Below are 72,089 nucleotides of genomic sequence, written 5' to 3' on the forward strand. Positions count from 1 at the left end.
CGGTCATTGAACTCCTTCTTGAAACGCTGCCAGGTCACCGCAGCGAAAGATCCCAATTCAGATTCCAACAGCACCCTCTTGGTATCCCACCAATCAGAAGCGGTACCTTGCAAGAGATAGCTGGCGTAAAGTACTTGTTGTGCCTCAGTGCACCCACACACCTCAAAAGTTTTCTCCAAATCTTTGATCCATTTTCCAGCCTGAAGTGGATCCTCATTTCCAGTGAAGTGTGGAGTCCTATGCGCCAGGAAGCGCTCATAGGTGCATCCGGCTTGCACCATGCTACTGGACCCTCCTGGATACATCCAAGGCCCTCCCTGATATGGCCAAGGACCTCCTGGTTGTGGCCAATACACTCCTTGTGGCGGACAAGGCCCTCCTGGTGGTGGACAAGGCCCTCCTTGTGGTGGCCAAGGACCCCCTTGTTGTGGTCAAGGTCCTTGTGGTGGCCAAGACCCTGTCTGTTGTGGCCTAACGTTCTACTGCATAAACTCCGTCATCTGCCGTATTGCTTCGGCTATGGAGTCATCCCTGGAGGTATTGTCCTGTGGTTCCTGAGTAGATTTCCTTGGTCTCCCTGGTCTCCCCATTTTCTTGTCACAACACCACCCTTGACCCTCCTTTAAGAAAACAAATAAAATCATCATAAAACCAACAAAAACAAAAACAACACTACACAGCAAGAGATAAAAGAAACCAACATGCCAAAACATAACTAAATAAATAAAAACAAGCAAATAAGCCCAAACAGATAAACAAATAAAACAAATCAAATAACAACTTTACTTAACATAAATTTTAAAACACAAACTTTAAAAGCATTCTGGTACTACCTACGGGACATGTGGTTTTACCCAGAGCCAAACCGCTCTGATACCACCTGTGACGCCCCCAAATCCCCAGGCACGGACACGGGAAAATCGAGACGTCTGGATGGTGACATCACGGGTCACCACCCTAACGACGTATGCCAAGTGTGTGCAAAGACAACAAAGTGCACAAGAATAACGCAGCGAAAGAAAGTCAATAACTAAGTACCAGAATTTTTCTTAATGTAATACAAGCTGTTTAAAACATACATAAATAAAATATTACAAAAACCACAAATACAGATTTAAAACAAATATAAAACACAGTATCAGCAACCCGGCGGAGCCGCATCCTTGGGCTCAGCCTCCTCCTCCTCGTCCTCGAACTCTGCACCAAAAGCTACGGAACCAAAAATGGTTCCGCAGGTAAGTATAACCCAAACACTACCAGATAAAAATACATATAATCCAAACAACATGAATGCAAGAACAACCAAAACACATGCCCCGCAAAACACATTTTTTACCACGCACGCCAAAAACCCAAATGGCCCATAAAAAAACATTACCATAAAACCAAACTTCGCCATTATCTCAGATAATGGCCCAAACCACCATTTTCCCAGAAAATGGATCAAATGCCTCAAAATCACAACTCGCCATTTTCCCAGAAAATGGCCCACAACCGAAAACCATAACAACAATCCGCTCCGTATGCACCATGATCTCCCCTAGGGATCATCCGCACACCCTGGCTCAGTGCCACACCGCAGAGAACGGCTACGCGTGTGACACCTAAACGAGCGATGCCCAGACTCGCGCCTAGCGCGTACCGGGCCAGGCCATCCTCTAGCCCTCGCCAGCGAAGGGCCACGGAGTCGGTGAATAGAGCGATGCCTAGACTCGCGCTCAGCGCGTACCGGGCTAGACCCATCCTCTAGTTCCGCTCCCGTCCTCGCCCAGCGACAACTCAGGGGACGTCACTCAGTATTAACCACTTCCGAGTGACCAGAGGAGTTCCGATTACGCATACACCATGATCTCCCCTAGGGATCATCCGTATACATGGCTCTGTACCACACCGCAGGTAACGACTGCGAATGTGGCACCTACACGAGAGATGCCCAGACTCGCGCCCAGCGCGTACCGGGCCGGGCCATCCTCTAGTCCCCGCCACTAGAAGGACCACGGAGTCGACACAACATCGTTACCATATCGTGCGATCCGGTCGTCGACCTGCGACAACCCAGGGGATGTCACTCAGTATTATCCGCTCCCGAGTGACCAGAGGAGCTCCACCGTGATAATAACCCATCCCGGCTTGGGCTCGTGAGACACACGCACCCAATAGCCAAAAATGCCGATAAACATGATTTACTCATATAAAATAAAATGCACATGTATGCAATATGCAACGCACGCAAATAAAATGCAACGCACGCCTCACGGCACAACCAAATCAACCAAACAAAGCACTCCGTCCTCAATCCATCCGACCCCCGAAACTCCTCGGACTCAGTCCGGAATCAACAACCAACAACAATTAAATAAATGAATGAGCAATATATATTAAAATCTGAAAATAGGGTTTGAAAAATACTTACAGCGCTATATGGCAATTTTAGAAAACACGCGACGTTGCAAACGGCGCCGGAAAAGCAACGTCACAGTGAAAATTCACTGTGGCTGTGGGTTGTGAAAAACTCACTTTTGAACGGGGACAAACTAGGATATGAAATTGATAGGGAATGGTCTAGGGATGGTTGTGAAGCTATTGGAAGTGATGAACGGCCGTGGGTGGCGGCGGAATCGCCGGAAAATGCCCAAAAAACCCAAATCGGAAACTAAGCTCGTAGGAGCTGTTCCGGTGGTCGTTGGAGGCCGGAAATGGGTGGGTTAGGACGGCAAGGAGTCGGTGATGAAGTGGTGAAGAAGTGGTGGCCGGAGGTGGAGCGACGGCGGCGGATCGGAGCAAAATCCGTGCACCCTTCTTGGAGCTTTTCCGGCCAAACGGCCGGCCGGTTGGGGGTGGCCTTCGGAGGGGTGGTGCGCCGGAGGGAGGGGAAGAGAATGGGACTGGTGGGGGGCCGAACGGTGGCCGGACGGCACTGGGTTAGGCTGAAGAGGTGTTCGGCCGTGAGGGAGAGGGAAGAGAGAGAGAGCCGATCGGGGGAGGGGGGGTTCGAACGCGGGAGAGAGAAAAGAAAAAGAAGAAAAAAAGAAAAAGAAGGGAAAAAGGAAAGAAGAAGAAAAAAAGAAAAAGGAAAAAGAAAAAGAAAGACAAAAAAGAAAAGAGATGTAGGGAAAAGAGGAGATCTAATCCTCATTCCGGGAAGCAAAACTAAACCGCCCAAAAAGAGATTAAAAACCACAAAACAACTAAATGAAATAAAACACAACCTCAAATAAATTAAAAACAAATTTTAAAAAATGCAAATAAATTAAAATAAATAACTAATATATTAATTAAAATAAAAAAACCATTTCAGCGAAAATACCCTCAAAAACGGGTCATCACAGTGATGATCTGTGCAGGAGGGAATTCAGGTAAATAATCATAGGTTGGAATATGAGTGGAAGCTATCTCTAAGCCATGAGTAAGGATCTACGCAGGAAAGGATGCAAGTAAAAGATCTGAGGTTTGATTAGGAGTGGGGGCTATCTCAGAGTCAACTGAATTGAATGCTGGTGTGGTTTCAGTATTTGGGATGGAATTGGTGATAAGGTTAGTCTCAACTCTAAGTTGTTCTTAGGGAATGTGATTGCTTGTAAGCATATTCAGAGATGAATGCATAGGAACAGTGAGAGAATTCAGTGAATAAAGTGAAAGCGTAAAAGGACAGTACCTGATGGATAGGATTGTCCTCGAGCAGGTAGTGAGTGGAGCCTTTCTCCTATGTAGGGAATAAGTTTTCATCAAAGACTAATTATCTTGACATGTAAATTTTATCAATATGCAAATCTAGACATTTATAGCCTTTTTAATTGGAACCATAGCCTAAGAAGACACGTTTTGAATTCCAACTTGTGTTTGGTGTATGGTTTGAGAAGAGGATAGCATGCACAATTAGAAGTCTTCAGAAGGGAGAAGTTTGCTTCTTTATTAAAGAACTTGGTGAGAGGTATCTCAAATTGCAGCACAGATGAAGAAAGTCTATTGATTGAGTGAAATGCTTTTACCCAATATTTGAATGGAAGATGAGATTGTGCTAAAAGAGTTAGACCAGTTTCACACACATGCCTATGTTTCCTCTCAGCAATCCCATTTTGTTGGGATGTATGAGGGTAGATAAAATCGATGATAAATCCTATTGTCATTCAAAAATTTGGTAAATAAATTTGAAGTATATTCACCTCTACCATCTGTTTGAAATTGTTTAATTTTGTAAGAGAGTTGGTTCTCAATGATGCGTTTAAACTTTACAAAGCAATCAAATAGATCAGATTTGAACTTTAGAGAAAATAACTGAGAATATCTTGAAAAATTATCAATAAAGATAACATAATACTTGAATCCATTTATTGATAAAACTGGTGAGGTCCATACATCACTGTGAATCAACTCTAAAGGCCTAGAAGACACACGGTTAGACTTATTAAAAGGTAGGTGTTTGCTCTTTCCTAATTGACAAGGCATACATAACTATGAGTGGGATTTATTGGATGACCTAGGTAGCTGATAGTCTTTAAGAACTCGATACAAAATTTGAGAATTAGGATGGCCTAATCTTTTGTGCTAGATATTTGTTGATGCCTTGATCCCAATCAGTGCTACAGATGCCCTTTTATTTATGACAAACTTATTCAAATTCACAGTCAGATTCATAGGATATAAATTGCCTTCAATGGGTCCCTGTAGGAGGATTGCCCCTGTCAAGTTGTCCTTCACCAATAAATAGGAATCAGCTAGTTTGAAGTAGCACTTGTTGTCTTAATAGAATTTTTGGATAGACAATAGATTATTGGAAACATTGGACAATGCAAAATGTCGTTTAGATGTAAATCAGAGTTGGGAAGATGATAGGTAGTGGAACTAGTTTGAGCAATGTTTAAACCACTACCATTTCCTGTGGCCACAATCTCAGTACCTTGATATGGTTGCTGCAATGCAAGGTTTTCCAAGTCTGCAATGATATGATTTATAGCCCCACTATCTGCCAGCCATGTTTCATCCTCATGAAGAAGATTAGACTGAGCTACCATTGCTGCAAGTTCTTTAGGTGGGTGTCTTCCTTGGTATGCATAGTCCATCCTATGGAAGCAGTCCAAGGCTTGGTGGTTGGTCCTACCACAGATCTGACAATGAGGTTTATTAGTAGCAAACTGATTGGAGGATGGTTTACCTTGAGGTGTATTGCTGGTTGAAGGGAATGGTTTCTTTTGTGCAAGATTTATGCCAAAGTTGCGCTTAGGAGAGGACCCATACTTTGGTTTCCTGTTTTATCCAAGTCCTTTGTTGGAGTATAGAGCAAAGGCATTTGACGCAATAATTGGTGTATGTGTTGCCAGTAGTTGTTCATAACTAAGTAGCTCAAATTAAAACTCCTCAAATTTCATAGCAGTATCCTTTGTGGCAAAGGAATAAGAAGTGATAAAATGATTATATTGAGGGTTGAGACCATCCACAATATAAGAGATTAGCTCTTCATCACTTACTGGTTTGCCTACAAGGGAAAGTTGATCAGCTATACCTAGGGTAGTCAATGAAATCACTGCAGGTACGTGATTCCTGTCTGGTGGTTTGAAGTTGTCTTCTTAAATGATTGACTCGGGATCTTGAAGGTGAAGCATACTTAGTAGATAATGTTGTCCACACCTGCCTAGAGGTGTTTAAGCCATACATTGTTAGGACAATTTTATGAGACAATGCAGCTATAAATCAACTTAAGATAAATTGGTCTTTCTTCTCCCAAGTCTCATAAGCAGGATTGAGATTCATTTTGTCTGGTTGACTAGGATCATCAATGAGTTTAGGAGGAACAGGTTCTGAGTCATCAACAATGCCTAGAAGCTCATTTGTCCTCAAGATGGGGGTAAATTGGCACACCCATTCAAGGTAATTTGTGTTATCAAGTTTGGTATAAACAGGATGACACATATTGGGAATGGAAAATGGAGCGGAGATGGGGTTGGATGCACCTGAAAAAGGTGTAAACCGAGAGACTCTGATTACCAAGAAAAAAAGTCTAAATAGCTGAATTGGCAAGGATAACAATCTTGCCTGGTATGCTTGATATTTATAGACAATGTTTACAATATGATGAGTATCGATGGTTACAACAAAAGGATAAGGTAAGATATGTATTCAAAAATACAATTATTCAAATATACTTAAAGTTGTAACGTACAGACTCTATCAATTGTTACCATCCTTTGACACGTGTTCTTATGTTGAGATATTGTTGAGAGTTGGAACTAATATGATATTCTTAACATTATCATCTCTTTCACTTCCTACGAGTGACTTAGATCATTAGTAGCTTCATTTCTCTTCACAACTTTCTTTCTATTTCTAAGTGTGCATAAGTTGATAAGTATGTCGAATTCTCAAGACTCTAAGAGAAGTAGTTACAAAAGAGATGTAAGTGTATCACATGAGTGCACGGCTAGCTAGCTACTAGGCCTGTTCATTCGGGTTCCAACCCGAAAATCCGGATAGACCCAAACCGGAATTTAGATTTCAAATCTGGGCCGGAATCCAGACCGGGTTATCCCAGATCAGAAACGGGCCGAAATCCGGATGAATCAGGAGTTTGACAAAATCAGATTCCGGGTTTCGGATTGAACCCGGGTTTTTTTTTTATTTTATTTAATGTATATCCAATATTTTATTTTTTTATAAAAAACAAAAGAATAAAAATCTGGGCGCCTAGTGGACAAATTTTTCCCTATCGTGCATTGGTGCCCTCGATCAGATGCCGATGGATAGATCGACCCCATGGCCATTCGGCCCACCCGGCCTGCCCACCTACATTGAAACATAACTGAAAAAGAACAGCAAATCCAAAACCAACCCAAGTTTTTTCACCAAATCCGCTGATCTATCTAGAAAAAATCGCAACCTTCTACTCCAATGAGACCATGATGAGATCATGGATTTGAGCAACAAGATTGTGGGTTTTAGCAAAGAACCGCGACCATTCGTGGCCATGGTTGTCTCACAGTCAAAATCTTTAAGCAGAGAGTGGAGGAGAAGGAAAAGCGGATGAGGCGAGAGAGGTCATAGTCGGCAATATGGGTATTTGTCTTCTTATCGAGTTGTATGTTGAACTGGGTGTGCAGATAGAGTAAACTGAGTGGGTGTGCAGATGGAGTAAATCGAGTGGATGTGTAGATGGAGTAAACCGTCTAACTGGGTGTGCAGATGCAATATGCGGCTAGGGTTTCGTCTGTTGAGAGAGAGAGAGAGAGAGAGAGAGAGAGAGAGAGAGAGAGGAGATGATCGAGACGACTAGGGTTTTTTTAGTCCCTTATATACACAAATCCGGTTAACCGGGTTTTGAATATGGAATCCGGGTTTTCATAATCCGGGTTTCGGCCCGAATTTATTCCTGGCCGGAACTCGGAACTGGATTCCGGACCAGGCCGGATTTTATTCGGCCCAAAATCCAGCCCGGATGAACAGTCCTATTGGTTACAAAATAGATCTCTATTAAAACAGAAGCATATTAATATGAAAAAATTTATTTATCATCAATTTTCTTATCATCGTCTAATCATCTTATGATGCAGCATTAGATTATAGGTTTACAAGTAAAATATAATAAATAGTTTCTAATTATCTGATATTATATAATGAAATTATAAAATAATGATAAAAATTAGAATAATGAATAACATTGTTCTATTAATATAAGTTTTTTTTTATGAGTATTAATATATATACGTTAGCTATTAACTTGAATATCACGTACATTAATTCTGAATATTTCTATGATTAAAAGTGATGGCACAATAAATGACGTAGAATTTAACAAAAAAAAAAAAAACAACAATTAAATATACGTTAAATTAGGACCCACCACTAATTATCACTACGTACCCTTAACATGATATTAATTTTATAATTAAATATTCTTACAACTTTTATATTCTAAATTGGAAATGGTCTAAGTCCAGACTATTAGACGCTTGACATGATTTTCAAGATTCACATTTTGTCTGGAAATTAAAAAGTAAATGTATAATTTTCTTTTGCAGGTGCCCGCCCTGCCAGCAACTTGAACGACAGAAGCCGACACACATATATATATCCTCATTTGGCACCTTCAGTACTGCCTCGGACCTATCGTCCGTCTACCTCCTCTTCATTCACCGACGTTTGCACCCTTCCTCCTATATATTCCCTTGCGCAAGTTTCCTTTTTGCTTTCTCCCTCTCTCTGTGAGCCCAGAAGGCATGAGGCTCCTTCGACCATGGCTATCAATCTGTTCCTCCACCAGCTGTACCACCACTGCAGAAGACTCCAAAATTCCATTCCCCAAAAACCGAACACCATCCTCGAATCTCTTAGCTTCGGATACGAGCTCCTCCTCCTCCGAGATTCCTAGTAGCGCCGCTTCATCATCAAACTCTAGCACCTCCACCAGCACCCTCCAAAGTCATCTCTCCCTCCAAACACTTCCCTCTGTCCCTTCCCTCCAGAAAATCTCCCCTGAAAGCCTAAGCACCTCCGTTTCTTACCTTTCCGTCGCCTCCATTAAACCCCGTCCATCCCTCCCTATTACCTGCCTCGCCGTCCATGGTAATCTCCTCTATGCCTGCTCCTCCCACGAAATCAACGTCTACGACAGCACCACCTCCGCGCACCTCGATGCATTCAATGGTCAGGATCCCTCCTCCGGCTCCGTCAAGGCAGTTACTTTCTGCGACGGAAAAGTCTTCACTACTCACCAGGACTGTAAGATCCGAGTCTGGCAGGCGCCGGCCACCAAATCACACAAGCTGTTAGCTACTCTCCCCACCTTTAATGACCGCTTAAGACGTTCCGTACTTCCTAAGAACTACGTCACCGTTCGTCGTCACATGAAACGGCTCTGGATCGAGCACACCGACGCCGTCACGGGCGTCGCCGTTAACAATGGTTTGATCTATTCGGTCTCGTGGGACAAGAGCTTGAAGATATGGCGGGCTTCTGATCTCCGTTGCGTAGAGTCCGTTAAAGCTCACGAAGACGCCGTCAACGCCGTGGCAGTATCCGTCGACGGAAGCGTTTATACGGGATCAGCTGACAGGAGGATCCGGGTTTGGGCCAAACCATTTGGAGAGAAGCGGCACGCATTGATAGCGACGCTGGAGAAGCACAAATCGGCGGTGAATGCGTTGGCTTTAAACGGCGACGGATTGGTGCTGTTTTCTGGTGCGTGCGACCGTTCGATATTGGTGTGGGAGAGAGAGGACAGCGCGAACCACATGGTGGTGACGGGGGCATTGAGAGGGCACGGCAAGGCAATACTGTGCCTAATCAACGTCTCTGATACGTTGTTCAGTGGGTCTGCTGATCGTACGGTCAGGATGTGGCAACGCGGGATTGATGGGAGGTATTGTTGTTTGGCTGTTTTGGAGGGACTTGAGAAGCCAGTGAAGTCTCTGGCTGCGATTTCAGAAGGAAAGTCAAACAGTGTCATATCTGTGTTCGGTGGCAGTCTTGATGGGGAGATTAAAGTGTGGCAGGTCTCGGTTTCAAATGTTAGCAGTCCAATATCATGATGTTAGCAGTCCAATATAATATCATGATGTTAGCAGTCCAATGTCATGAGATTTTAAGAAGAAGTTAGAAATTAAGAGTGATTTGAATTTTGATTTGTATATATTGTGCAATTATAGTTATAAAAATTATATATATCTAGATATATACACACAATTGAAGTGGCTCACTCGATCGGTTTGGATATTGATCAATATCAGGGTTCATTCAGACTGTTTGTCCAACCTAATCTACTGGTTTGAGGATTGCAGCGCATGTTTGGTTGCTGATAGTGTAGGTGGATGGATAGAATTTCTGATGAAAAAGAAAAGAAAAAAAGAAAGAAATAAAGCAATAGAAATCAATTTGTGGTGTTGTTGCGGCTGCAATAATTGTATTGATTTTACCAAAATCATAGGAAAATTTGTATTGGATGAATGTGAAATGATTTTGGTTTGGTTGGGTCTCCTATTTCGTCTTCCGTATTCAATTTTTGAAATTTGATGATGGCGGAAGACCATGAAGTGATGTGGAGTAACAATTAAGTTTCACTCTTTGAATTGTTTCAACGTTTTAACAAAGAAAAAGGGTGCAATCTCTCGCTTGTATAATACGTAGGTAGCAGTAATCTCATCTGAAATTAATTTAACTCGAGTAGGAATCTTGAGCAGTATCGCCTCAGTTCACATTGGATTAAAAGAGAGTTTAATTAAAGCATGCCTAAAACGTCAAAACCAAAATCATTAATGCGAAATTAACAAGACAGACTAATAAGCCAGCTTTCTGATCAAAACAAATGGCTAGCTAGCTGGATATATATCTGATCTTTTCACTGTTTTTCCTCAGTACCGTCTGTCGGGCCGGTGGAGCCTGCACAAGAGTTACCGTACGAGAGATATTTGCAGTCTTGTATCATTTCTGATCAAAACCGTTAAAAGTACCGCACATTTACGCTCCATTTTGATTCATCACAATTTTTTTAATTTTTATATAAAATATAATAAATAATTTAATTTTTTTAAATTATAAAATAATAATAATATTTAATTTAATTTTTAACTTTTATCTCAATGCTTCTTATTTTAACTTACTATCTAAACTGTACATTCCCTCTAATATTAAGGAAATTGTTCTTCCCTTCCTCGTTCAAAGTCATAGATTTGAAACACTTTACTTTAACAAAACGTGTTGAATGAAAGTTTCAGAGGCTTTTGCATGCTTGCATTTTTTAAACCTCCCCAGTGTTTTTGAGAAAAAACAGTAAGCTAGCCACATTTAAAAAAAAAAAAAGTTTAAGGTTGATATTAACAAAAAAATTATTTTTTTAATAATTAATTTAACTTTTAAAAGAATATACAAAATTTGAATATCCTGTATTTAACTCTACTGATCCTAAAAGAAACAAAATGGACTGGAATAATAATGAGATAAGTTTATTACTTTCAAGTACTGTGCATAAGAATAATAATTAGTCTTACCGATTTTTATTCAGGAATATAGCAAGTAGTACTACGTACATCATATATATCTTTGAAAAATAATATATATTTGATCTATTAGCTGTTGACTGGAGATATTCCATTTATGAACTATACCATGCAGCAGTACTACTTTCCTAATCCGGCTGGCCGGTTGTAACCAACGGACGACGTTGCTACGCATCCTCACCGATCACTTAAATTCCTTTTCTTTTTTTTTTTTTTTTGGTACTTTTTTTACCATTATTTTAAAATTATTTAAATATTTTTAAGAATAAAAAAAAAATCACATATTCATTTAAAAAATATTTACTTAATCATGACTAAGTAAAAAATAAAAGAACATTTCGGTAGATGATTTCGATACAAATCATCTGTGAACCTAGTGTTTTCCGTAACTATACATGACCAAGCTGCATGCAGCATGCACGTATAACAAAATCATGTATGATTTTACCTGTAAGCTACTGTTTTTAAACGCAGAAAGTCGCAGTTCTGTACAGGTTACGCTATATCTCATCATATAACAGGGACGTCCTCGATTTCCGTGGTGGTCTATTATATATATATCGATACCGTGTAAATGTTCCCTGGTGGTCTATTATATATCGATACCGTGTAAATGTGTGTGTGTGTGTGTATATATATATAGCTGATCAGCAGTACTTTTGAACATTATTTAGGAAGCTTCTCCTTATGTCGCTTCCTTGATTTAATCACATCAAATAATTTATTATATGTATCGATCGAAGACGGCACATTAATCGTATGTTTTAGAATGCATACATGCTCGCCAAATGCTACATATGCAATCTGTCGGCCTGTTATATGATTTTGGTTTCTTCGTTATCTGGAAATGATAAATATAAAATCTAATTAATTGAGAAAGAAAAACAGATAAATAGGTTTGGCTGTTTTCAAACTTTTCTTTCCCCAGAAAAAGCGAATGGTAGTGATCATCCACCATTTGTTGTTTTGAATTACGATAATAATATATATCATTTTTCCAATATAAAACTCGCGTGCCCATGCAGCGTATGCAAGTTGGGGGGCTTGAAGGAAAGGAAGGCATGCAGACTAGTAGCTGGTAATAGATAGCTGGGGTCGACTTTGATTCCATATCGGAGACGATCATTGCTGTATTTTTTTTTATAAAGAAAATACAATATTTGTGGCTAACACCTGCGCAACAATATGAGGCATGGCTCTCATCTTCTTCAAATCCATGACCTCACACGCTGCAAAATCTTTATTATTTTCCAGAATGTTTCTTAACTCGATCGAGCGAGAAATTTAGTGCTCCAAAGGCTCTCATGAGTCATGAAGTCGTTTCTAGGGTACAGGTAGAATATCATGATTAGAAAATCTAATTTGGAAACATGCTTGCATATTCCTTCTTTAACTGATCAAATGCCTAGCTAGCTAGCTAGCTCTAGTAGTGGAGGAGAAAAGCATTTTAAATATATATATATATATATATATACACACGAAATAGCTAGAAAAGAAAATTAAGAAACAAGAATAAAAGGTGATCGACCATATATATCAGATCATACGTACGTACCTTATTATACAATATTATATTTCTTTGGTTTCCATCATGATTATCAATTCCACGTACAAAAATATTAATTGATCCTACAGTCCTTTATATTTAAAGATCTAGTTGCCATATATCTTAAAACATTATTGCTATTATTATATATACGTCCAAGTTGCTAGCTAGCTGGTCTGAGCTATTCTGTTTTAGCAAAACACTAATTCATTGATATGAAGGAAAATTAAGGAAAACTAATGATAAAATATAACAAATTGCATGCATGACATGAATCACATGATATTGTTTTTAATTTTATGGGCGTTGGGGTTAGTCAATGTTCAAGCTTCGAAATTCGCAACGTTCACGTACGTACTCGATCAAGAAATAGATCTTGAGCTCGCGCGCCAGATCTAATACCCGACAATCGAAGATTAATAAAGCCAAACTATTCAATCAAAAGATTCGATCCAACCAATTAAATAAGTTTTCCTTATATTAAAGTCAAAGTTGTGCAATATCTCAGCTTCCATATACTTACGAAATGTGTAATGAATGGATTCTTGAATGAAGCTGACATCAAGCACTGATCAGGCTAGGGTGCCTAATTGACAAATTAAATTAAGCCGGCCCTGATAGCTATATATATCAATTTTCCATGCAATGATTTCCATTTTAAAAGTATCAAACGATTGCAACATATAATATCGAATCATAAGTTATAACCACCTACGTACAGTATTGCATGGGAAAGAAATTAAAATGGACAGGACTCGGTTGGCCTTGCATGTAGCGAAAGACTGATCGAGACATGTCACCTGATGGCTAGTATTAATACTTTGATTTGTTTTAGCATAATCTCTAGTGATCCAGACGCAAGCAAACACTTATTTCACGCCGAGCATGTGGTAAGGAGCGTATAACATAAGAAGGTTTGTTACATACAATTATTTTTATGTATTTTTTACATATTTTATTAATGTGATTGACTAAAACAGTTATTAAAAGAAGTGATATAGAGAAACACATTAGTGTAATATATACGTAATGAATTATAAAAAATGATTGCACATGTAAAAAATTTTAAAAATAAAAGGTATTTATAACAAAAATAATTATTTGTGACGGGAAGATATTTATTTTTTGAGATAATAATCATTTTTATAAAACATAATTGGTCCCCAAAAACCAAAAAAAAAAAGAACTGTTTTGTTTAGCTGTCAACATCAATAATATATAGTTGGATGTGAATATGAAAATTTTTAAATATAACTCCACACACTATATACCATACTTTTCTTTATTTTTTTCTTTACCAAATATTTGATATATAGATAATGAGTGAAGAATTCAATTAGTTTAAAAAAAAATAATATAAAAAAAGTTTTAAAAAATAAAAAAATAATATGACGTACAGTGTATAGCGTGTGAACTTACGTAGCAAAGCTCGTTAAAAAAGCCAACAAGACAAAAGGATGCTTAAAATTGTGAGAGATATTAGGAAAGCTGCGCAGAGATATTAGGAAAGCAGCTTTCCTAATATCTTTGCGCACACTGATCAACTTGCCTAGCTCATGATGCTCTCCTGTCGAAGTGCTTTGTGTGTGCGTGGAAAAAGGATCCAAAGCCTTGCACCCATTAATTGGGCCATTTTCGTTTAGTTACAGACGACGGAGCTATCATTAATTAAATTACATATTTTAATATGAAAAATATTTTAACTATAAAATAATTACATAAAAATAAATTTATAAACTGATATAGCTTGATATAATATGTCAAATTATAAAGTTACTTTTATTAAAAAATAAATCTAATGGATTCTATAAAATTATATCAATTTATAAATTTACTTTATAAGATATAGTCGTGTATGTAGCAGTTTTCTTTTAATATTTCAACTTGGACTTGTGAACAATCAAAAACGGCCAAAGCGTTTAATTCAGACCTCTCAAATAAAACTCATAAGCATGCAGCTTTCTCTCCCTTTCCAGACTCTTTATCTATATTATCCATACCGATTCCCATCATCGCCAGTTTTGTTCATTTTCTCTTGGTTTTTTTCCAAGTCTTTTTGCTGTCTCGTACACAAAAAATATATGGAGCTGTATTTGTGAAGAAAGATAAGCTTCTTTAATGTATCGAGAAAACAAAAAAGATTGGAAATCATATTAATTGTTGAATGTTATGTTATATAGAAATAAATAAATATATATATATATATATATATATATATATATATAACTAGTTGTCCCCCACCGTACCCTCTCCTATCTTCCCTTTTTATTTCTTTTCCAATATTCTTTTGGCAGGTCTAATCATGTGTCAATTAGTGTAACAAATAGAATTTGGAAGGTAATTGAATATGTTAACTTCATCCTTAATTGAAAAGAAAGCGTGAAAAATGTAGATGTGGTGGATGGAGTGGGTCTTTGAAGTTGTGAAGGCAGAATCGAGACACTATAGCTAGGGTGAGTACTTCAGCGTTAATTCTTATTTGTTCGGTAAGAAATGCTTATTATTCTGAATCTTCAACCTCAAAGCTCAATTAGAATCATGCAAGCATGAAAAGATCATTAATAAGAATCATGCAAGCAAGCATTTTCATACTTCCATGGAAGTTCGAGCTAGCCAGCGAATGCTGTATATATGTATCTTCTTGTTTAAATAAATATGAAGTTCAAATGCGTTTGGTTGACTGAGGGTTAAGTATATGTGGGTCATCATGTACAGCTCCCACCCTAATGATAATTCTTTTTTTTTTTCTTTAATTATGCAAATAATATATTAATAATTAATTAAAGTTACTGGCCGGATACATGAATGGGGGAGGTGGAAACCCAAAGCTGATACATCTTATTATAGCTAGCTAGCACAATTCTTCAAAGAGAAGTACTGTTACAAGCATAAAAAGATATCATAAAAATAAATCTACAAATTAACATAATTTCATATGATACATTAGAATTACTTTATAATAAAAATAATTTTACAATCTAAAGTATCACATTAAACCACGTCAGTTTATGAATTTATTTTTATAAAATATTTTTGTTAAATTTGTTTTGTAGCTAAAACATTTTTCTTCTTCAAAAAACTGAAAAGCGACATTTAGGACCTATAGATCTTGGAAATATCAAGGTGGAGCCACCTTCCATATTGGTAGTTTCGATATAGTCTGATCACTTGCGGGCCATGGTGCTGCGGTTAGAGATTGTAGTAAATTGAGTGAGACTATTATGTTGATCTTCTAAACTAATTGATCGATAAAGACACCCACTTCCTCTTCTTTTTCTTCTTTAGTTTGAGAAAGCGGTAAGATAGAGATCAAATAGCCAACATTGGGTGGACCGACTTGCAATAGTATCGGTGTGTAAGGTCTACACATGGTATTGGGACGGGATTAGATCTGAAAGATTTGAGGCCTCTAAATAGTGGTGGAATCAGCAATTGTATTGAGGGGGCCAAATTTTTTATTATATAACACATTTATGTAAAGAGTAATACTATATACAGTTTTAAGGTACGTAAGTTCTATGCACTTATTTTGAAAAAAAAAAATAAGGTCCATAATAAAAAATAATTTTTTTTCATGTAAGTTCTAGATTTATTTACTTTTTTTCAAAGGGAGTGGGGGGTGGGGTTTGCACATAATCTTAGGACTGCAAACATCATTTTTCTTACGTTAATTAAAAAGAGATTGAAAAATCATAAAAACATAACTACAAACTAGTTTTCATATATATATATATATATATATATCATCGACCTTAAATAATTTATTTTATATTTTCACTTTAGATTCTATATTAAAAAAATCTAATATTATATAACAAAAAACTTTGGAATCTAATTTATTATTTTTCCTAAACTTTGTTTTAATTTTAATTTTGGAAAAACCACATTCTTGAATATCGAATATATAGAAATTAAACAAAATTTTGAGACTATAAAAAAAATAAAATAGAGAGAGATATTTTTAAATAATTGAAATTTTAAAAAGTTTTAAAAAGTATATGGAGATTATAATTTTTTTTTTTTTGAGGAAACTATTTTCAATCTATATTTATAGAATTATATATAATAAAATTTAGAGGCATTTTATGATGATTTTAAAAAGTTTTAGAGGGGGGCCACGGCCCTCCCTTAATTACTACAACGTGGGTCCGCCAATGCCTCTAAATCCTCTAGTAGCACTTGTGTTGATTGAGGATATATTAGAAATAGATGGACAACTTGATCACATGCTAGCATTTGATTGGCGCTTCTTGGTCGAATTGAAGAATCGACAGTAGTCAAGGATCATTCATTCATTTGAATGGACTAGTGACGCTTGCGAATCTTAGGATATTGGAAGGCAATAGATTTCCAAGCTAGATGTGAAAAAAACTACCAAAAACAGTCAAAAGAAAATACGGACATGGGAGTGTGGAAGAAGCTAGGTTGAAAAGGATGAAAAGAAAATGTTTTGATACGCAAGATCAATTTTGCATAGGTGTAAAAAACATCCCGTGCACCTATCAGCATACTGAGACAAAACTGAGAGTTGATTGATAAAGAATACCGATCATCAACGTTTGTTTGAAAAACAAAAAAAAACAAAAAAAAAAACAAAAAGGGTCCTTGAAGTTAAGTCTCAACTACTAAACGATAATGAAATGACAAATAGCCAAAGTAGTAGTTCAACATTTCTAGTCCAACCATTACATTTATATATATTTATATATATAGTCCTCGATCTAGAACGTATAATAATATATGTTACAATTAACTTCCACGCGAGGTTTTTCTTGTGCTAACGTTACAATTACGTACAAGATAATCTTCGTGATGTTCTCGATCGCCTGTATAATTAAAGAAATTACAAAAAGTAGAAAGTTATTAATCGGTGTAATGTCATCTTCATCATGTAATTTCATCTCCTACTTTTGGTTATAATACGATCCTTACGTGTTGTCTATGCACAAATGATAGACTTTTTTTCTTCTTTTTAAATCTTTTTTTGTGAAAAGTATCTTTAACCTATCTAACTTTTGAATATATTGAGAGCACTAGTAGTTAGGGGTCTTCAATCGGGTACTAGACCGGGTATCCGGGTAAATCCGGTTATGCCCCGGGCCAAAACCCGTCTTAGTCCGGGTTTTAGTAACTCGAAAATCCAGGTACCGAGTTGTGTGACGCCCCTAATTCCCCACGCCCGAACACGGGAAAATCGAGACGTCCGGATGGTGACAACCCGGGTCACCATCCCATCGACGGGTGCCAAGTGTGTGCAAAGGCAACAAGTGTGCACAAGAAAAACGCAGCGGATAACGAAAGTCATATAACTAAGTACCAGAATTTTTTTCTTAACATAATACAGGCTGTTTAAAACATACATAAATAAAATATTACAAAAACCACAAATACAGTTTTAAACAAATATAAAACATATCATCAGCAACCCGGCGGAGCCGCATCCTCGGGCTCAGCCTCCTCCTCCTCATCCTCATCACCTGCACCAAGAATGCATCCGCTCCCCATGCAATCTATCGTCTTGCCTGAATCGCCGATATAATTATCGGTTTCTCTTTTAACCTACTCCCCACAAATTCCAGACAATCACCATCTGGAAGCTGAAAGCTAATTATCCGACTTCTGCAATTAATACTCGCAGAATATCGGTATAGCCAATCCATTCCGAGGATAATATCAAAACCCAACAGCTTGAACACCACCAAATCAGCATCCAAGAATCTTCCCTCAAAATTTAACGGGCATCCCAAAGCAACCTTGGAACACCACACCATCTCGCCATCGGGTAGCGCCACTACCATAGCCTTCGGCAACGGTTCCGTGACCAAGTTACACACCCGAGCAAACGTGAAAGACACAAACGATCGTGAAGCACCGGAATCAAACAAAGTACAAGCATAAAACTCATACAAACGGACTCTTCCTGAACCAAACACACAACCCATGAAATCCAAAAAAAAAAAAACCAATGAAGAAACCAAATGCACCAAAAATTAAATCCAACTTAAAAATTAAATTAATCCATACCTGTGATTACTCCAGCATCATGGGTCGCTGGTGCCTCATCATCCACCTCTCCGGGTGTGACAGCATAAACCCGGGCTTGCACTGCTTGTCTCGGGTTGGTTCTTCCACCGTGTCTACCTCCACGGCTTCCTTGAGCTCTAACGGGGCAATCCCGAGCAATATGTCTCACTTGGCCGCACTGATAACACTGGGGTCCGCTACTCGTCCGACACTCGCCCTCATGAGCTCTATTACAAACTCCACAAACAGGCATACGTCCTCCCATGCGAACACTTGAGGATGCTTGAGGCCGAGTTCCGGTCCGCTGAACAAACTTCTGAGGCGAACCCAAGCTGCTTCCTTCACTAGAAAAACTCCGCCTCTTTTGCCCTGAAGGGGAGCCCATACTCAGATTATTTTCCCGCTCTATAAGGGTGGCCACATCCACTAACTCCTGAAAAGTGGTTATCCGATGGCTGACCACCATGCGGCGTATGTCATGACGCAGCCCCTCCTGGAAAACGATCTGCTCGCATCTCCTCGGTGGCGACTAGGTGAGGAGCAAACCGCTCAAGTTCTATGAACCTCCGGGCGTACAGCTCCACTGTCGCGCCCCCTTGGACCAAATTGGAGAATTCTCTTGCCTTTTGCTTCCTTACCGATGCGGGAAAGAAGCGGTCATTGAACTCTTTCTTGAAACGCTGCCAAGTCACCGCAGCGAAAGATCCCAATTCAGATTCCAACAGCACCCTCTTGGTATCCCACCAATCAGAAGCAGTGCCTTGCAAGAGGTAGCTGGCGTAAAGTACTTGTTGTGCCTCAGTGCACCCACACACCTCAAAAGTCTTCTCCAGATCTTTAATCCATTTTCCAGCCTGAATTGGATCCTCATTTCCAGTGAAGTGTGGGGTCCGATGCGCCAAGAAGCGCTCATAGGTGCATCCGGCTTGCACCATGCTGCTGGACCCTCCTGGATACATCCAAGGCCCTCCCTGATATGGCCAGGGACCTCCTGGTTGTGGCCAATACCCTCCTTGTTGCGGACAAGGCTCTCCTGACGGTGGATAAGGCCCTCCTGATGGTGGACAAGGCCCTCCTGATGGTGGCCAAGGACCCCCTTGTGGTGGCCAAGGTCCTTGTGGTGGCCAAGGCCCCGCCTGTTGAGACCTCGCACTCTTTTGCATAAACTCCGTCATCTGCCGAATTGTTTCGGCTATGGAGTCATCTCTGGAGGTATTTTCCTGTGGTTCCTGAATATTTTTCCCTGGTCTCCCCATATTCTTGTCACAACACCACTCTTGACCCTCCTTTAAGAAAACAAATAAAACCATCATAAAACCAACGAAAGCAAAAACAGCACTACACCGCAAGAAACAAAAGAACCCAGCATGCCAAAACATAACTAAATAAAATAAAAACAAGCAAACAAGCTCAAACAAATAAAACAACTATACTTAACATAATTTTCAAAACACAACTTTTAAAAACATTCTGGTACTACCTACGGGACATGTGGTTTTACCCAGAGCCAAACCGCTCTGATACCACCTGTGACGCCCCCAAAATCCCCACGCCCGAACACGGGAAAATCGAGACGTCCGGATGGTGACAACCCGGGTCACCATCCCATCGACGGGTGCCGAGTGTGTGCAAGGCAACAGATGTGTACAGAGAAACACGCAGCGGATAACGAAAGTCATAACTAGGTACCAGAATTTTTCTTAACTTAATACAAGCTGTTTAAAACATACATAGATAAAATATTACAAAACACAAATACAGTTTTAACAAATAAAAAGATAGCATCAGCAACCCGGCGGAGCCGCATCCTCGGGCTCAGCCTCCTCCTCTTCGTCCTCTAACTCTGCACCAAAAGCTACGGAACCACAAATGGTACCGCAGGTAAGTAAACCCAAACACTACCAGATAAAAACACATAAAACTCAAACAAGATGCATGAACCATGCCCAATGCACAAAGCCCATAACACACAAGTTTTCCACACACGCCAAAAACCCATTTGGCCCAAAAGCATATCCTTTCTGAAAAACACGCCAAAAGTCACATTTGGCCGCCAAAAGTCCATTTGGCCCAATATCTCGCCAGAAGTCCATCCGACCCAATATCTCGCCAGAAGTCCATCTGGCCTACGCCAAAAGTCCCATTTGGCCTCATAAACCATTATCCAATTTTAACCGTATGCACCATGACCTCCCCTAGGGGTCATCCGCACACCCTGGCTCCAGTGTCACACCGTAGAGTACCACCACGCATGTGACACCTAACAAGCGATGCCCAGTTCCGCGCCCCGCGCGTGCGTAGCCAAGCATCCTCTAGCCCTCGCCAGCGAAGGGTCACGGAGTCGGTGAGTAGGGCGATGCCCGGTTCCGCGCCCTCCGCGTTCGTAGCCAAGCATCCCCTAGCCTCGCTCCCGTCATCTCTCTCGACAACTCAGGGGACATCACTCAGTTTATTCCGCTCCCGAGTGACCAGAGGAGCTCCACCGAGATAATAACCCATCCCGGCTTGGGCTCGTGATACACACGCACCCGTAAAACCACTCACGCCAATACACAGGCTTTTCACACAATTCCACAAACACACGTGCATGCACCATGTAATGCCATAACAATGCATAATAAAATAATCAAACAACATAAAACAATAAAACAGACAACTCCGTCCTTCATCCATCCGACCCCCGAAACTCCTCGGACTCAGTCCGGAATCAACAACCAACAACAGTAAATAATTGAATGAGCAATATATATTAAAATCTGAAAATAGGGTTTGGAAAATACTTACAGCGCTATACGGCAATTTTAGAAAACAAGCGACGTTGCAAACGGCGGAAAAACAGTAACATCACAGTGAAAATTCACTGTGGCCGTGGGTTCAAAAAACCCACTTTTGAACGGGGACGAACTAGGACACGAGATTGATAGGGAATGGTCTAGGGATGGTTGTGAAGCTATTGGAAGTGGTGGTTGGCCGTGGGTGGCGGCGGAATGGCCGAAAATGGCCGGATTACCCAAAACGGAAACTAAGCTCGTAGGAGCTGTTCCGGTGGTCGTTGGAGGCCGGAAATGGGTGGGTTAGGACGGCAAGGAGTCGGTGATGAAGTGGTGAAGAAATGGTGGCCGGAGGTGGAGCGACGGCGGCGGATCGGAGCAAAATCCGTGCGCCCTTCTTGGAGCTTTTCCGGCCAAACGGCCGGCCGGTTGGGGGTGAGTTTTGGAGGGGTGGTGTACCGGAGGGAGAGGAAGAGAATGGGACCGGTGGGAGGCCAAACGGTGGCCGGACGGCGGCGGTAGGGTAGAGAGAAGGTGACGCCGGCGTGAGAGAGAGGGAGGAGAGAGAGAGAGAGCACGGGGGGGGTTTCGGTCGAGCGGGAAGCAGGGGAAAGGAGAAGAAAAAAAAAAAAAAAAAAAAGAAGAAAAGGAAAAGAAAAGAAAAAAAAAGAAAAGAAAAAGAAAAGAAGAAAAAGAGAAAAAAGGAAAATGATGTGAAAAGAGATTAGGTCCAATCCTCACTCCGGGAAAACGAAACAAACCGCCGAAAAAGATTAAAAATCACAAAACAACTTAAAGAAATAAAACACAACCTCAAATAAATTAAATTAAATTAAAAACAAATTTTAAAACGCAAATAAATTAAAATAAATAACTGATATATTAATTAAAATAAAAACAATTATTTCCGCGAAAATACACTCAAAAGCGGGTCATCACAAGTTGTACCCGGGTTTTTTTTTTTTTAAATTATAAAAATCTATTTTAGAAGCAGATTTTTTTTAAATAAAAACCTATATTTATATGAAAATATTGAAAAGCATAATTCTCTTATATTTATTTAATAAATTGAAAAATGTGTCGAAAATAATACATTTTTATAAAAGACTATTATATAAAAGGTTTTTCTAATTCATTAAAAAGCATAATACTAACATTTCCAAAATATTAAAAATATATAAAAATAAAAAACTAAAATGCATGCAATCCATTATTACATATTAAATTATTTTGTTATTTACACATTACATTACAATACAAAATACAAAACTACAATATTTGAATTACAAAATAATTCCAGCAAGTAGCAACTTCAAGTAGCAAGTTCGAGTGATCTATCTTTTGGCCTTAACTGATTTGAATAGTATTCCTCCCTCATGAGTTGGTCTTATAGCTGAAACAATGGAAAAGAAAAATGATAACTTGAACAATGGAGAAGGAAAAAAAAAAAGGACAATTCTAGCAATGCCATTTGTCTAAAGGATCACCTCATTAGTGAAACCATGACTAGATATATCAAGACTTTCCAAATAAGAAATATGCAAGTGCAAGCACAACTGTCATAAAATACTTTTACTTGAGGTTCAACTTAGAAACGATGAACAGAAAAAAACATTGTAACCGAGACATGTAAAAAGGGGGTTCTGTATTAATGTGAAACTTTTACCAACAAGGCAAACTGCAATGCCTCAGAAACCCAGAGAAAGGGGGGTTGTAACTTGTAAAAGTACATGTTTTAAGAAAGAAGTCAAACCCAATTGAGCAGTATATGAGATGCAATTAGAAAATGGTGTCTCAACAAAATATCTATAGTAGAATATGAGATTCTAAATCCCCAAACATATATTATATGATGCAGAGGAAACTTGAGCAGAATTTCAAACGATTGAGTGTACCTTTGACCATTAGGTTATGCAGAGCATCTTGTAACTGATATCATAAACAACACCCTTTACTTTATCACAACAATAACCAATCAGTTTTGCCAAGCTGAGATGATATCATAAACAACACCCTTTACTTCATCACACTTGTTCAGTACTACTACTCGAGGGCTGGCCTCCTTTCATTCTTCAATCAGCTTGTCCAAGCATCATGGAGACATGTAAAATCAAACAAAAACTCATGTACTCAAGCAACTATACATGATGACATATAAATGGAAATTTTCATTTACTATTATTTTCTATATACGGTAAAGATACAAAGATCACCATTTTTAGATAGCAAAAATTCTATTATTTTAGATAACATTTAATTGAGTAAATAGGGACATAAAAGAGTCATTGGTTTTGATAAAATCTACTTGGCATATCCAAATACACAGTACACTGTTTTGAATTCAAGTTCGCATAAAACATTGACATTTGTGCATATCCAAATATCATCTTAAACCCAACAAAACCAATATCTTCAAATCAGTTATTTCGTGTGTTAATTTCATATAAGGCTACATCTTATATTATGCATATTTTAAGAAAATAGAGCAGCAATGAGTATCAAGCATAAAGCATAAAGCATTAAGCAAAGCATTGACATCAAAACAAACTCAAATCAATAGAGAGAACAAAGGAAATAAAAGATAAAGAACCAAATATCATAACTCACAAGGAATACGGAAACATAATTCATAAGGATCTGTTTATAATATCAAGCATTTGTTTATATCATAAGTCACAAGGAATAATTTTCAATAAAATTTAAATAATAAACCAAATATGATCATATCTAAAGCTTTAGGGAAGAAAAACGCTACCACCGAAAACCATCAAATACTTAAAAAACACACACACACACACAACATCCATGTTTAAAAAAAAACCCAACTATAATATGAGAAGAACATAAACATAGATCCAACTAGAAATTAAAAAAAGAACACATATTTGTGATGAACAAAATCTTACCCAAAAGCTATGTCTTACCTAAAGAAGAGGAAAGCTGAGCTGTGAGAGGCTAGGGTTTCGATGCAACAAAGAGAGAAATAGAGAAAGCTAAATCAATCGGTGGCTCAATCGATGGAGAAAGAGATGAGGTTCATGTAGATCATACCTCATTTACAAAGGGAAGAGACGGAGAAACCTACAACACCATGCTCACCCAAACCCACAAGCATAAAATCTCTTAGACCCAAGAAACTGAGAAGACGATGGAGTGACGGAGAGTGATGATGAAGACGACGACACGAGCAACGGAGTAAAACAGAACCTGGAGATGAGAGTGATTCAGGGCCATCTAAGAAAAAAAGAGAAAACATAAAAAGTGACTGTAGTAGTGGGTGATCAACAAAGTTAAAATTTGGCAAACATTTGATTAGAAAACATAAAAAGTGATTGTAGTGGACTCAACAAAGTTACAGTAATTTTAGCTTTCATCAATTTCACTGGCTAAATCTGTTGAGCCTCAGCTGCTGGCCAAATATTATTTCACCAATTATTTCTTAAACTATTAGTAGTAGGTTCAACAAAGCTTGGCCAAATTTTGACTAGAAAATTCACTTTTATAAATTTAATTAGTTACTTTTCACCAATACCAAATAACAAACTTAACAAATCTATCACTATTTTATTAAAATATTGATTTTGACATTTTCATTTATTTTAATTTTAATTATAATTTGAATATTTATTCATTATTAAAAAATTACACATTAATTTTCTAACGTTCATATTATTCCAATGAATAAAATTTTCTAATGGACTTTTTTTATTTGTTTACAACGGTCATATTTTTTCAAGTATAACATAAATGCAAATTAAAGTGAAAAGCTACGCAAAGGATTAAATATTTTTAAGGAACAGAAACTAGAAATGCAGCAGGTAAGAACCGAAAAGCAAGAGGAAGAGTGAATTGTTTATGCCAAAATAATATTTGGCCAACAACTGGGGCTCAATATATGTGACCAATGAAATTGATCAAAGTTAAAAAGCTCGTTTAGGAAATGAGATGAGATAGAATTTTGTAAATAATAGTAAGATAATTTGTAAATAGTAGTGATATAGTTTGAGTTGAATATTTTTTTTGAATTTTGGAAAAGGATAGAAAAAATGTGGAATAAAAAAAATTATAAAATTAAAATATTGTTATAATATATATAGTTTTATAATATTATTTTTGTTTGAAAAATTGAAAAAATTGAATTATTTTTTATTTTTTATTTAAAAGTTTGAAAAAGTTGTAGTGATTAGTTTAAAAATTTTGTATTTAAATTACATCTGAAAAAGATATGAGATGAGATAAGATAAGATGAGAATTTTGATATGAGATCTATTTTAAAATATAATCTAACACTTCATCTCGTTTCTTATACATATATATATGATCTAATGAGATGTTGGTGCCATATATAGATAATGGTACATATATAATACTTGTAAATCCATGTACTATAATCGCATTCCTTACTATAACTCAAATTTGTATGTAAAAGTGATTTTTTGAGACTAAATTCAATTTGCGCCTTTCAAAAGATTTGCTGTAGTGAAATAAAGTCAATATATAAATATTTTTAAACTACTAGGTCAGGAGCATATGTAAAGTACATTTGTTTAGTTGAATTAAACAAGTTTTTTGTAAAAATAATATGATTTTTTTTTTTTTTTGAAAAATTTGATTAATGAATAATTTAATGTATAGAGATAAATAATAATAATAATAATAATAATAAAATTAAAAATTAAAAAAAAAAAGGAGTAAACATGATCCACAAATATTTTTGAATAATGATAGGTTGGTAAATATAATAATTACATATTTAAATATATTAAAAAAATTACTATAGTAGTTAGATAATTACTTATTATAATAAAATAAATATGACGTGGCATGTCGCGTTTTATGGGTGTGTCAATAAGAATTGTTGCTAACCAATCGAGTCAACGTCGGGACGAATGCCATTGTACCCAAAAATAAGTCACATGGTTATGCCTAAGGCAAGTTCGGGCATCATGTGCTGGTGGACCATTCATGCTAATTAATAAATGTGCATTATTATTAGTTCAAATGTCAAAGTCGACTCTCTTTCTAAATATGCATCGACTCTTTCGCTCTTTCATGCCAACGTTTGGATGGCGATACCAAGGTTTAAGGTTGGATAAGCTTTTCAACTTGGAGTAGTTCCCTAAACATAATACCAGAACCAAGGAGTATGTTTTTCTTAAGAAAAAGGGAATGCGAGAGTGACCAGCATACAACCCTCTCTAGACGTGATTATAAAAGCTCTTAGTGGTGGAACTATAAATTTTTATGAGGGAATGCCAATTTTTCTATTGTGTGACACGTTTATATAAAATAAAAATAAACTAAAAGAATCATAAAATATAACTATGTATAAAATTATATCTCAATAATTTGATACATATAAATATAAATAAAATTTAAAAAAAATACAACTTAATATATGTTTTGAATTTCTGATGATAATGTTACATGGAATAATATTAATCCATTATTATTTTTATAATGAAATATTTGAAATTTATTTTCTTCATAGAAACTATCAAGTGATCTTTTAAAAGGTCGTCTTTAATAAGGTCATCTTTAATTCTAGCTTGTAAGCTAGTTTATCAAATTTCATGCAAAATCTAGATATTTTCATGTCACATTAAGCATATAATGTTATAACTGAGGCCTTAAATATATATATATATATATATATATATATTTTACTCAATGAAGTCTAAAGAATAAAATCTCTCAACTATTTTTCATGTAAATTATCAACTTTAAAAGATTTTTCTTCTATTTTCACTTTGGATTCTATATTAAGAAGTTTAATATTATATATAAAAAAAAACTTGGAGATCCATACTAATAAGTTTATTATTTTTCTTAAACTTAGTTTTAATTTAATTTTAGTGAGACTACATCCTTGAAAATAAATAATATATAGAAATTATACAAAATTTCGAGACTATAGGAAAAAAAATTAGAGAAAGACATTTCTATAAGACATTTTGCTATAAGAAATTTTTTTGGGGGGGGGGGATTTGCTATATTTATAAAATTATAAATAAAATATAAGGTATATTTTGAATTTTTTAAAATTTTTTTTTTTGGGGGGGCCATACATAAGGTAGGTCCACCACTGGAGCCTCTCCCCGCTACGAAATATTCAATTTGATCCATAACTATTATTTCGAGGACGAGCTTGTCACCACAACATGTCCAAAGTATCCAACTGGTCAAAAACTCATCACATGGCCCAAAGGTCAAGCTTAACTATCACAATTAGTTTTAACTTATATCCTTACTCGAACTCTAGATCTCAAAATCATGAAATACCAGCTCGTACCAACTGGACTACTGTCTTGATAGTAGAACCAAGGATTTAACACCGGGAAAAATTATTCTTGTAAGACAACATTTAATTTGTAAGGAAAAATACTCGTAGCACTGAAATAACATTTGGAAGGGACAGATTCTAAAATGGATTAAGAGTGGACTCAAACCACCATATTCGGGCCAATTGTACATTAAAACTGAACAGAAAATGCCACGATCGATTACACAAACAAAAAGTCTTTTTCTTGTTTGGTGAAGAGCCCAAATATTCTTAGTCTTACCAAGTCCGGCCCAAAACATCTGGACTTGGTTTCCACGAGCTAATGTCAGTAATGGCACATTTGTTATATTGAGGACACAAAAGGGTTATGCTGTACTGTAACCCGAGCTTCCTTGCTCTATAAAAACCTCAACCCTAAGCAGGAAAAATCCCCATCGCCGCCCCTTTACGCCACTTTCTTCAAGAGGGGTTTAGGGTTTCCTCTGTATAATCGCAAAGTCTATTTGTTTTTGCTACATCTATTGATTTGCTATTTTGATGTTCGTTTGCTCTGTAAATGAAGGCTTTCAATTGAATCTCTTCAACATCGCTTTCGATAGGCGTTGCGTTCGTCGACGGGTTTATAATTCCCAGAAGAACGCGTCAACGGAAGCGTAAATTGATCCCAATTCCGACCCCTTTTTATCGAATATTTTCTTATATCCTAAACATCTACGCAACATTTTGTTGGTCGTGGTTTGTTTCGTGGTCGGATTGCGACATTCTTATTTTCTTCTAAAAATTTGTTTTGTTCGAATATATTTTTCTTTTGTGGCAGTGTCTTAGGAACGGTGAGAATGGTTTTGCGTTGCGTGTTGCAGTTGCTTCATACTGGTGAACTCTCTCTTGATTGATAGTGGGAGATGTTCAAGTTTCCGGAGCATAAAGTAATTAGGAAATTTTTAATCTCCTTTGCCAGTATTAAACAGCGCAATGTGTGCTTTTCTGCTATTGCATTGTGCTACCTGTCTCCTGGTACATCTCAACATTCTTTCCTTCTTTTGTTTTTGTGATTTTCAGGATCTATCACCTTTCGAGATTCATGCCATCCGTATTTTTCACTTATAAACAGTCCCATGATCCTCGAGTAAATGAAATTTTAGAAATTTTTGTGTAAATGTGTATCTCACTTCAATAGTAAATTTAAATAAAAAATTTATAATATTTATAATTTAAATTCATATATACTATTTATAATAAAAGAGCGGGACTATAGCCTACGAAGTATTTGATCTCTTTGGACCAGAAGTCCCTCTACATATCCTCGTTGAACTGAAATGCCACTCCTGCTTATGGTGATTCGACTAAGGGCTGAACTGGATTCAGAGATATAAAATGTAAAATGTAAAAGGTTTTAAATTAAAGAAAAAAGTTAATGAACTATTGATAGAATATTACTTTTTAATGTTATTATTATTTTAAAATTTAGAAAAATTGAATTAAGATTTAAAAAATTGAATTAGTTATTATATTTTGTGTGTAAATTTGTGAAAATATTAATAATGAAATGAGAAATGTACTTCGAATTTAAACAAGGCTTAAGATGTCTTGCAATAGATTTGAATTAGGATAAAAGGAAAATGCTTCTCTAAGGAAGTGTTTTTAATATGTTTATAATTTTTATTTTTAAATGTTAGAAGTGATTAAAAAATATATAAGAAAATTAAAGTGTAGTTTTGCACCATCGATACATTCCAATGATTCCATTAGCGACCATAGCATTGTTGAGGATAAAATGTCTTTGACACATATTTGAATTGATAAAAGTATCATATATCAAATTGAATTAAGCATTAGCCTTGATTCAAATAAATTAAACCAGATTATAATCAGAAAACTCTAGAACAAGTTTCATTATCATCTTCCTCGCACTTCCCACTCTCCATTTAACTTTCTTTTTGTTTTTTGTTCTTCTATTTTTTGCCTTGGATTTTTTCTTCAAAGAAATTGTAGTTATATTTAGGTCCCTTTATTTATAAAGATGACATATTTTAAATAGTAATAAATAAAATATTGTTATAATATAATTTTTTAATATTAATTTTGTATTGGGATTTGAAAAGTTAAATTGTTTATTATATATTATATGATAATTTGAAAAAGTTATAATGATGAGTTGAGATGAGATGAGATGATATGAGATTTTTGATTTTGTGTAACCAATCCAGACTTTAATGAATTGTGACAAAGATTGATGACTACATTGACGTGATAGGATTTAACTACAGCACTAGAGACCCACCACGTTATAGTTGTCGGGGTCAAAGAACGTGATTTTAGATTGGTATTTTTGCACTCAACTTGATGGTTATGTTTGAGATGGAAATTTCTTGTGAGAATTTATGTCATGGACTTGATCTGATACTGTTGGTGATTTAGTACGCTTTACATCGTCGAGAGCCGAGCTCCCATATAATCCAACCAATTTGATTTAGAGTTAGATACTTACGGAGATTGGGCATAATACCTATGCATGTAATGGGAGCGAAGTGCTCTCCAAATGTGTGCAAGACGTTGTTGCTCGCCTTGGGCTAATTTTCTACCACATGATACGAGCAAATTAATTGGAGGTCAGATACATGCTCGATAGCCGATCGCCCATGTGAGCCAATCTATTACATTGGAGGTTGTATCTTATGCTCGGGAATAGAACTCCTATGGATTCTACCTATTTGATTGAGGGTCAAATACTTATAGAGATCGGTAACATTTACATGCTCGATAGTCGAGCTCCAAAGTGATTTGAGCAATTTGATCGATCAAATGCTCAGGAGTCGGGTTCCTACATGATCCAATCGATTTGATCATGATAATATTACATGTTCCGGAATTGAGCCCCCGTGATGTGATCTATTTAATCGGCGGCTAGATCACATGTTCGGGAGTCGCTCCTAATTCGTAAATAAAGTAAGAATCATGTGGATGCTCAATGTCCAAGCACATCACTCCAATTATATGGGAGCTTAGCTCCCCTTGCCCGAATTATGTTGGAGCTTGACATGCAAGGCAACTCCATGTCAGAATCTATATATTTTGATCTTCCAGTTGTTGCCTTTATATAGAAGTCCATTCAATAACCTTCATTAGTCTTTATTTTGGTTGACTTACCTATCTTGATATTGAATTAGGAGGATAAGACTATAAGTATGTAATATTCATTTTAATAGGGAAGGCATGTAAGAACGATTTTGCTTTATTTTGTTGATTCCTTTATTTTAAATTGATTATTATTATTATTATTATTATTATTATTATTATTATTATTATTATTATTATTATTATTGTTATTATTATTATTATTATAGTATTTAATCGTTATTACTACTGAGGTTGTATAATTTATTTTATTATGCTTTTTATTATTATTAATTATAGTCTATTATTTATTAACCATTTATTTCAAATTATTTTACTATTGGACTTTCTTATTTTATTTTAGTAAGTTATGTTTTTAATTGTCCTCTTAAGTATCTATTCTTTTTAAGTTAGTTAAACTAATCTTTTAAATCATTTTCGTTGAATCAGTTTTGAGACCCCGAGTTGAAAAGACTTTCCTGTTCTTTTCCTTTTTCCTTTTCCTTTCCTTTTTCTCATTTTCTTCTTTACTTTTCTTCTTTTCCTTTTCCTCCCCTACTTGCTAGCCCACATGACCTCTCTTCCTTCCTCCACCATGCATCCATCTCAACCCACCCAGCCACCGTGCGCCGCTAATTGTCACCACCCACCTCACCGTCCTCACCTCATGCCGGCGACCACCACCCCACCAAAATCAACCTCCACCTCTCAGCCACTCTCTCTCTTCGCAGCACCCAAAACCCACGGGTTTCCTCCATGCATCCCCGTGCGCCGCTCTGAAACATCACCACCACTACCAAACACCTCCTCCCTCACTGGTGACCTCCCCCACCCTAGTCTCCATCCTCCACGATCCCTCCCTCTCTCCCAGCAGCGTTGGAATCCCATTCGGGTTCTCCCCCATTGGACCACCTTGCGCCGCTCCTCAACATCACTGCCTAGTCCATGGCTAACTCAAGCTTCCCCTCTCGCCAACCATCTTCCACAACCAAAAACAGCCCCTATCGGCAGCTCATTCCCCTCCATTGGACACCCAACCAGAAATAGGTTTTACTTCCTCTCACAACTAGATCTCCTTCGTGCGCCACCACCCACGGCTTCAAGCCACCACCATCAACTCCACTGATCTCCATATGCCCCTCTATGGCTAACTCAAGCCTCCCATAGCTCCCATTTGAAATTCTTAATTTGAAAGTCATGCCCATTGCTTGGAAAACACCACTTCGCCGTTGCTCTGTCACTTTTGGCGTGACTTTTGATCTTCCAGAGTTACCCTTCATCATTGTAAGTATTTTTTCAAAGAATTTTTTAAATTTAAATACATTTTACACTAATACTTTTTTTGCAGTCTGTTGGTTGGAGGACGGATTGTTTGTGAAATGAATTTATGCTCGGGTATTTTATGTCATGTTTGGTAGAATGTTATTCATTGTGCATTTGCATACGTTTGCATGTGTTATAATGAAAACTGGGTTTTCATGTAAGAAATTCTTTTTTTATGTATGTGTATCACGATCCTAAACCGAGATGAGACATTATCTCGATGGAGCTCCTATGGTCATTCGGGAGCGTAATATACTGAGTGATGTCTCCTAAGTTGTTGCTAGGCCACAACATGATCAGACAAGATGGTAACACTCTCGTGCTGACTCCGTGGCCCCTTTGTTGGCAGGGGTTAGAGGATGCTTGGCCACGAACATGCTAGGTGCGGAACTGAGTATGCATTACTCGTGGTGTGATGAAGTAACTCAGGTTGTGTAGATGGTCCTTAGGGGAGATCAAGGTGCATGTGGTTTAAATTGATAATTGGGCCATTTTCTGGAAAAATGACAAGCTTTGATAAAAGGATATATGTGGACCATTTTCTAGAAAAATAGTGGTTAATTGTTTTAATGGATTTGTTTATAGGCCAAATGGAATTTTTGAAAATAATCATTTTGGGAAAATGATGATTTTGAGCTCATGCATATTTCAGCATGTGCATGCATACTTGTTGGCTGTATTAATGTGTTTTTATTTTGTGGGTTGTTTGGTTAATTACTTACTGAGATTCGTATCTCATGTAGTATTCGACACCCTACAGTGTTCCGTTTTATGGAATCGTAGATTTTGATGCAGATGATGATATATAGTCTGAGGCTTTGGCTCCACTGGAGGAATGACCTGGGGTCGCTTTCTCGCATGTTGGAATTTGGTTCTCGCTTTTGGATCATGTATTTGGTTTTATTATGTTTCCACTGGATAACTATAATATCTTTTGAAATGCTTTTATTAAGTACATTTGTATTTAAAATTTTGGTACTTAGTCAACTTATTTAATTTATCCATTGCGCTTTTTATTGTACACACACTTGGCACTTATCATTGGAATGTGTAACTCGTGTTGTCATCATCCTGACATTACGATTCCTACATTTCCGTACGTGGGAGTCAGGGGCATCATAGTTTTCCCTTGACCCATTGTTACTCATTCAACCACACAGGCCCGTAAAATCATCATTCCCTTTTTCAGTCACTTTACATTTTTCTTGATGGTTTGTTCACAACTTGGGGTGCTATTCTTATTACAGTGACATTGATTCTTCTATTCGGCAAGGTGAGGTACTTATCTGATGTTCTTCTTTTTTTTTTTTTTTGAAAGGTAATCAGATAGATAGTTTAAGTTAATTTGTCTGAGTTTTTTGGTACATGTTGCTTGCATACATGGGTAAAATTTAGGGGTGTAACCAATCCAGTTTTGGACAAAATTTAGGACCAAACCAGTATGCACCGGTTTTACATTTTTCAAAACCGATTATACACCGGTTACCCTCCCAAACCAGTACTCCAGTTTTACCAGTTTTAATGCACTATATTATATATTATATAATATATATATAATATAGTATATTATAATATATAGTGATATAGTATTAATATAACTATTACTACAATAAACAAAATGATATAAGATTTTAAAATTTAATATTATATTAATTAATAATTTATCATATAATGCAAAACTATTTTATATATAATTATATATTATATAAAACTATTATATACAGCATAAAAAATTAAAAATATATATAAACCAGTCTGGTCCAGTTTTAGAAAAAGGAAAATCGAAACCGGACCGATTTTGACCGATTTTAAGAAAAATAAAACAGGTACCTGACCGAACCTAACTCGGGACCGGTCTGATTCTACCGGTTTCATCCGGTCCAGTCCGGCTTACCGGTTTATCGGGTTTTTTTACACCCCTAGTAAAAGTGATCCTAGCTACCTTCTAATATCATTTTCAAATGGGTGTGGTAGGTGAAGAGTGATCAAAAACTTCTGAGTTGTTCTACAGGTACCGAACAATTCACTCGAAAAGTGTCCCAAATAGTCTATTTCTTTTTTTTTCTTTTTTATGCATTTTTTTAATCATTATAAACATTTAAAAAAATCACAACATTATTTAAAAACAATTCCTTAATTACTAAGCTAAAAAAAAAAAGGATTAGGGACTCTCATTCGGGATAAGTAGTGTTTCTGATAACTTTTCCATAAGAAGAGCAACAGAGAGACATGAATTTATGTTTAGGTTGGCTATTTTCAAATTTTCCCTATCCAAATGGGTGTGGTAGGTGAATGTTTCATGCTAATACTAGTGCAATCAACATAGCTTGTCTAAGTTTAACCCTTTTTCACTTGTGCAAGCATATAATGTCGCAATTTGTTTGCTCCCGTTATGGTTTAGCAATCGGCGCAACAATGGCATCATTCATACATCTTCTTGTTTGAATATGTCATCCTATTGCATTTCCAATCAGCAAGGTTGTAAACTTGTATGCAGCCTCAGGACCAAGCCAACGACCAAGAAAGCTATCGCTAAAGTTGGCTGAGTGCTTGCTCCTAACATTGACTTGAAGCAACCTCCATGCTGAGCAAGCAGTTGAGAATGCTCCCGCTAAAGCCGATCTAGTGCTTCTTTACATCACTCACCAGATGCGGCCTTCGAGCCAAGCCAAAGGCCAAGAATGCGCCTGCTAAAATCCGTCGGGTGCTTGATACTCACCTGATGTGGCCTCTAGCCCTAGTGAAGGCCGCTCAATTACTCCTCGCCAACACTCGAGCAAACAAACTTGCTACGATTGCTCATGCGGTAAGTAAGCCTAAGGGAAGCTTCCTCCTCAACAAGCTAGTCAAAGGCAAAGATTAAACACCAAGGCAAAGGAAACAACCTCCAGAGGTAGGACGGGAGTGTCCCCCCCCCCCCCCCCCCCCCCCCCCAAAACAAAAAAAAAAAAAAAGGAGGAAGGTGCACCTTGTCAAAAGGCATCTCCACCAGAGGAACGTCAACAAGTGTGGGTGCAAAAAAATCCCCTTTCAGATAGAGCCTCACCGACAGGAAGCCGTCCCCTCTTGGTAACCTTAGGAACGATGCCTTGGATGAACAATGATTGTTCAGCTTTGGTCTTGATCACCCCAGATGTGATGTCAGGGCTTGTCAAGGTGGGCTCCTCTTCGAAGACCTTCAAGATTCATATATATATATATATAGAGAGAGAGAGAGAGAGAGAGAGAGAGAGAGAGAGAGAGAGAGAGTGAGTGAGTGAGTTCAAATCTCTTAAAGGAAATCCCGATGGGAGCAACGAGGGGAAGCACTCAGGCATTGTCAAAGAGAGAGGCGTTAAGCACCAAGTACATCTCTTCCCCCACTTGGTCAATGATATTGGCTAGACACCCCAAGTATGCAGTTGAAACAGATGATTGAGTATGACATGGGAGGGTAGAGCTTGATGGTAGGAGTGCAGAAACCTCCCTTAGGCGCCATTGGCCCATCCCCCATCTTGACTCACCTGGAAGCCACAGGGACCAGCACTCTTCACCAACGGCCTTTGCCCTTTGGGGTTTAGCATAGTCGATGCCAGCCTCTTCTTCCCCCAAGTAGAGCCCAAGTCTCCCAGGCCATGTGTCACACTATCGATACCATGAATTGATCAATGTTTTTCCTAGTAAGGATCTTCCTAGCCTTCAAGACCTCCCAATTTTCCCTAATTCATACGTAAACCATGTCTACAGGCTCTTATTCCCTCCAGGCAAGGGTCACCAAAAAAGCACTGTCGTTGGGAACAATGCTCCATGAAGCCCTTAAGGGAAACTCTTGGCAACCAACCTCTCTTACAGGGAACTCCCAACTGGTCCCAGAATCAAAGAAGATTTTTTTTATTGTAGATCTTCATATAGGAGAAGTGTGGCTCCAACCAAGCTACCTTAAAGCCCATTTGCGAACGGAAGCTACACTAGTTTCCTTCATGGCATTTGACACCATGAATATTAAAGAATTTGTAAGGAGTAAGGTTCGGATCCTCCTACCTTGCAGTTTTTAGGACTTGTCGTGAGACGATACATCAGGATAGCATGATCTTCCAAGAGTTAAGAAGCAGTTAAGCCGGAAACACCCAATGAAAGTCAAGTCTAGAATACTACTAACCGACGGGTGGGAGACTTAGCCTAATGAAGAACATACCATTATATAGCCCAAATTGTTCGGCGACCCCTTATAGGTTGAAGATCTGATCAGATAGGGCTTGGCAGAATTAGCTCCACTGAGTTAAGGATCCTATAACAGTCCCTTGCTAAGTCCTACTCCACTTGAGTAGTAGTGGAGTGTCGACTGCCTTTGAAGAACATACCAATGTATAGCCCAAACTATTTGGCGGCCCCTTGCAGGTTAAAGATCCAATCAGATGGGCTTGGCAGAATTAACTCCATCGAGTTAAGGGTCCCATAACAGTCCCTCACTAAGTCTAGCTTTGCCTGAGTAGTAGTGGAGGCGTGTCTACTGCCTTTGAAGACCTTTGGCTACAGAATGCCCCCACTAGGAGTATTGGGAAAGAAACCACTGGTTCCTAAGACTTATGAGAAGCCTTAGGAACCATCGTAGCAGAAAACATGAGTCGTCGAAGTATAAGGAGGAAGATTCTAGGAAGGGTCTAGAGGAGCAAGAGGGAAGACTAGCGAGAATGAGAACGGGCACCAGAGAGGAAGAATATAAAAGTTAAGGAATACTGGGAGAAGGAATTATAGAGGGGATGGTAACAAAGAGCGATGGGGGACACGCCATGTGTCACCCATGAAGGACGTGTCGAAGCAAATCCCGCCCCCTACACTGACACAAAACGATGTGCAATGGGTTTGGTGTGGTGCATCAACCGTTGTCAGAGAAGGGGACGTGCTGTGTGTTGACGCCATGAAGGGGAATTCGAAATATCACTGTCCTGGAATACTCTATCTTCCATCCCAGGCACTTGGAATATCACAGTCCTTTGCTGACAATCTATACTCATTATCCCAATAACTAAAAAACTAACAAATCTGCCTCCAAGATGACACCGTCTATTTCCAAAAGACAGGTCTCTCCATTAGGTAATGCAACCAAAATTGTTTTTGACATCAATTCCACCTAAAGATTGCTTATCCTAGTGAACTACAGTGGATACAAATGATTGGGACTCTCCCGAGTCAAATAGGGTACTTTTGTGGTATTGTGATATCCTAACTAGTCCCAGAATAACTGAGCCACTCACTATTAACATTGCGCTCCTAACAGTATTAACTAACTAACTAAAGTTAGGGTCTCATACCTGTGACGATGCTTGCTTCCTGGTTTCTGGGGCGTCCTTGTTGACTTCTCCTGGAGTAAGGTGTCCGCTCTTGCTTGTACTGTTTGCCTTTGGTCTCCCCGTCCTACACCAAGGCTGGTTCTCTGCACTGGCATTTCTTGCTGGAAATCCTCGGCACAATGTCCCAATTACCTATACTTATAGCATGAAAGTAAGATCTGTCAAAACTTTTCCTCATAAACTTTATGACAAAGACCACACACTGGCGTCCTTCTTCCCATGCGTACTCTAGGAGTAGTTAGCGAGTGTACTCTCATCCTCAACACAAACTTATGAGGAGAAATCAAACTATGTCCCTTTCTAGTGAATGTCCTATTCTTTGGGCCAATTGAAGCAACCAAAGAGTTACGTTGCTCACATTCGGTGATAGAGGCCACATGCACCAACTTCTAAAAATCCTTAATCTCTAGACAAGCTATGCTTACCTTGATACGCATTTGTAGTCTGTCCAAGAAATGCTCCGTCCTTATGCTCTTCATAGAAATGAGATGAGGGGAAAACCTCCCTAGTTCCATGAATTTAACAACATAATACTCAACCATCATGCTACCATGAACCAAGTTAGCAAACTCCTTTGACTTTTGTTGTCTCATGATTGTGGGAAAGTATCGATCATCAAATTCTTTCTTGAATCTTTCTCATGAGATCCTTTCCATGGCCCTTGTTCCATGATACAGAGTTGTCTCTTGGCACTCTACCAAAGTGTCACTTCTACTTGGAGTAGGTAGCTCAAACATAACACCTTCTAACTTATGACGCAGCCACACACCTCAAAAGTTCTCTCAATATCCGTAATCCACCTCTTTGCCTTCATTGGTCATTCATTACCAAAGAATCTTGACTAATGGTAGGCCAAAAATCGTTCGTGCACCTCAGCTTCTCATCCCTGGGAGAACTGACTTGTTGAATTTCTATGTGATGTAAATAGAGCTTGTGTTGCTACTGTAGCATGTCCAAAATACAATTTAGCACCCTTGCTAACTCGTTATCTCTCCTTTTACCCGATGCCTCCTCCTCGCGACTACATATTGGTTGTTCGTTTGGCGGAACTCTCAGTTGCACCATATTCAGACATTTCCACACAACTCAACCTTTCACTTCCTAGCTTAACCATTGCCTACTATATACTAATCAAGTCTACAATACTTCAAGATTCAAGCTTATAATGCTAAAGATCAAATCCTGTCTCTAGTACTCTTCCTATGTGACAATATGGATTTATCCAGAGCCATATAAACACCCTCTAATGCTAAGTTGTGGCACCATGTTCCTTGGTAAAGGACCTGGCTAGGATCTGTGGTGCCAAGGGTGCCAACCGGTTGGCAACACCTAGAATTTAGATCGGGATCAGACATGCAATGTTCACAAGGAGTGCACGTATAAGTGAATGGTCGTTTAAACAGCAAAGGTTAAGTGTTATTTGTATCAGAGTTTAATCATGAATAGGTTAATTCAATAAACATCGAAATATCCATGTCACTTAATTTCCCAAAATAATATATAGAACCATTTGTTTGTTCCTTAGATCCAAATATGGTGAATCGAACATGGTTGGTCATCAGATTAAATAATACATCTCCAAAAGAACAATACAGTTACTAGTTACAGCCTCCATATATATTGCTCGGGCGTAGTTGGTCCTTCTTCCTCGGGTACCTCTTATGAGTCTGCCTCTGCATCAAAGTGAACAATTGCGACAGATGAAACCATATGTAGGTTAAATAGCTATAACAAGACTACTAATGAGAAATAATGTACATGATGATGTAATGCACATTTTCAAGTAAAAAGAGTTGTGAACATGTGTATTGTGCATAACGAGGAATCATCCTCAGAGTAAAACACAGGTATATAAACATAGCAAGGAATCACCCTTTAAGGAATTAACTTGTATGAAAAACTCAAATGTACATATTATATATATATATATATATATATATATATATCATCGAGGCAAGGAATCACCCTCATTCTCGATGTAAAACTCATCCTATTGAATCGTATAGAATCTTATCACATAAAATCTTATCCAGAGATATTTTAAGCCATCCAATCTCACATTCAGATATTTCAAATCATACAATCTCACATAGAGATTTTTTAGATCATCCCATCTCACACAGAGATGTTTCAAATCATCCAATCTCACACAAAGATATATATGTTGCACCGGGGAACATATTAGTCAAATCAACCAACTCGAAGATACCACATATGATACACTCAGGGTATTCTCCTTTCCTTCTATCAAGTGATGACAATACAAAAGCGTTCCACCTAAATCATTATGAGGCATTCTCCTTCCCGTATGACATTAGTGGAAGCACGTTGTAGGAATGGCTCGGTGAACATTTAACCATTCATGATAATTGACACATGCTAAGACTCAAACACCCTCACACCCGAAATCACCACATCATAAATCCGAGTCATTCAAACGTCAAGACCTCATAATCATGAAGTAAATATATTCAAACGCAATGTCAAAATATTTGTAAACATAATGAAAGAAAATATTTGTTCATTCATGATCAAAAAGGGGAAAGTTTATAGAATATGCACTGCAAATCCCATGACATACCTTCAACATTTAACTCACATTTCTCAATACTGTCTTAGAAGTTAACCTACCTCATAGTAATAGAAATGCTATGGCGATGCGGCACTACTATTCCTCTTCTCCTCTTGTCATATCCCTGAAGCCATTTGCTTTCTTTGAAGGTTCCAGTTCCAAAGAAGATCCACACTTCGTATCTCAAAAGTGAGATTTTGACTTTTACCTTAAGTCATTTATAAAATGGGATTGTCAGGTGTCCTTTTGATTGTTTATGTGTTCGAATATGAGTTCTTTAGTCTCAGTCATCCATCTATAGGATGATAGAGATAGATTGGAGGGACAAGGCACACACATCCTTGCAGCTTGCCTTGCATCCAATCGGCACTCTTTCCTAAGTATAGGCCTTCCATGTGGCGTTGGACCATTCTTTTGGGTTTGGAAAATATGGCTTATAGAGCTATAGCCTTTTCCCTGCATGTCCACTCCAAGTGTGGGCATCTGCGTATGATAATGTTGCCCTTTGAGTGTTTTCGTGTTATCTAGAAAGCTCATACATCTATATTGGTTTTATCCTTCACCGTTGCTCACCTTAGGCTCATTTTTCTCTTTTCAGTACCAGCCAACCTTCCTTGCTTTTGTACGAATGATGCCTTTTCCAAAAGTATGAGCCTCTTCAGCTCCTCTTTCTTTACCTAGGTACTTGCTCAAGTGAAAGAAAATCGATAAACGGGTAAATCGAACCAAACTAGTGGATTTGGTCCAGTACTAAGTTTGGTTCGGTTCTATACCGGTTCATATATATTTTAACTTTTTATATTGTATAAAATATTTTTTCTATGATTTTTTTATTATATATAACTTATATATAATATATATAATATATATAATTATATTTAAAATAGTTTTGTATTTTATGATAAATTACTAATTAATATAATATTAAATTTTAAAATCCTATATCACTTTAGTCTATTGTATGAATAGTTATACTAATACTATATTACTAATTCACTATATATTATAATATACTATAATATATCACTATATTATATATTATAATATATCACTATAATTTATAATGTAATTATAATATATATTACAATATACTACAATATATTATCACTATATTATGATATTCTATAATATACTATATAATATACCGAAAAAATCAGACCGGTAAACCAAAAGTACCGATTTAGGGGTGTAACTCGGTATTTATTTTTTAAATCTCAAAATCGATATATACCGATTCGGTTCTACAATATGTCCAAAACTAGACTAATTACACACCTAGAAAGTCATTTGTTACACTCTGCTATGATGTTTTTGCCAGGCTTTCTATGTAGTGTCACTCGCCCTTTTGTTGGACTAGTTGCACTCTGCAAATCACTTCTCATTTTTCACCAAATCAACAAAACAATATCATCTTTGCCTTCCACTTGCCAAGAAAAGTCTCTTCTTTGCCTTCCCTTTACTCTAGGTGATCCGTCCTCTTTTGGCGCCATCCTCACATGCTCTCCAATAATATATAGATCTCAAATGTCGAAGTCTTTTGACCACCGAGTTCATATTTTCGTTCTTCCAAACATTCTGCTCCAGTTAAATTAACATGCTAGTCTACTTGTCATGCAATCAACATGCTGCAAAGTTTTATCTTGTCAATTCCTTTGCCTAAATCTTCGTGCTCTGTTCCATTTATACTTCCTTCTTTATATATACTCCTGTGTTTGGCCGGTATTAGGCTGGCAAAGTTGGAGAGCTGATGCCTAAAGTAGAACATAGCTTCTTCTTTTTTCACCATTGAGTACATGTTTTCATTCTTAAAAACAATTGTCTCTAGCTATTTAACATGTTTAATATTCTACACTTGCTAGTTTTCTCCTCTGTTAAAATGCCCCTCAAACTTATCTTGAGTGATTCTTGTCTTGTTTGTTGAACTCCTTTGTCTAATCTTCCTGCTCTATTCCATCTATACTGCTTGAATTTTAATCCTATGTTTGGCTTGTATTAGGCTGGAAAAGGTGGAGAGTTGACACATGATGAGACTACAATTATTGCGGAGCACTTGAGCTTACCCAAAAAAACAGCTAGTGATGCTATGACTCCTATATCCAAAACATTTGCAGCTGATATCAATGGCAAGCTTGACAGGTGTGATATTTTTGGAAATTCTAGAACAGAAAACTCATCTTGGATTAGCTGTGTTACATGTACTAATTAGCTATTATCAAATACTTGCTATCATCCAGGGAGTTGGAGAAAGGGCATAGCAGTGTCAGTTTATTATGAACAATCTACAAGCATAATCAGACTTATCTTGATATACTATTTATCAATCTTTTTATGCGTTTTTTAAACAGTATTTAGAGTTCTATGTTTTTATCTATATGGAAAAATTATGTACACAAATGCCAGTTAAAAAGTTTGGGAGGGCGGCGATTTTTATGGGTATCTAATAGTTGCCAAAAATTGTTTTGAAGGATAGTGATTTTCTATCTCTACCTGATGAAAGACAAACCAAAAACCTTTGTAGGGATTAAGAGCAACCGTTGTGGAGATTCTATCTTGCATGAAAGATGAGAAGTTGCTTAAGGAGCCTTGCCGGGTTCCTTGCCATCAACTATTTTGGTGCCCAAGCTTGATTATGATTACCATGTATTTGGATGTTGAGTTCAAGATGAGGTGAGTTCTTTTATTAATAGTAGTGAGTTATATAAGTGAACTAAATTATGTAAAACTCAATTAAAATAAATTTAAATGTATTTAAATATTAAGATGAATTTAATAATATTTATGAAAAATTAAAAAAGGTTATAGATCCCACGTATAAAGATATATTGAAATGAAAAAAGTTGAGTCTCACTTTTAAAAAGATTTTGAGTTAAAGTAAATTTAGTAATTTGAGAATTGGATATTTGGACATTAAATTCAACTTAAAATTAGACTGAATTAAATGAATTTCAACTAAATCTTACAACTAAACAGGATATATTGTCTCCAGACACCAAATAAATATTTTCTACTATTGATTAAGTCCACGTTCTCGAATTAATATTTATTGCATTCCACGTTCTCCCTTGTCATCCAGGATTTTTGTCATAAATCTTCATTTTCACATAGCAACCACCTAATTTTGGACCACACATGGAATCTCTCGAAAAGCCAGCGATGTTAAAGTAGCAACAACCATGAAAAGCACTTATTTCCGTACAATCCCAAACTTATGTTCATGTGTTACAAATTACATTAAAACAGAGCATACTCCTATCACCTTGGATTTCTAGTTTTGCACTCCTCACTAGTACGGATACTACCAAAACAAATGAAACAAAGTCTTAAAAAAATATTAAAAAAATAAAAAAGAATGAAAAAATGAGGATGGACCAGATAACAATCTATCATTGGCTCCGAAGAGGCAGAACAAATCCAGATCTGCAACTGTCCTCAACTAAGCAGCTTTAGCAAAGCCATCAAGCTTAGGGGGCATTGGGAGTGGAGATGCCAATGGCTAAACTCCAACCAATTTATCTCCCTTCTCATAAAGACAACATCCCATTTGCCTTGCTCTCTATCAGGCTAGTATTTATGCAATACCTTTGGATCAGCCTTGTGCCTTAGCCCAAGGAATATATCCACACTGCACATCCCAAAACTTCCCATTCTCTGACGTAGCTCATCGAAAACCATTTGTATATTATAATTGGGGGAAGAGAAAGGTAATACTTGATAAATGCTCTTCAACAGCTAACCTTTGGTGCCCCTAAAGCAAAATTGCTGCCAATAAATCATGATAAATTGTGCAGCTTCCACTGAACCATACATGAGCTATAATAATCTCAGAGATGTGAAGCAAAGCCATTCAATAGAGCCTTATTCTAGTCTCAATTGCCCGCCGGCAAATGGGGCACACCTCGAGATCTTCTCCACAGTCACAACAAGTCTGCCACATAAAAGAGAATGGAATTACTTAAGAATTATTTAAAATACAAAAAAAAAAAACTTCTCTGCAATAGAAATATATATTTTTATTTTAACCTAAAGGTGCTAATAAAACAGCAAAGAAATAATGAGTAATTTACCTGATGCCCACAACCAAAGGCCATGTCCTTTCGATTAGTAAGACAAATAGGGCAAACCTGTACAAGTTCACCACAACTAGATTATACTTGGTGTAGGTGGTGATGATGAAAATAAAAAACAGTAAGAGCAACAGTAATCTTTTTGCAATGACTATATACAGGGATGAAAAACTTTTTTTGACACAAATTTTACAAAAAAAAGAGAGATATAAATAAGAAAAAACCATCTCACTTTCTGGAGAACAATCAAAATACCAGATTATCGTAGAGAGAACTTGATGATGGAGCTGTGCTGACTTCAGCATCATATCCTGTCCCAATTGCAGCATCATATCCTGCCCCAACTGCAGCATCATATCCTGTCCCAACTGCAGCATCATATCCTGTCCCAACTGCTGCATCATATCCAGTATAAGGAGGATCATATCCACCATAAGGAGATGAGTGCTTAAAGCTGCTTGAATGCTGAGGTTTCAAGCTTCTAGAACCTGAACCATATTGAGGTGGGGGAAGAGGAACCCTGTCTATAGAATTCCCCCTTTGTCTACTGCTTTAACAATGAAGGAAACAAATGGGAATTAATCCTTATACAACAATGTAAAAATGTGGACCTGCAAAAGATTAAATACCACAAACCAAGTATTACCCTAATATCCCAAGCTCAATAGTAGCTTTATATTGAGAAGGTATCTCCATCAGGGCCGCAAGAGCGAATTCAGTCTCTTTTCTAGATGAATCCACATTCTTTGACATGATTTCCGTGAAATTCACGAACTACACACACAACAGGAGGCAGACATTCTCAGGTTAGTGCCTGTTCAATTGTATGACAACAAGGTCCTTTTGTAACAAAAATAGAAATCATTACAAACCTGGAAATTATCGAAGGCTCGAGCAGGGATGTTATCATCAAATTCCCTCATCATGTCCCAAGGCCCATCTCCAACCCCCACCAATATTATTGACAAAGGATACTCACTGGATTAACATTATCATATGAGAAATTTATGGCAACAATCAGTGATGAGTAGTAGAGTATTTACCTTTTTTAGTAAGTAGTAGTAGAGGATTTACCTTGCTTTTACAATTGCATTAATCGTCTTTTGTTCTTGTGGGCTAAGTTGGCCAGACTGAGTATCAACACTTCTTGTCACCTAATGATGCAGGCAGTTATGTGAGGCTAAAATTAAACAGGGAACACCTGACCCTAAAATTAAACTAATAAGCTTTACCAAACAAGATGGATAATTTTTCTTTTCTCAGGACAGAAATAGGAGTAACACTAACTCTGTTTGTTTCAGCAGAAAACATTTTCTAGAAAAACATTTTCATCTTTTGGCCTGTTTAAAAAGGGTGGACAAGAGCGTTTAACAGAAAATGGCTAATGGATCAATAAGAAAATCATGTACATGAGGTGGAAAATGACTTAACCCTCTACAAGGCAGTAAGTCATTTTCCACCCTTGCTTTACCCAGTTTTCTTCACCCAGACAATATATAGATGTGTTTTTGTCCCAATAAAAATTAAAGAATCTTTTGCTGAAAGAATTTTGTTATTGCAAATAATCATAAAGATGATTAGATTTAATGTTTCCCCCTCCTTACATGCTCTCTCCCCATTCCTTCACTCATCATTAACAGAAAATCTTAAAAATTTTATTATTGCAAATTAATCTTAAAAATTATTAGATTGAATTTCTATTTTCTAAAGTATATGAATATTATGAACAAAAGTCTTAACATATTAAGTCATATAGTATAGTCATTTTCAATGCAACCAAAAACCAGAAATTCATTTCCATATCATCTATGGTGTCAACCAAAACATTGAAAATCAGTCATTCTTCCAGAAAATGTTTTCATTTAAACACATTTTCCAATTTTCCTCCTACGTCAAAAAAACAACAGCCTAACTGGAATAAACCTTACAACACTATGTCGAATATCAATCAAAAAGCTAAAACTTCATGCAAAGCTCAACCACTCAAAAAGTATATCATTGGATCAAAAAACCATAAACATAGGTGAATTACCTGCCCATCAGCAATTATCACTAGAACATGGTATTGGCCAACACTTTGCTCCACGATAGTTATGGCCATCTCAATTATAGGTGCAAAAGATGTTGGTCCTGCCATAAGATGGGAGAAGAAAGGTGGTTTAAGAATCAATTGGTCGAGTTCAACAATTTTAAATACATAGGGGTCTGGGAAAAATAAACACAGCACCTGCGAGTTTCAGTTCAGGGACAATTTCTCTGTATCGTGTCAGAACTTCCTCAAATCCATTACAATATCTCTCGTCTGGGTAGAAACTGAAGACATCTTGATCATGTGTAGATGCTGAAAAAATATGTAAAACATAACCATCATCTTTATAATACAAATATTAAATCATGATAAACAGAATGCTAATGGCCACAATTCATATGAAATTACCATCTCCAAATCCAAAACAGGGAATTAAGTTATCCTCATCGAAAGCAGATAAAGTCTTTCCAATAATTGATATTGCTCGTTGATAGGGATTTTGACCATTTCCGATGTGATGTAAACTTCGTCGGTTGAATGACCTAGCACCTAATTTACAGAAAAAGCTAAGCATATTGCATCCCAAGTACATACAAATTGAAAGCATCAAGATGAGACTGAACCTGTCCACTCATTGCTCTTTGTGAAATCAATACCAACAATTAAATTAGAAGATTCTAGGCCAGCATGTGAAAGAGCAGCAGTAACCTGTGGTCAATCATTCCATTATTCAGCAAAAGCATGAACATTTAAATTTGATAAAGGACTTGTCAATTGGAGAAGTTTAAGAATAGGTATAAAAAAAATATCAATGATACAATCAGGGCTTGAGACAGACACAAACAAGCAATGAAAGAATTACAAGATGTCAAGAAAGGAAATAACAACGCTGGCCATATTCATAAGATGATAGAAATTTTAACTACACATTTTACTACTCGTAATTAGAAGTGCAACTTTTGAAGAGACATAATACAACGTTTTTTACCCAAGGCAACCTACTTGCATTTATATTGTTACAATATTCCAGGGAGAAGAGGCTTTACTGGAGCCTCTCAGGTAACTTATTCGTAGAATGCTGGAGGTTGAAATTTTCAGAAGTTGACATTTACATATAAATGATAGATTTCAAAGCCCGTTGGTGAAAACCCACTTGGAAGCTAGAAATCAGCTTAAAACTCTTAAAGAGAAGCGTTGCTTTAACAACTCTGTAACTCCAAAAACGGTAGCAAAGAAAATCGAGCAGCCAAAGTTTTGCCATTGTTAACATCCATGATAGTGAGGCACTTCTCATATCAAATCAGTGAATCACACACACGCTGTAAATAGTCTGACCTCATTCAAGGACCGGTAGTTATCTGCAATCTTCGAGTATCTTCTATCCAATGTTCTCTGTGGCTGGGGTAGCTCCGAGCCATAATTAAAAGATGGTTGCGAGCCATAATTAAAAGATGGTTGCGAGCCATAATTAAAAGAAGTAGAGGGCGGTGGAGCATGGGGATGCTGAGGCGTGTAATAAGGGTCTTGCTGAGGGTACGATGGTTGTGCATACCCATACTGATTCCGTGATGAAGAACCACCAGGCCCATATGACGCCACTCCTCTCCGACCCGAGCCCTTCGAACTTTTTCCCCCCATCACAAATAAAAATCACAGAGATTCTTCAATTCACAGCAAACTCAATTCTCTTCCAAACACACCAAGGCAACCAAAGCTGTCCCGACTATACGCTAAAATTCACCGGCAACGCGAATCAAAAACCTTGAAGGCGCTAACAAAATGTCCACTACAAATCGAAAAAGAAAGATCAACTAATCTCGTTTACCCGCAAAATACGTGACAAGCGCTAAAAATGCAAAAGATATATAAACGTATCAAGCAGCTAAAAGAAATTTCTGAGCAATACAAAACAAAGACCAAGACAAATCGAAGTCGGCGGCTAGAGACGACCGACCGAGTCTTCAATTGACAACTCTCTTGCCAAACACGTTTTGAGTATATAAGAATTCTCCATACCTCTGGACCATTCACGAACCTCCAAGGAAAGAAGAACTGCCAGTTGGGTTTTGATAGCCACGGATGAACTTGCAAAGAGAATGACCATCTGCAGAGTTATTTGATTCAACACAAGACAATTATTTCATTATCAGATTTCCATAAAAATGATGTAGACAGTACCAATCGCAAACGCAACCTCACGAGCAAGGAAGCTGCGCGCAAAAGGACAAAGAAAGTCGAGTCAACTACTCCATCCGCATTCCGCTGCTGGTTTCCATGTGATTAATAAGATTAATAAATGATAGTCCACCTTAATCTTAATACGGGGGAATATATATCTTGAGTGTATTGACAGTTGTACCCATCTTTTACGATCATTGTCAGCACGTGAATCATCGACCATTTATCATAATAAACATAAATAATATTTACAATCATAAAATATTTAAATACAGTTTAATTTATTTTAAAAAATAAATAAATTCGAAATTTATATAAAAAATTAATTTTTAATAATAAACTCTAAACTTTTTTTAAAAAAATTATGTTATACTTACATATTACATGACTGTATTTAATATTATATAATTCGGTGCGCATAAAATATGTACCTCAAATATGCACACATATATGAGGAGATTTTTTTTCTATTTTTTTAAATTAAACATTCTTCACCGTTAAAAAAAAATACAAATATATTAATAGATACTTAAATTTAAGAAAAACAATTAAAAATTAAAATACACAATTAAAATACTCGCAATTAATCTAATTAATAATTAAACAAATCTATTCATCCTTTATTTTCTCACCATCTTCTCATCATCTTATAATGGAGTATTAGATGATAAATTCATAAATAAAATATAATAAATAATTTTTAATTATCTAATGTCATATCATAAAATTTTAAGAGGATGATAAGAATTAAGACGATGAATAATATTACACATTTATAAATTCAAACCCTTTTATTTCATATTATATTTGTGCATCTTGTATTCACAAATCGTATAATATATTGTCACCCATAGATTGGAGCCAAATTAAAAAATTATCCAAGTTCACTTTCAATCAGTTTTCTTTTTCTCGCTGACATATTTTCTAACAAACTCTATGTGAATTACATCACTATTTTTTTATTTTTTATTTTTACGAAATATTTCCCTACATGTCTCATCATGCATTGTACACATGAGATACACTAACGACATCCATGAGATTAAGAATAGATTATAAATTCTCTAAATGTTTAAATTTTCAAGAATTTTAAGTATAAAATAAAAATGTTTCAACCTTCCAAGTAAAGGCTTTTTAAAAATAATGATAATAAATGTTAAATTAAAAACTTTTAGTTCATCTTATTATTTCAATTTATATTTTCATTAATAAAAATTTTATATGTAGTCACTTTTATCTATTTTTTACAAATTTTACTAATTAAAGATGTGCTACGACTCCAACAGAGTTGGAATAGTGCCTTCCAACCTCCAACTTTAACGTGAGTCAGAATTCAAATTGTATTCCGACTCCAAAAGGAGTCGGAGTTTGACTCCAATTGTGATCAGAATTCCAACTTCCGATCAGAACTCCAACTTCTAAATGGGCCCATTCCGAACCCTAAATAAATAATAATAAATATAATTAATGTAAATACATAATTCAGAAAGTCTTAAACATATTGATTAAACAGTCCATTTTTGCAGCACCATACTTGATCATTCGAAGTACTTGAAATTAAGATAAAAAAAAGTCTTCAATCAATAAAAGGAACCAAAATTAATTTAGAAAATTGAACACAGTAAAAGTAGAATTTAATTACCATTAATACTAATAAAGAATAAGTTAGTTCTGTTATCAACATATCCTTATCCATACTCCATCAGTCATTGACAACTATACTTGAGTTCACAATTACATCTGTGAAATGATAAAAAGTATAACTTAAATAGATTTATGAAATCATAAAAAGAATTAAATAATCAATAATAAAAAACCAAGTAAAATAAGGTTACCATCTTCAAGCTTATAGCTCTCATCATCAATACCAATACTATCTAGTCCAAAGGACGTATCACTAATCTAGTTTTGTGTGCAAACGAGGGCCTCAACGGTTGATAGTGACAATAAACTCCGAAAAGCATCTAACACTCGACCTCCAGTGCTAAACGTCGACTTAGATGCAACCATAGTGATAAGAATGGCTAGCACATCTCGGGCAATACGAGAAATGATTGAATACTTGGTGAAATTAACCTTCTACCAAATTAATATCTCAAATACAGCACTAGGTGCCTCGACCTCTTCTATAAAATACCGTTCAACCTCCAAAGTATACCCCATAATATTCTTCGATGCAACAAGTTAATGATACTTATTCATAACGTCGTAATTTCGACGGCGTCGACACAATGCTCCTTCTGGGCTAAGATCATCGGAGAGAGATGTCGAAGTCGAGTGTGAGGTATCCACTGCAAATGAAGGCTGGCCACTATTTTTGTAGCAGTTGTATAAGTTATCGAGATCAGTTTTAAGTGCTGTAATAAACAATGCAGCCTTCATTGCCCTGAGGACGAAATTTGTTCAATATTCTATCAAGGCCAACTTGTATCGGGGGTCAAAGATCATTGCCACAAAGAGTAATTTATTTATCTTCTCAACTTGCCCCCAATATTTATTATATTTGGTAAACATCCTCTAAGCCATATCAAATAACAGTTCACTAGAGCCATCACAACCATCTTCCAAGTGATGGTGTAGCGCCGAGATCTAATTGAATCACAAGTTTGCAGTCGTACATGCAGATCCAAATATTTGCATAGTAATGTCATAAAAAATCTACAAAAATGTGACAAAAAACCTCACACTCATCCAATCATATGTATCCGGCAAACCGAGTTCCTTTCTTGCAAGTTCCAGCAAAGCATACTTAAGACCTCCATCTGCTCAAACACTTTTTGGTACTTATGTGCCACATCTAAAATCATGTATGTAGAGTTCCATCAAGTTGAAATGTCCAAGCACAACATCAGTAAATGTTTTATCCTAAACTGTTCTTCTATTGCCCTGAATTTTCTAAACCTTTAAAAGGAAGCTCTCATATACCGCACAATGTTGCAGACTTTTGTAATGGAATCATCAACATCTTTTAACCCCTCAGTAACAATCAGGTTGATTATATGAGCACAACATCGAATATGGATAACTTATGGCCCCGAATGATATCATCTCTCACCCTTGTATTTCGCTTGAACCATTTTATTACAGTATCATTGGCACTGGCATTGTCAACTATAATGCATAAAACTTTATGAATTTTCCAATCCTTTAAGCAATCATCCATCTCTGCCCCAATGGATGCACACTTATGATCATTGATTTCTTTGAATCCAATAATTTGTTTCTTTAAATTCCATTCGCTATCAATGTAGTGTGTTGTGATATACATGTATAAAATGTTCTGTATTGACGTCCATGTATCAGTTGTAAATGAGACTCTTTGGCCCGTAGTCATAAACATCTTTCTCATCTCAGCCTTGTTTTTTAAATAGCTTTTCATACAATCTTGCATCACTGTATATCATGATAGCAATGGGAATCATGGCTCAAGCAGCTTGATAAACTTTCGGAACACTCTTTTGTCGATTGTAGTAAAAGGCATCTCATTTTCAATTATCATCTCTGCAATCGCATCCCTCAACATCTTTTCACTGTATTGAGGGATGACTATTTTCTTAAGTTGCATACCATCAGTCGCTATAGAAGTTTCGTAACTAATCTTGCTCTAATATTTGGTCGTCAATCCCTTCGCTATCTTATATCTCTGGCAACCATTCAAATGTGATATCAAACAAGCAGTGCCTTATTTCTTTGAATGACATCTAACTCGTATACCACAATGGTTGCAACTCGCATGCGGTTCCTCAAGATTACCGTCAACCTTGGTAAAATGTTCCCACGTCCATGACCTTTTTTTATTTGATCGTGATTGTGGTGGTCTCACGGATGGAGGCGGTACATCCGGCTCATCCCCAATAGCCATCTCTTCCTTATCATTAAATGTATCATCATCTTCTATGTCTACCTGGAGTGGAAATCGACTACTTACACACGAAATTTTTGTTCTGGAAGTGAGTCTAGATCTCGGTGCTGGGAACGAAATTGTGGCATCCTGATCTTATTTTGGAGTCCCATATAGTTGTGCATCCATACCTTGAAATCTGAAACATAAATATAAACATCAATACTTAATTCTCTAATATATATAATTAAGAACTGTATATTATGAATATATACTTAATGCATAGACATATTGGCATAACACAGTTGGCAAGTAAAGGTGTCAAACAGATAAGCTATATATATAAAGGCCTATAGAACAACTGACATATACTATACATATATAAAATATCCAAAAAATATAAAACAGTAATAAAAAAACAAAAATAATTAAGAAAAAATAAAAAATAAATATAGATATAATTAATTAATTAATTAATAGGAAAGTTCAGCTTTCGGCTTTGATGGAACTTACAACTAGGGCTGGGCAACCGGGTACCGGACCGGGTATCCGGGTATACCCGGCCCGGAACCCGAATTCCAAATCCGGGCTGGAGTCCTATTTTAATTACAACCTTCAGCTTTAATTAATTAGTAGACTTATCAATAGACTTACTAACGGAACTTACAACTTTCGGATTTGATTCGTCATGATCAGCCGTATGAGTCCTAGCTAATCAAGGCACACATAAATGCATGCATGCATACATATACATATTCAAAATCCACATATTTAAATATTAGAGTTCCAAATAAACTGATCATGTCAAGCTAAAGAAGAAGTAAAAATGTCATTTGAGTTATGCTTCTAAACCCAAGTATTTAATCCTGTTTTCAGCTCAATAGGAGTTTTGAAAAAACTTGAGAAATCAATGCTTTATCGGTCCCCAAAGTGTTTTGGCTTCTCTAAAACACATTGGATTTTATCATTCATTCTAGGTTAAATAATGGTTTGTTTTTTCTATATATGGAAGTAAAATTTTCCTTTTAAAAGCATAGCGCCATCAATTTATTTTTGCATCCATCGAATTAAGATCTTGGATATGCCACTGTGTATCACATTTTAACTAGCTTTTCATTGAAGTAATGACATATAAAATCATTTGAAATATGTCACATTAATTAATTTGACAGAGTCCAAAACTGAAAGCTGGACTCAATATTCGTAACACTATAACAGCATGACCTTTTATATGCCCACCAGCAATCAAAATCAAGGCATTCCCATCCTATCCAAGTTGTATATGCCCAACAGCCATATATGAGGGCAACTGTTTATGGATGATCAAAAGGATAAATTTGTGCACAGTTGCTCCCAAGTTAGCTAGTTTATGAACAATTTCAAAATGCATGAGTGAATGAAAGGTGAGGATATCATGCCATTGTTCAAAAACTTTTGAAGGAGGTTTGGCTTTAAACCATTTTACTACTAAAACAGAGTCCGTTTGAATAATCATTCTACTTCTTCTAATTCCCTGTGTTTTGAAAATCTGAATTCTCTCGATTATTTTTACTTTTTAGCATCATTATCAAAAGGCGGTTGCTTTGTAGCTGGTTCCTAATTCACAAGGGAAAATAATAATAATAATAATAATAATAATAATAATAAAATATACTTTTCCCCACTACTACTACACCTTCTCCCCGCCCATGGCTTTTTCAAGTCCCTGATCCTTAGCTCCACCAATAATCGAGGAACCATAATTCAAGAAATACTTTTTTTCACACAAGTAAGGATTGCTAGATCAACCAATGACCACAGCAATAAGGATTAGATCTCCCATCTCCCTCATCTAATTTGCTTCTCATCTAATTTGCTTCTAAAGTATCCATGTGTGAGGGGAACTATAAAGAGACAAACACAATTATTTTTTGTTTGTGACATTTCCACAAACACCTTATGTTCACAATCCAAAATCAAGAACTTTAACAAAAGAAACATCACAACCATTTCCTCAATACATTCTTTCACACAATGAAAGTAATCTACACAATCCAATTTCCAATTTGAATAAGAAATAATAAACTAGAATTTGGAGTAAATTCCTAAATTTAAAACCCTAAAAATTAAAATTACTAATTGGCAAAAAGGGTAGGAAGAAGGCACTGCGGCAACGCTCGCATGAAGCAATATACGGCGGAGTGATGTTAACGGTGGAATCGTGCTTGGTTGTGGGTTGTGGCGTCGTGCAGCGTGAGAGGAACTGAGGAGTGAGGAATTGAGAAATGAAGGGAAGTAGGAACGAAGGAATAAGGAAGAAGAAAAAGAACATACCAGACTGGTCGTGTGCAAAACGGTGTCGTTCCTATTTAAATGTAATGGCATCGTTCCAATACTCCATTTTGCATCTTGATTTTTTAAAAAAAGTCAAAGTCAGAATTCGAAGCCCAGAGGTGCTCTGATTTTGACTTCGACTTCCATTACAGAGTCGAAATTACTCCGATTCCAACACCGATTTCTGAACACTCTGATGTCATCGAAGTCGGAATCGGAGAGGTTGGAATTTTGCACACCCCTACTACTAATGTGAATGGTTGCGTTATTTTTTTAATATAAAATAATTATTTTGACCAATCACAGTAATAAAATGTGTAAGTAATATGTAAAAGTGACTGTATGTAACATAACTATTTTATTAATCATTATTTGTACTTTATAAAACCAAAATTAAATTTAGATAGTGTTGTATAAAAATAAGGAACATTAATTTTCACGTCCCTAGGTTTGTACTTTGAGTTTTGCTACATACAAACAAAGTCGCGTACTAATCTGTGTACCAATACTGATTCATTTATATTTAAAATTTAAATTAACACTGTTTTTAATAAAATCTATTTTTTTACCAATCATATTAAATTAATATATATATTAATATATAATTATGCTTGTAATTAGATTTTTCCTTTTAACTTTTATGTTTATATCTGATTTAGAAAGTTTAAAACTAGGACCTGATAGTCAAGTTTCAAAATAATTTTCTCGTCAGTAATCCATTACTTTCCCTACGAAGACAACATCTGTCACAATATGCACAATCAACAACTCAAATTTTAAAGAAGGAAAATACTTTAAATATAAAAAGATTATATAAAAATAAATTTATAAATTAATGTAACTTAATATAATATATTAAATTATAAAATTATATTTATTATAAAGTAAATCTAATAAATTTTATGAATCTATATCAATTTATTAATTTATTTTATTTAATCTCTTTAAATTCATAAATTGATATGGTTATAATGAATCACAGTTAGCATACTGTGTCAGCATGAACAGTAAAAAACATTAAGAAATTGGTATTAGAAAATTTTAAAAATAAGTAAACCTAAATATTTTAGAAAAATAAAAAATAAAAACACATAAGTTTTTTAAAATTCTATTAAAAAATATAAAATAAAAAAATTTCTAAACTAAAATTTTATCTATTTTAATTTTTAATTTTGTTGATTTTCTAATATTATAGATTGATTTTATTTTTATTTTTCTATTTGGCTGATTTATCTAGAATGTTTGATAGTCTCTATTGTTTATGTCGACGTGACATGTTCTGGCTCATGTCGTTTTCTTTTAATTGACCATATTGTGGTGGTAATTGCCACGATAGGAGGTCTCGTCAGGTGAGTAATTGTGCGTGGGGGATCATTTAGAAAGTTGACCAATGACCATAATCATAGGTTTTAGTTTTCAACATTTTAAACTAGAGATATAAATTTTGCAAAGCAGCAAAGTCAGAGACCTAAACAGCAATTTTCCTTATAAAATAACATATTTCAGTCAATCTCTTTAAGTATTTAATATAAACTAGATATTTCTTAAATTTGAAAACAAAGCATTTATAAAAAAATAAAAATTTTAAATACAGTAATTTTTACGTAATCTTTTATACACTCCATCAATATGATTGATTACGTCACTTTTTTAAATATAAAATAACTGTATTAATTAATCACATAAATAAAATACATAAAAAATATACAAAAATTAACAAACCTAAATTTTATCAAATGGGTTTATTTTGATGAATTCAGCATCTACATCCTTTTAAAAAAAAATCAATATGTTGTTCACAAACTCTGAAAAGGATTGTGATAAGGCTTATCCAGTGGAAAGTTGCGGTCCAGTTGAACCTCTCTTCTATTTCTAACAAATAATTAAATATATTATTTTTCTTCCGTTTAAACTTTTGAAATAAATAATTATTTCAAAAAATATAAGAACAAAAGTTGTAAGTTAAAATCTTAACTTTACACTTTATCAATTCTAATCAAATATTTTACTTATAAGTTAAAATAAGTATGCTTTTATAACAAAATAAAAATATATTATTATAATATAACAAAAATATAAATGACTATGAGAAGTTCTGCCGTCACTAAAAGATCCACAAAAATAAACCTATAAACTGACGTATTTGATGTGTTATGTTAGATTATAAAATCACTTTTTTATTTAAAAATTACTATATTAAACGTAAAGTTTAATTTATATTAAAAAATTACTCATCTAGCTTCCAAAGATGTAAAATTATTTATTAAATATTTTGTAATAAGAATTTATTAATATATTGTTCTTTTTAGATGCAATGGCTAATTAATTGATTTAGTTTTTGTTTGCAGATTTTTTTAATACTTTTAATTTTGTGAAAAAAAAAAAAAAAGATCTAAACTATGGACAAATTGAGTAATACCCCGTTTGTTTACTCAAATCTAAACTATCTCATCTCATGATCTCATTTCATCATTATAATTTTTTTAAATTTTTATATAAAATATAGTAAAAATTTTAACTTTTTTAAATCTCAAAACAAAATTAATATTAAAAAATTATATTATAATAATATTTTATTCAACTTTCAACAAAACATCTCATCTCTACTTATCTAAACTATATAATCAAATGAAGTCTTACTCTTCAAAACTTCATGATTAAGGAATATTGTTTTCAAAACCATTATCACTTCAATGTAAATTGTTCGAACCTATTTCTTGTCACTTTCCTTTCGTTCACTTTTCATTGGAATTTATTTATATTTCTTCTTTGACTCCTTATCTATCCATGACTTTTCAATTTTTTGTGATTTTTTTTTTTTTTTTTTTTTGCCACTTTTGGTTTGTTTAGAAGATTTTTCATCTTCACACTACCGTCAAACTTATATAACACGTTTAATTTTGGTCATTTTTGTCAACTCTAGTTGCCTTCTTGGCTTGGTTTCTCTTTAAAATAATTTTTTTTATTCAAATTAGAAGCATCTATCTTTTATTTTGTTTTAGGGTTGGTTTGGTAACTTTAGTTATACAAAACCAAACTATGCTATTTTATATAATTATTATAATTTTTTCAAATTTTGACATAAAATATAATAAAAAATTTAATATTAGCAAATCTAAAAAAATAATATTATAATAATATTTTATTTAATTTTTCATTGTGACGCAATATATTTTTCTGTTTATCCTAATAGTTAAACCTTAACAAAGAAATAAATTATATAGATTTCATAGTGAAGGTTAAGCGATCAATTTAATAATTAAAAGATGATATTGTAAATATATATATATATATATATATATATATATATATAACTTGAAGGAAAAAATTTATTTCTTACAATATTAATTTGAGAAATACTAAACCCATTGAGAGATGGCCCCGATAGTGTGTCCCGAATTTTTTTTTATTTAGTGATTAAAGAAATATTTTTTAATAATATTGTAAATTTTAAAAAAAATATTTAAAAATATAAAAAAAAATAAATAAATATTAAAAGAAATTGCTCTTCTCGAGATCGAGCACTGCTCTATTAATTTTAAGTTTGGTAAGTGAAGAAATGATGATAATTGGGTGGTGGGTGAAAGGTCATGGTTGGGTAAAGGTCGGTAATGGGCATGCCTAATTGCTAGCTAGTGTGAACAAATCGTTTTCAATATTATCTATCATTATGGGACAAGTTTGTTGGAAGCTTTTGGTAGTTGAAAGTAGATTGCGACAAATAGCAGTGAAGATTAGTGACCCCGACTCCAGAGATTATGGAAAGATATCTTGGCTTTGCAATTGAGTTACGTTTACTGCTCCGATGCACTAATACTGATGAGCTTCGAGAGAAAAAAAATACGTGTCGTACTACTATTGGAACACCAAATTGCATGTACACAAATCTGTTATTATCTTGATCAGATTTGATCCATCTGTATCCACAAATCTGTGCGGTTTTAGATGGCTTTTGTGATTTGTTTCTGGTTCGTCTGATTGTTGGCTGTTGGACGGTGGGTATGGACCTGGACGGCACATTGCAAAATAGAATAACACTCGATAATGGATGTAATGGACTAGTAGAAAATGATAGGAAAATATCACCGCTTTCTTCGAGGAAAAGTGCCTCCAATACATATAGAGGACAGAAATAATGTTTTTTTTTAATTAAAGTTTTCAGATGATTCCTACAGGTCCAAGTACCAAATGTAAAGGACTCATTATGGGCTAACAGAGGCCTTACATACCGAATCAACCAAATAAAAAGACACAAGCACATGGCCCACTTATACAGACTCAAAACAAGTAAATAACATACTAGACCCACTAACACTAAGCCCACGCTAGTAAGCCTTTAGCCCATGAACCCAGCCGTGTACTTCCCCTTCTGAAGACATCCGAACACGAACACAACACTTAGAACACAAAAACACTTCGTTCCTCCTGTCAGTCTTTTTCACGTGGGCTAGGGTTTGACTACCCAACTCCTCCATGCTATGTGTTGCTCCTCCACTCCTTCCACCATTTGAGCCAGTGCTTGTTACAAATCTTCCATGTTCAAAACACCTTGTCTGCAAGGTAGGAGAAATTTTCCTTGAGCTTTGAATACCCTTCCCATGTTGCGTCGCAACCCCCTGTCCTTTCCACCAAACCAAGAGCTCCACTCGAGCTTGATTGCTGGCCTTAAGAATGTTCCAATTCAAGATTTCCTCCAATTTGCGCTTAAATAGTTCTTCATCGTCCACTGGTGGCAATATGGGTAAGGCAGTGATTCGGTTTCCAAGCTTCCTCTTGAGTTGAGACACATGGAAGCTGGGATGGATCCTTGAAAAGGAGGGGAGATCAAGTTTGTAGGCCACCTGGCCGTTTCAGTCGATTCTATGTGAGATGTGAAATGGATCAAAGAACCAAGGGGCTAGCTTAAGGCTACGATGTTGAGCCATCGTGCTCTACGTATATGGCTGGAGTCGTAGGTATACTTCCTTACCTACACTGAATTATTATTCCTTGCATTTGAGATCTGAGTACTTTTTCATTCGGTTCTGTGCACTGATGAGATTTTGTTTGAGCATCCATGAAATCTAGTCCCAAGTCCTTAGAGTAGTATTTATAGCTTCTGCACATGCTGTTCCTGGCACATAATTCAATCATCTAGGAGGTGGTTGTCCATAGAGGGCCTCATTGGGATTTGTTCAGGTGGATGAGTGTTGGATGGAGTTGTACTGCCACTCAGCCAGGAAAATCCACCTTGCCCAATCTTTGGACCTCTCCCCACTAAAATATCTAGGGTAATTCTCCATAGTCTTATTCACGACATCCAACTATTCATTTGTTTGAGGGTGGTACGTCGTGCTTAGAGAAAGTTGAACCCCGTGCAAGGAAAAAATCTCTTGCCAAAATTGGCCGGTAAATGTGCTGTCATGGTCAGAGTTATGGAATGTGATTGCCCGTGTATTTTGAAAATGTGCTTAAAAAAATATAGGCAATATCCCTTGTTGTACATGGGTGCTTGATAGGGATAAAGTGGCTGTTTTTGGTCAACCTGTCAACCACCACCCACCAAGCATTGAATCCTTGGGAGTTAGGCAATCCCTCCACCAAATTCATGGTTATATGAGCCCATAAGTATGTCAGCATAGGTAGTGGTTATAAAAGCTCACTAGGTAGGTTGTTGTCCACCTTAACTCGTTGGCACACATCACAATTCCAGATAAACACCTTAACATCCTTCTTAAGACATTCTCAATAAAAATCTCTACGCATTCGATGGATGGTCTTCTTGTCATAACCCAAATGACAACCCCAAGGGCTGCTATGCAACAATTCCAACAGCCTATTTTTTAATTCCTCATGCTTGGGGACACACATCTGTCTTATGTAGCAAATGACCCTCCCTTATGGTGTACTCAGGGCCCAACTTGCCCTCCGAGAATAACTGAAAAAGGTTATATACCTGTGCATCCTTTTCACACGTTGCCTTTAAATCAACTATCCACTGCACATTAGGGAATGAAATCAGCATTAGTTCATCCTTCCCTTCCATATCCTCTCTTGATAGGGCATTGACCACCCTATTCTCCACCCCTTTTTAATACTCCACCACAAGATCATACCCTAGCAGCTTGGTAATCCAACGTTGTTGCATCGAGGTGCCCGTCTTTTCGTCTAAAAGGTGCTTGAGACTCTGCTGGTTAGTGCACACCACAAAAGCTTGCCCCAATAGATATTGCCGTCACTTAATAACAGAAGAAACTAAGGCAAACAACTCCTTCTCATAGGTGGACATCATAAGGGCCCTTCCCTTTAATGCTTGGTTAAAAAAAGCTAAGGGTTTATCCTGCTACATCAAAATAGCCTCATTGGCATTGCCCAAGGCATCACACTCAATATTAAAGGATTTTGAGAAGTCTAAAAGGGCTAAAATAGGAGGTTGGGTGATAGCCTCCTTAAGCTTGTGAAAGGCCAACATTCCCTTCTCAGTCAACTTGAAAACATTTTTCTTCAATATTTGGGTTAAGAGAGAAGAAATTCTCCCATAGCCTTTTATGAACCGACGGTAGTACCACATTAGCCCTAAAAAACCCTTTAGGCCCTTAAGAGAATTGGGTAAGGGCCAATCTTTCATTACTTTTAGTTTATCAGGATTTGCCCGCACTCCTTCCATGGATATGAGATTGCCCAAATAGGCTACTTCCTTGCATCCGAAGTGATATTTGGATTGCTTAGCGTACAACTTGTGTTGTAGTAGTATGTTAAGGGTAACTTGGAGGTGTTGCGCATGCTAGTGAACTGCTATAATAGGGGTTGTAACTCTACTGAAACAACTTCTATAGCTGTTGAGTTGGTGGGTTTCACCTCTTCCATCACTTGTAAAATTATGCCCCTTTTTCCAGCCCATCAAGCTTCTTTAAAGTTCCTTCCTCAATCATTTTAGCTCTTGCCAATCCATGAATGGACACATATTTTCCTCGATACTAAAATTGCATTATCAACTTTTCAAAATTCCATAAAATTGATCCCAAGTCTCTTAGCCAATTAATTCCCAAGACCATGTCGCAACCCGCTAAGATCAATACATGGACATCCATAGTGAAAACAGTCCCCTGAATAACACCTTGACACCCTTACATTTCCCTTCACTAGGTAGCAACTCCCCATTGGCAACTCTCACCTTCACCCTCTCATTGATGTCAAGAGGAAGTTCATTTCTTTTTATAACTGCTAGGTCCAAAAAATTATGAGTAGACCCTGTATCCACCAAGATTACCCATTGGTTGTAACCCTCATGGTTCTCTTGTTGTGAGACCCGATTAGTGCATGGAGTGAAATTTCGTGGCTGCTTTGGTTTGTAGCCAAATCGGGGGGTTGGTGGTTCCTCACCTTGGCCACTATCACACGGCTTATCCTCACAAGCCACTGTCAATTCATTTTCTAGCAACACCTCCTCCAACAAGTACAGCTTAGGCCTTTGGCACTTGTGCCCCAGGTTCCATTTTGCCTCACAATAATAACAGAGTCCCTTCTCCCTCCACTCTTGCATTTGATGTTGGTTAATATTCTGTAGGGGTAAGGATGGCTTTGAAAATGGTTTGTTGGCATCTGGTGAGTTTTTATAATGGGAAAATGGTGGTTGGTTGGGAGGCTTGAGGATACTAGGGTCTAGGGAGTAGTTAAGGCTAAATCTGGTTGGATTTTTCTTAGTTAGGTTGATCTTTTCTTCTTGGATTTTGGATAAAATGTAGGCTGAGGTTAAATCAGGGGGGTTAAACATCTTAACAGTTAACTGAATGTCATCTCTTAGCCCACTAATAAAGGAACTGAGTTCATAGGGGTCTGTCAATGCCTTTAATTTGTTAGCTAAGGCTTCAAACCTTGCTTTGTACTCCTCTACAGTCCCATTTTATCAGGGCCTACATGGGGTCATCATATACATTAGGGCCAAATCTCACTAATAAGGCCTTACTAAAGTGTCCTAATCATGAATCTGGTCAGATTCTTCTAACCCTTGGAACCAAGTGAGGGCCTTACCCTCCAATGTGAAATAAGGCAAGTCTCAAGTTGTATTGTGGTAGTGCGTTATGAAAAGTAAAACACTAATGCACCTTATAAATCCAACCTGGAGGATCTTCGTCGTGGAACACCAAAAAATCAAGTCTGATGGTGTGAGCTTGGATCTCACCATGGGGCTAATGTGGGCCCTACTTCTCACGGTTCTGAACATCTAAAGAAGAGTCTCCATTGCTATTTCACCTCTGCATTTCCATAGTCAAGATTATGAGCTGTTGCATAATAGCATCTAGTTGCCTTTTGATGGTTGTCACTTCTATTACCATCACCTCGTTTGTTTTTTTCATAGCCTTAAGACCATATTGTAGTTGGTTCATTCTTGTGCCTTCTGCCATGTTTGTAATACTGAGATATAGAGAATTGATATCTTTGATACCACTTGTAACATTGCTGACAATGGTTGTAACGGACTAGTAGAAAATGATAGGAAATTAACATTGCTTTCTTTGAGGGAAAGTGCCTCTAATATGTAGAAAGAAGATAAATAGGATTTTTTTTTTATTAAAATTTTTAGATGATTCCAACAGGTTCACGGTACCAAATGTAAAGGACTCACTATTGGGCCAACAGGGGCCTTACGGACTTAACCAAATAAACAAACCTAGATGCAAGGCCCACTTACACAAACTCAAAACAAGTAAATAACATACTCGACGTTCCTGTTGCCAGTCTTCTTTATGTGGGCTAGGATTTGACGCCCAACTCCTCTATGCCATGCATTGCTCCTCCACTCCTTCCACCATTTGAGCCGATGCTTATTGCAAATAGCCATCCCGCCTAGTTGGGGGCACGTTGCCTAGCTATCCATCCGCATAGAGTGATGATGTCCTCCTATATACCCTAGTCTATTTATCCTTTTAGGATTGTAGCACTTTTTAGTGCTATGACTTCCCATTCACTAGTAAACCCAATAAAGGTAGGGATCCTGCTACTAGCACTTCTATCATTGCCCTTTCTTTCTCTTGCTTCCTCTTCTCCATGCACATTCATACTAGAGTGTGCCACTCGAAAACTTGGGTGGATTGCATGTGAGCCTCTTTCCCGCTTCCAGTTATTCTAACCACCTCTTTCTTGTTTTCTCTCCTTCTTTACTCTCTCTTTATTGGCTTTGCTAGCATACTTCGCCTTTCTATCCACATCGTCCATTTTTGCTTTTTGTGGATCTGTTAATGCTCTCGGTGTATGTTCTGCATTGATAAAGTCATTGGCTTTATCCATGAATTCTCACAAATTCGTTGGTGTCTTCCTCGCCAACTCCATCTTGAGGGGCTTCAAGGTCATACCCCACCTAAGAGTGTTGCCAGCATTAATTTCTCATTCTAATTATATGCTTTTATATGCTCTGTATTGAATCGGGAAAAGTACCCCTTTAGGTTTTTGTCGTCCCGCTACTTCATCGAAAGGAGGTAGGAGGCCAGCAGTCTCCTCCCTCTGCTAGCCATGAATTCTATGATGAACTGCCTACAAAACTCCTCAAATCTGTTGATCGAGCCTACCCATGTATATTTTCGAACCACACTCTCACCACTCCTTTGAGGGTTAACAAGAAATCTCTACATGCAATCTCTATTGGGAAGCTGTGTAAGGTCATATGGGCTTTGAAGGTTTCTAGATACTCTACTAGGTCCTTGGACCCATCATAAAGATCAATTTATGGGACTTTGAACTTTGGTGGGAGGGGCACTGCCATTATCTCCCTGCTATAGGGTAGGTATGTGCTATTGATCAAGTTGTCAATTGATGACGACACTTTCACTCATTTTGCCATCTCCTTGTAGTAGTCCATAAGGTCCCACAAACTGTCTGCATCCTTTTCTTCTTCTTTTGGTCATTTTGGGTTGGACTTCCTTCGCTTTGGAACTACTCATTAGGCTACTTGTCGTGATCTCGACCTCCACCTCTTTCAAATGCTACATCTTTTCATTTTATGGATTCATTCTCCCTCTACAAGGCCTCTATCTCCAATGTTATTTTTTGCAACCTTTCTTCCATCTCTATTAAACTTCTATCCATATCATTGTTCATTTGTCTCTCCATTGCAGTCACTTCCTGGTCACGAATTGTGTGAGAATGTGTGGTAATAGAAATTTGAATCTTGCCTCACTACGAATTTCTCACAAACGACACCAAATTGTTGATGCAGTTTCCAATGGTACGCTTCATATACACCACCAACCTACAACAAGAACATAAGTCTCAGGGAACCCAGTGGACGATGCTTTCAATGGTTAAGTTAAAGAGGGAGCTACTTCTCTCAATAATTAATTTAGAATTTGTTTAGAACATACATGGTATGTAGGGTATTTATAGAGGTTGGGGTATTCTAATATGGTATTATTCTTTTAGGGACACCATTCTTGGTGCTCAGTTAGGAATGTTACCTTTTGAATTCGATTTAGTCGTAGATAGTGTTCTTTTGGCACATGTATCTCATTCAGGCTTATTTTGTGGATTATGATCTTATAAAGATACAATTGATTAATATTTACAATTGTTAACATGACGTCCTTCTGAGCTTTATCTTTGGGTCCGTACAATGTGTTTTGCATAACTTTATCCTCTGCTCTCCCTTGGTCATGTGAGCTCCTCATGACTTCATTCTTCACCATCTAGCCTTTTCTCACCAACACCATGTATATTTGCACCCAAAATGCTAATTCAGAATTAAATAAATATTATTAATCTTGACATGAATTAAAATTGGATAAAGAATTGTTACATACACCTATTCACTTACCTCTAGATGTTATTTAGGGTCAGTCTTGTAATTCAAATGGGAATAGGACATACGCCTATGCCCTTTGCATTACCACAATCTCTTTTGGCTTTAGAAGTGGCTGGAAAATAATGTAGGAAGCAATAATTATTAGAATTACTATTCGGTTGTAAATATTATGGTACTTGTTCCTGTGTAAAGGACCTGGAGAGGATACTTGGTGCCAACTAGTTAGCAACACCTAGAGTTCTAATTGAAAATAGGTATGCAATGTTCAAATGGAAGTGCACGTGTAAGTAAAAAAGTTTTTTAAATCACAGCGGAGAAAGTAAAGGTTCAGTTAGAGATTAAAATACTATTTGTACCAGAGGTCTAACCATAAATAGGTTCATTAATTAATTTAAATATCCACATGTTACTTCATTTCCCATATAATGTAGTACAATACCATCCATTTCATTTCCTATGTCCATGTACGACAAGCCATACATGATTTATTGCCTAGCTAAATAATACATTTATAAAATGTTACAAACACTATTAATGGAGACAGGCCTTCGTTGCTATTCCTCAAGTAGGAATTTGGTCTTTCTTCCTTGGGTACCTCTCTTGGAACTAACTTCTCATTAAAGTCTACGGTTCCGATAAATGAAACTATAGGTAGGTTAAACAGCTATTACAAAGTTGCTAATGAGACACAATGCACATGAAGATGTAATGCATAGTTTCATGTAAAAACTTGTGAACAAGTGTATTTGTGTGTGGTGAGGAGTTACTCTCTAAGAAAAATACATGCATCCATAGTCAAGACGTGGAACCACCCTTTGAGAAAAATACAAGTATATAAACATAGCGAGGAATCACACTCTGAGGAATTACCCTCTGTGTAAAACTCAAATATATGTATATATATATATGTATCATCGAGGAGAGGAATCACCTTCTTCTTGAACATGTAAAATTCATCATACCACTTTGTATAGATTGTCATTACATAAAGTCTCATTATATAAAATGTCAAGCAAAGGAAATCACTTCACCATATGGCTTGGGGAATCACTCTCACTCGACCAGCGTGTAAGCTGATTTGCCCATTTCAAATCATCAATAATGCCAAGTAGGAGAAATCATTTCACCGTTTGGCTCATGGAATCACTCCCACCTGACCAACGTGTAAGCTGATTCATCTATTTTAAATTATCTAATACACAAACCGAAGTATACATGCTGCACTGGTGACACATTCTACCTGGCCAACCAACTCTAAGACACTACACATGATACGTTCATATAATCTCTTGACCCATCTATTTAAGTGAGGCAAATATGAAAGTGGTCTACCCCGATCATTAAGAAAACACACACTACTTTATCTATATGAAACTCATGGCAATGTGTCATAAGAATGGCCTGGGTAAACCTTAACCAGTCCATGATGATTGACACAAGGTAAAAATCACACACACAAAATAACATCAACAATCTGAAACATTCAAACATCAAGATCTCAATATCATAATGTAAAAATATTATTAAATATATTGCAAGAAAATATTTATTAATTTATGAGCAAAAAGGGGAAAGATACAAAATATGCAATGCTAGAACTCATAACATACCCATAACATTTACCCTAGATTTTTTAGTATTGTATTAGAAACTAACCTAACTCACAGTATTAGAAACACCACAGCGGTGCTGGCACTTTTCCCTCCAAAGCTACTTGTTCTCCTTAAAGATTCCAACTCCAAAGAGACTCGAACACTTACTATCTCAAAAGTAAGATTTTGACTTTTACCTTAAGTCATTTAACAGCTAACAGTGGGATCGTTAGGTATCCTTCTAACTATTCATGTGCCCTAACAGGACTCCTTTAGTCTCAATCGTCCATCTACAAGATGACAGAGACAGACTGACAGGACAAGGCATGCACGTTCTTGCGGCCTGTCTTTAGTCCAGTCCATAGTATCTCCTCAAACATGGATCTCCCACATAGCGTTGGACTATACCTATAGGTTTAGATGATATGATCTACAGGATGTGTCCTTTCTTTTGTAGATCCATTCTAGATGTGACTTTTTAGGTAGTGTATGGGCCTTTGTGTATGGAACTGCTACCTTTTGAGCATTTTTGTATTATTTGATAAAACTATCTCGTACGTATCGATATTTTTCTTGACTGTTGCTCGCCTTAGACTCATATCTCGCCCTTTGTTGAGCCTTTGTCACCTTCGTACAATTGGCACATTTTTCCATAACTATGAGCATCTTCAGCTCCTCATTATTCGGTTGGGTACTTGCTCAATCGATGCTAAGTAAAAATCCTTTGCTACACCCTATGTTGATATGTGTTTACCAAGATTTCTACATTTTCTTGTTTGCCCCGTTGGACTAACTGGACTTTGCAAACCACCATTGTCTAGTCTTCTCTTGCCTCCTTCGTCGGCTGCTTTTGGTGCACCTATCGACACTGCTCTCTCGAATTCTAGCTCCTCCAATAGATTCTGCACCATAAGACTTTGGTGAATCCTCACCCTTGTATTTTTCTCGCTCATCATCCTCCGAGACCATTTGTTTCTCCCAACGTGTTGCTATTGTTGTGTCATTGTGGCCCAACATCTCCATTATTAATGCTCTAGCCCTTCAAGAATGTTCTTCATCTTGACAGCGTTCTGCTTCTAACCTCATCACTTCGCATCATTCTTCCATGAATTAATGAATTATTGTGGGTGGTACAACTGCCCTTTGTGTTGTCCTTCTCTCACATGGTTATAGTTTTAGAGCTCTGTGTGTGGTAATCTAAAAGACAGTCGAAGGGTATTTTATAGCAACATTCCATCCTTCAAATTGCCTAACTATCATTGTTTTGTGCATTAAAAATCACTTATTATGACTCAAATAAATATGGGATATGTTCATGCGTGACCCACTCATTTTCCCATGTGTGACCCACTCACTTTCCCATGTAAGCTCCTCACTTCCTGTATCTCCCCATTGCACATTCACCAATGGTACGATTTTAGATCATAATCTCTGCTCATTCTAGTCTACGAACCGTACTGGTCTTTCTTCATAGGTAAGATTTGGTTGCAGTGGAACCATATTTGAGGTAATCATTTAGGGTTGTTGGTTCCCGAAAGTCTTCCTTAACGAGGAAACGTTAAACATGTTGTGAATTCCTTTATACTCATCCAGTATTGCCACTCTATACGCTATTCAGCCTACCTTCTCCATCACTTGGTAAGGCCCAATATATCTTGGGCTTAATTTTCCTCTCAGCCCAAATCTCTTTACTCTTTTCATGGGTGATATCTTGAGATACACACAGTCAAGTTCCTCAAAGGTTAACTCTCTTCTCCTTACATCGGCGTAGCTCTTCTACCTTGTATGGACTATGGCCATCCTTTTCTATATGAGTTTGACTTGCTCTCTTATCTCTTAGATGATCTCTAGCCTAAATGCTTTGGCCTCCCCCACCTCATTCCAACATAGTGGAGACCTACACTTTCTCCCATATAGAACCTCGTTAGAGGCATCTGAATGCTCACCTGGTAGCTATTGCTATAGGTAAATTTGATGCTTTCCTATGTACCCTTAAAGTCTAACACGCATGCTCTCTGCATATCCTCCAATGTCTAATTAATCCTCTTTGTCCATTGGTCTGTGGATGGTATGCACTACTAAATCTTAGTTTAATGCCCATCACTACTTACAAACTCTTTCAAAAGTGAGACAAGAATCAAGAATCTCGATCTAACACTCTTAGGAACTCTATGTAGCCTAACTATCCGTTATCTACAACCAAGTGAGCTTATTTAGTGTGTTCGTCGTAGTGATTGAAAAAAAGTGAGCACTCTTGGTCAATCTATCTATGATCACCCAATAACATCTTTACCACCAAGGGTTCAAGGTAATACGACCACAATGTCTATAACTATGTCTTCCTACTTCCACTCTGGAATGGATAAGGGTTGCAAATTACCAGCCAGTCTCTGATGCTGCCTCATTTGTTTTGATAACTCTTCTCAACTCATCTTATATAATCATTATAATTTTTTCAAATTTCCACACAAAATAAAATAAATAGCTCAGTATTTTTAAATCTAAAAAAATTATATTAAAAAAATTTTATTCTAATAAAATTTTATTCAACTTTTAACTTTCATATCAACTTATCTCATTTGCAAAAACAAATAAGGCTATTTCTCAATAAAATGGGTGATGTGTCATTTCATTCCTTCCCATCAGAAACCTTTATTAAGATCTCGATGCATTTTCATGCCTCCAGCATGTACCGAATATGGCAAGGAATGGGTTCGACTAGTATTCTTTCCAAGATTTCCAAATTAGCTGTAAACACCCTCCGCCCTCTAAATAGTAAGGTTCCATTCTTGCTCAAACTAAAATTCAAACATTATTTCACTCTATGGACTCTTCGTCGAATCTCTAGTAGCCTTGGATCCTTCCTTTGCTAGTCCTTCAACTCGTCGAAGTCACTAAGGCTCTTGGTTTGTTTTTACAAACTATTTCATTTTATCTCATCTCATATGATATAATCATTACAATTTTTTTAAACAAATTGTAAAAAACAATTCAAATTTTTTAAATCTCAAAATAAAAATTATATTCTAATAATATTTGATTCAATCTTCAACTTTCATCTTATTTGTGTAACCAAACGAGGCCTAACTCTTAATTCCTGCATCGCAATGAGAATTTATTCTTGTGGTGAGTTCTTCACCAACAATTGCCTCACTCCTTTAAGAAGTGAATCCACTTCTGTGGAACCTCCTACATCCTTAGACCTAAACATACGACTCAATTCATTGATGACTAAATTAGCCTTTCCCAGGTGACACTTGATCTCGCACCTATAGTCACTTATGCTCTCTAGCCATCTCCATTGACTCATATTGAGATTCTTTTGAGTGAATGGATGCCTCAAACTTTTATGATCTATAGATACCTCCAAAACTTCGTCATATAGGTTATGTCACCAACTCCTCAAGGTGAACAATATAGCTGCTAACACTAGGTTCATTAATTGCCTAGATGCATAAACCACTACCCTTCCTTCTTGCGTTAGGACACATCCAAGTTTGTAATTTGATGCATCACTATAAACAACAAATGGCTTGTAAGGCTCCGATAATTCCTCAAAACTTTGTTCACACTTTTTGGCTCAAATGAATTTGACGTTCTTCCTAGTCAATGTTGTGGAAGAGCTTGATAATTTGGAGAATCCTTCCACTAATCTCCTATTGTAACCAGCTAGTTCCAAGAAACTCCTAACCTCATGTGTCATGGTAGAATGTTGCCAATCCATGACTACTTCAATCTTACTTTGGTCCACTGTGACTCCTTCGCTAGATATCATGTGATCAAGGAACTTAACTTTCTCTAGACAAAACCTAGACTTGTTGAGTTTAGCAAAAACCTAATGCTCCTTAAACTTCCTTACTACCATCCTTAGGTGACTTTCATGATCCTCAACATTCTTAGAATATAATAAAATGTCATCTATAAACACCAAAACAAACATATCCAAGAATGGCCAAAAACCCTATTTATAATATCCATGAATGTTGTTGAGGCATTAGCTAACCCAAATGGCACTACCGTAAACTCAAAATAGCCATATCTCGTCCAAAATGTTGTTTTTGTTATGTCGTCTTCTCTAATTCTCAATTGGTGATAATTGAACCTGAGATCAATTTTAGAAAATATGGAATCCTCTCACAATTGGTCAAACAAGTCATCTATCCTTGGTAAAGGGTATCTATTCTTACCTTGTCCAGCTCTCGATAATCGATGCACATCCTAAGGGTCCTATCTTTCGTTCTAACCAATAGCACTAGTGATCCCCTAAGGTGATATATTTGGCCTAATAAATCCCTTTGTCAATGGTTCTTGTAGTTGGCTCTTTAGCTCTTTCAATTTTGTTGGGGTCATCCTATAAGGTGCCTTACATATTGGAATTGACACAGATTCCAATTCAATTGAAAATTTAACTTCCCTAAGAGGTGATAATCCTAGCAATTCTCCAAACACTTTTGGCAATTCACTAAATATTGTTATACTTTGCAACTCCTTAAACTCTTTCTCCTTAAGCTCTAAATGTACTAAATAGGCCTCGGCACCACTTACCAACTCCATCTTGGCTTGTAGTGAAATCTTTATTCTCAGCATTGATAGTAACTTATTGCCCCGTAATACCCAATCCTCCATTTCATGCACTAGGAATGTTACTGTCCTTCATCAACAATCTATACTCGCAAAATGTCTAAACAATCAATACATACCTATGATAACATTGAAACCCAAGAAACTAAAAAACTAATAGATCCGCTTACAAGATAACACCATCTATCTTCAAAGGACACTCTACAACCATTTTGGTACAAAATAACGTCTTTCCATTGGGCAATGATATGGAAACCTTTTGCTACATCGGGTTTGCCTGCAGGCCACCTATCCTAGCAAACATAATGGATACAAATGATCGGGACACACTCAATCCAAATAGGGTACTTGTATAGTATTACAGTATTCTAACTCATGCTGAAATGACCTAACAACTTGGTTCTTACACTATGCTCCTAAAATTATCGACTATTTAGATAAAGCCTAGGTTTTGTACCTATGATGATGCTTGCTTCTTGAATCTCTAGGGCGTCCTCGTCGGCTTCTCATGGAGTAAGGGTGTACACTCTCACTTGTATCGCCTGTCTTTGGTCTCCCTATCCTCTAGTACCGGTTGCTATACTGGCATTGCCTAAGGGTAATCCTTAGCATAATGTCCCGTCTTCCTACACATATAGTATGAGAGTGTGGTCTGGTGATACTCTCCTTCATGAGCTCTATGACAAAACCCACACACTAGTGTCCTTTCTCCCATTCGTACCCTGCTAGTAGTTGGCATACGTACTCATATCCTTGATACAAACTTATGAGG

The 72,089-nt window shown here is 36.6% G+C and overlaps 2 protein-coding genes, 1 long non-coding RNA gene and 1 other non-coding gene across 4 annotated transcripts; 3 read left to right on the top strand and 1 right to left on the bottom strand.

Moving 5' to 3' along the window:
- The first annotated feature begins 8,074 nt into the window (after nucleotides 1–8,074).
- Nucleotides 8,075–9,726, top strand: LOC122309063 (protein JINGUBANG). Its single transcript, XM_043122422.1, has one exon. It carries the CDS (start codon nucleotides 8,208–8,210, stop codon nucleotides 9,516–9,518), a length of 1,311 nt encoding a protein of 436 aa, XP_042978356.1. The 5' UTR covers nucleotides 8,075–8,207; the 3' UTR covers nucleotides 9,519–9,726.
- An 18,261-nt stretch (nucleotides 9,727–27,987) lies between these two features.
- LOC122311323 lies at nucleotides 27,988–28,763 on the top strand. Its single transcript, XR_006242763.1, has 2 exons — nucleotides 27,988–28,532; nucleotides 28,666–28,763. It is a non-coding gene; the product is annotated as an uncharacterized LOC122311323 (long non-coding RNA).
- Nucleotides 28,466–28,628, top strand: LOC122312144. The gene has a single exon (XR_006243055.1). It is a non-coding gene; the product is annotated as a small nucleolar RNA snoR137 (small nucleolar RNA).
- Nucleotides 28,764–43,101: 14,338 nt separating the features above from the next.
- On the bottom strand, nucleotides 43,102–48,262 carry LOC122310723 (E3 ubiquitin-protein ligase RGLG5-like). The gene is made up of 12 exons (XM_043124844.1): nucleotides 48,055–48,262; nucleotides 47,374–47,824; nucleotides 46,662–46,746; nucleotides 46,447–46,587; nucleotides 46,237–46,350; nucleotides 46,042–46,139; nucleotides 45,084–45,163; nucleotides 44,882–44,987; nucleotides 44,656–44,783; nucleotides 44,265–44,556; nucleotides 44,010–44,066; nucleotides 43,102–43,870 (listed from the first exon to the last, which is right to left on the bottom strand). Exons 2-12 carry the CDS (start codon nucleotides 47,674–47,676, stop codon nucleotides 43,790–43,792), a joined length of 1,485 nt encoding a protein of 494 aa, XP_042980778.1. The 5' UTR covers nucleotides 47,677–47,824; nucleotides 48,055–48,262; the 3' UTR covers nucleotides 43,102–43,789.
- Between the last annotated feature and the right edge of the window lie 23,827 nt (nucleotides 48,263–72,089).

Source organism: Carya illinoinensis, chromosome 5 (assembly GCF_018687715.1).
Source record: "Carya illinoinensis cultivar Pawnee chromosome 5, C.illinoinensisPawnee_v1, whole genome shotgun sequence".
Taxonomy (NCBI): domain Eukaryota; kingdom Viridiplantae; phylum Streptophyta; class Magnoliopsida; order Fagales; family Juglandaceae; genus Carya; species Carya illinoinensis.

Bases quoted from the DNA above. Each gene is read 5' to 3' on its own strand.
- LOC122309063 (XM_043122422.1), top strand. From the start codon at position 8,208: ATGAGGCTCCTTCGACCATGGCTATCAATCTGTTCCTCCACCAGCTGT.
- LOC122310723 (XM_043124844.1), bottom strand. From the start codon at position 47,676: ATGGGGGGAAAAAGTTCGAAGGGCTCGGGTCGGAGAGGAGTGGCGTCA. The intron at 46,588-46,661 runs GTTCAGTCTCAT...TCTGTAAATTAG, and splicing joins AAAGAGCAATGAGTGGACAG to GTGCTAGGTCATTCAACCGA. The intron at 43,871-44,009 runs GTAAATTACTCA...TTTATGTGGCAG, and splicing joins CCTTTGGTTGTGGGCATCAG to ACTTGTTGTGACTGTGGAGA.